Source organism: Gymnodraco acuticeps, unplaced genomic scaffold (assembly GCF_902827175.1).
Source record: "Gymnodraco acuticeps unplaced genomic scaffold, fGymAcu1.1, whole genome shotgun sequence".
Taxonomy (NCBI): Eukaryota; Metazoa; Chordata; class Actinopteri; order Perciformes; family Bathydraconidae; genus Gymnodraco; species Gymnodraco acuticeps.
Window position 1 is genome coordinate 1 of NW_022991725.1, and position 61,854 is coordinate 61,854.

A 61,854-nucleotide genomic window follows, 5' to 3' on the forward strand; every position below is an offset into this window, starting at 1 on the left:
TTGGAGAATACAAGATCTTGGATGACTGAGCTCACGTTGAGGACGTAATGCATGTGCAGGTTACGTGACTTGAATAAAGATGGACACTCTGAATGAGAGAAGTAGTCCGCGTCGTCTGTTTGTGTAGACAATGATATGTCCATAGAACAGAACATTACAGATAGTTATAGATAGAGAGATTTGTACCTAAACAAAACACAAGTCTAACACCAAGCGTTTAAATCAGCACTCTTAGCGATATTTTATACTTCATGCTATCTGCACAAACGATATCATATGAAAAGCTGAGAGTCCACAGATTCTATTGGTATAAGTTTCATCCCTGTGCGATCAACACTCACTGCTCTGTATGATCAATCAAAGAACATTGTCCCTTGAAAATCAATAACCGGTACATTTGACCCGTTGGTGGTTTTAGGTATTCAGCGACCTCTGGCGGTTCTAGTGTTAATGGCCAGTTCAGATTTAAATCTCTAAAAACCTTCGACTGGGAATCCTTCCGGGCCAGGAGCTTTTTTATGTTGCATGTTATTCACAGCGAGGGAGATCTCGTCTAAGGTTAATGGAGAATCAAGTTATTTTGAGACATCTGGAATAAATATGAAAGTGAGCCCCTCTCTCTTCTCAGCGGTGTTCTACGGGCTGCTGTGTCTCGCCATGGCCTTCCTCACTCACCTGATGGGAGACTCAGTGCTGCAGGTAAACACAATAGATAACTGAATGTTTACTTTGTTTATTTGTTTGTTTACACGTCTTCCTGTCCGGCCGGCAGGTGGCTCTGAAGATCTTCGGGATGGTTGGAGGTCCGGTTCTGGGTCTGTTTTGTCTCGGGATGTTCTTCCCCTGGGCCAACTCCACCGTGAGTCACACTGACACTTATTCATCTAATCATCTATTTAAATTACATTAATCATCTGTTTACATTGAATTGTATTTATTTATTTTAAATCAATTCAATTATTTATTTATTTTAATTATCTTTTATTTATGAATGTATTCATTTCTTCATCTTTTAAATTATTTATTTATCATACATTTTTTACTTATCTTGATTATTTAATTATTTCTCTTTTTTCTATTTATTTGTTAATTAATTGATTAATTAATTTGAATATGTAATTATTATTGAAGCGCCTTTCCTGCTAAGATGCAATACCATTTACCGTGTGTGTGTGTGTGTGTGGTGTGTGTGTGTGTGTGTGTGTGTGTGTGTGTGTGTGTGTGTGTGTGTGTGTGTGTGTGTGTGTGTGTGTGTGTGTGTGTGTGTGTGTGTGTGTGTGTGTGTGTGTGTGTGTGTGTGTGTGTGTGTGTGTGTGTGTGTGTGTGTGTGGTGTGTGTGTGTGTGTGTGTGTGTGTGTGTGTGTGTGTGTGTGTGTGTGTGTGTGTGTGTGTGTGTGTGTGTGTGTGTGTGTGTGTTGTGTGTGTGTGTGTGTGTGTGTGTGTGTGTGTGTGTGTGTGTGTGTGTGTGTGTGTGTGTGTGTGTGTGTGTGTGTGTGTGTGAAAAACAGAGGTCTGTGATGTATTTTGTGAAACAAAAGAACAGCTAAATAAATGCAACGGCCTCCCAAGAAGAGCTCGCCTCTCTCCAGTCATTAAGCTAAAGTGGGGTATTGAACCTGAAGCTTGTTGAGTGTGTGTGTGTGTGGCCTCTTTAAGTCTGGCTCTCCTGTGCTCCAGGGGGCGCTGGCTGGTCTGGGGTCAGCTCTGGCTCTGGTCTGCTGGGTCGGCGTCGGCAGCATCGTGACCCGAGTCTCTGGAGCAAAGCCTCTGCCTCCGAGCTGCAGAGCTGCAAACACAACGTTTAACCTGCAGGGGGCGCTGTGGAACATCACTGTGAGGTAACAGCGCTTCTGTTACGGCCCGTCCACACTACAGCTTCAAAAAAAGCTTGGAGCTGGGCGTGTCTGAAGCTCGACCAACAACCAATCACATGAATCTCCCGCCCCTGACACACAAGCAGCGGTTTGATTGGCTAGAGCTTGCACTGGCATATGATTTGATTGGCTGACGCTTCCACCGAAAGCTTCAGAAGCTTCGAAAGTTGAACATTGCTCAACTTTTGCAGCCAAACGCCAGGAAAGCTCCGCTCTGCTTCCCACAATGCAGTTCGGCGAAAAGTGGCGTCACCCCATTCAAAGTGAATGGGCAGACGTGTTGGAAGCTTCAACGCACGCCGCTGTGTGGACGGGCCGTTAGTGTGGTGGTGCAGCAACGATGCATCATGGGAGTTGTAGTCTTCAGCAGCTTCAGTGTTGTTGTACATATGACTTTTTATCCATGTTATCATCATGTATTTGTTAAATTATAATCAACTATGAAAGTTATTTCCATTTAAATCAAGAGAAACTAAAACATCTCGGTCACGGATTCTGTCATTTATGGGTTTTCTTCTTAGTTTTTTAATCTTTTAGGATAAAATAAGATGAGGAACTTTATTTATCCCCTTGAGGAAATTCAGGCGTTTACAAATTAAAATAATAAAACAGAAAAAATAAAGTGACTATTGAAACAAATCACAGCAAAAAGTTGAGTTTAAGGATTATAATCTAACAAATACACATATTTTAAAAAGATGAAAATAACTAAAAAAGCACCAGGATGTAAAACATTAGGAAACACTTTATATTAAGGTACACAAATTCACCATCAGCTCGTTGTTCATTAACGTGCTTATTAGCAGTATATTGGCTCTTTATTAGTCGTTATAAAACACTTATTAATGCCTTATTCTACATGTACTAAACCATTAGTTGAGAGTTTCTCCTCAATAACCCTCGAATGAGTGCTGATTTATTGCAAGTGAGGAAGTTGTTGAGTTTTGGTCTTAATAAATAGAACCTGGAGGACCACCGAGCTGCTCAAACTAGACAGGGATCAAACTGAGCTCATGGCTGTGGCCCCCAAGGCACGGCTCGGGAAGGTTGGAGATCTGCTCCTCAGCATCGACGGTTCCATCATCTCCCCGTCCCCTCAGGTCCGCCAGATTCAACCCTTTCATTTCAGAACCACATCAAGTCACTTTCAAAATCAGCCTTCTTCCACCTCAGAAATATATCCAGACTCCGGCCATCACTGTCCGACTCTGTTGCTGAGAAGCTGATACGTTGTTTCATTAGCTCCCGCCTGGACTACTGCAACGGACTCCTGCCCGGGGTTCCCAGCAGAACCCTGGACCGGCTCCAGTACATCAGGGTCCTCACACGCACCGAGCGCTGGCAGCATATAACCCCCACTCCCTCCAACCTCCACTGGCTCCCGGTCAAGTCCCGCATCGCCTACAAACTCCTCCTCGTCACCTCCAAGTCTCCTCCGTGCCCTCTCCCCTCGGTCCCTCACAGATCTCCTCCACCCTTACACCCCCACGTCCCGCACCCTTCGATCTAGGGCTGCACGATATTGGAAAAAACTGACATTGCGATTTTATTCCCCCTGCGATATGAAAACATACAGGATTTGAAGAAAAGACCGTTTTGTTTCTTGAACTGTATAATGCTATACCATTGGTGTTTTTTAAACTATATTTAACCGGATGAAGGATTTCAGTCACGGACGTCTGGATCTGAAGTTATCAGAGCAACGAGCTGAGCTAGCTCGGTTAGCAGCGCCGAACTGCCTTTGATCTCCGGGTCCGTTTGCTTTTGAGATTTGATTGGTGGTTTGCTGTCACTCACTCAAGAACCCGTGACATGAGAGCCGCGCAAGTTTTCCTTTTGTAGCAAGCAGCAAAATAATTGTAACATGGCGTGTTTGAGTTAATTTGCCTACTTAATATCGCACGTCCTAAAAAAAAAAAGGTTTTTAAATGAATTAAAAGAATCGTACGTCCTGCATATCGCGATTATCGTCACGACACGATATACCGTGCAGCCCTACTTCGATCCTCAGACTCCGGCCTGCTCTCCATTCTCCATTCACGCCTCCGCACCTTCGGGGGCCGTGCCTTCAGTGTCGCTGCCCCCCCCCCCCCCCCTCTGGAACTCCCTCCCTGCTGCCGTAACGCCCCTTCTCTGAACCCCCCCTGCTATGTAACACTTCTGCCCCCTGTGTTACGTCTTGTCCTTAAATGTTTCTTGTTAAGCGACCTTGGGTTCATGAAAGGCGCTTTATCAATTAAAGTTATTATAATTATTTTGAACATGTGTCCTCTTTATCAAACTGTATTTAAACTCTCTGTTTGCAGCCGTCCCTCTGGACTGCAGAGGTTTTACTCGTTGTCCTACATGTGGTACAGCGCCTTCAGCTGCCTCACCGTCGTCTTCGTCGGACTCTTCATCAGCTTCCTCTCAGGTCAGGATATATCAGACACACACTTTATCTGCCCAAGAACATCTGATCTGATTTTACCACGTGTGCAATGTGGATGATATCTGACCCGCTCTATGGAAACCAGGCGGAAGTCTCGACGGCTCATTTCTAAATAAACGTGGATTTGGGTAAAAAACTAGTTTTTCGGGGTTCGGGTGTTTTGTTTGATTTTTAATAAACAAAGTCTTGGCTTTCAGAATATGAAACTTTTATTTCCAAAATCACACGATAAATAAATGTTTGAAGCTTTTAAAGGGACGAAGACAGCTCTCCCTCCACTCTGCTGTTCCACAGCGCCGCCCCCCCTCCCTCCACTCTGCTGTTCCGCCCCCCCTCCCTCCACTCTGCTGTTCCGCCCCCCCTCCCTCCACTCTGCTGTTCCGCCCCCCCTCCCTCCACTCTGCTGTTCCGCCCCCCCTCCTTCCACTCTGCTGTTCCGCCCCCCCTCCCTCCACTCTGCTGTTCCGCCCCCCTCCCTCCGCTGACATGATGAATGTAAGAGTATAGTAATCATAGAAAACACGGCAGGGTCCGTTACAGTTTGTTTTTATCTGGTTTCAAATAAACAAAGTCTTGGCTTTCAGAATATTAAACTTGTTTCGGCAAATTCAGAAGATAAATACAGCTTTGAAGCTTCGGCATAATTACAAGCGGAGAACGGAGTAACTTAACGTCACAGCAGGCAGAACAACAGCCGGGGTTTCTCATGAGGGGTTTCCCCGGGAAACAAACACAATACACACACACACACACACACACACACACACACACACACACACACACACACACACACACACACACACACACACACACACACACACACACACACACACACACACGAGCTTCCCCCAGACCAGTAATCAAAACGGAAATATCTTCCCTCCGTTGTATTTTGATCATTTGCTAACAACCAATCAGATCGATGGATTCCAGAGAGAGGAAACTTTGAAGGCCTTTTTCTCAAAGTGAGGACTCGTGACAGTCGTTATATAATGTGACATATTTTCTTAATATTTGGAGAACAACAACAACAATCCTGATATCATCAGAAAGCTAGGAGTCTCCTCTTTCAGTGCATACAACTCAAACTGTGTCTCCGGGTCAATGCGACTGTGCAACAACATGTTTTATGTGCAGCTTCATTTGTGCATTATGAATATTATGTGCAATCATTTGAATGTGTTCATTCTGTCCACGCTGTCTTGATAATGTGTACTTTATTATGTATTTGTACCTCTCTCTGCTTGTTGCTTCTGTAACTTTGCACACGTCCCTGCTCTGGGACCAATGCAGTATTATCTAATATGTTAAATGATAAATGTGTGCTCTGCGTGCAGGCCCTCTGAAGGAGGAGGACGTGACTCCAGGAACCGTTTATCCGTGTTTAGGGAAGCTGTTGTGTTTCCTTCCTGAACGTCTGAAGAAGAAACTCTGCTGCGTCACGCCGCTCGGACACTCGGTAAATAAAGATTCATTCAAAATGTAATAAAGGGTGAGCAGGGTGCTTTAACAGAGAGGCCAAGCCCCTCCCTTTCCGGGCAGCTCCATGGACCTTCTTTCAGAACAAGTCTGTATTGAAGTCAATGGAGAGAGAAAGATTATCTTTCCATCCCGTTTGAATTGAGCCACGAATTACACATATGATGTTTGTCATTTTAAAAGATGATTTTGAAAGTCAAAAAAATACAATTGTGTCGTAAAACTGTGAAGTAACACTGAAACCGCTCAATAACTACATCTCCCGTCTCGCTCCACACACCCAGACGGCCGTCACGTTGAAACATTTCACTCCTTTCTCTCAGAACGAGGCGGAAAGTATTAAACGAGGTGAAAATCACTCCAAGTCTGTGCACGTTGAGAGCTGTGCACACACCCAAGGGGAGTTAGTCGGTTCCTAAGAGCCAGCATGCGGGACCGGGACTCTGGGACTTGTAGTCTTTCTAGTTGCGTATTTTTCATAGTCTTTTATTTCAACAGTTTTACGACAAACTGTGACTTTTTTTACACGGAAATTATTTGTTAAGTTTGACAAACATCATGTGTGTAATTCGTGGCACAATTCAAACGGGATCGAGAGATAATCGTTCTCTCTTCATTGACTTCAATACATAAGGTCCCATGGGTCGGAAGTAGAAGGGCGGGACTTCGCCTCTATCGAGGTCGGGGGAAATCACAGATCAACTCACAGTTTGAGCTTTAAAGTGTATTTTCTCCAAAAGCAGCTGGAAGTCAAGAAATTGTGTGATTTGTTGAAAATAATCCGACAAAATGCCAGTTTGACATTTGTGTACAACTAATTTAAAGGGGACCTATCATGCAAAATGCACTTTTGTACGTCTTTTAAACATGAATATGTCCCCGGTGTTCCAGGGAACTCACCAAGTGTCAGAAAACACAACCCTCTCTATTTCCCTTCAAACCCACATCTCTTAGAAAGGGGCTGCAGCGGATCTGATACAGACTGATCCAGATTTGAAATATCTCTGACGTCACAGAAGTGGTGCTACGGCTATTGGGCCAACTCCACCAATCAGGAGGAGACAGCCACGGAAATGAGGAATGGCTAAAATGCATGATCTGTTTGGTATTTTGAAAAATAAAAAGTATAAATATGCCTTATAGGTTTGGCCCTACACTATATTATTCAAATATAGCATGATAGGTCCACTTTAAAATCAATGTCTTGTTAGAAATGAAATGTATACGTTAGTTCTGCAACCGGTTTTATTTCTGTATTTCTTATATTTGTTTATATTTATGATCAATGATTTGATATTTGTTATGAAGGACGATCTCACTCACGGTTGAGACCACAAAGGTTGTTCTTAAATAATGTTTAAACAAAACAATTCTTAAACTCGAACGTGAATTTTCAGAAAGGTTTTTAATAGGCTGTCAAACGATTACAGTTTTTAATCAGATTAATCACAGCTTAAAAATTAATTAATCATGATTAACCACCATTCGAACTATGTCCAAAATATGCCATTTATTTATGTATATTGTTGGGAATGGAAAGATAAATGAAAGAAGGTGGATATATCCATTTAACATACAGTATCTATGTTTATTATAACATTTTTCTGCGTGTCAAAATGAAAGACAGCCCACACACCTATCAATCATCAAACCGTGGGGTCTTAATTCATTACGTGTTGATTTCTATCAACGGGGGAGTACTTCAGGAAAGTCGACGGGGGGGGGGCGGCTAGTGGAGTATTCGTGACCACAGAGTGAACGTTGTGATCAGCTGTTTTAGCGCAGTTCTCCAGTGAAGGGGGGGAGTCTCCCTCCGCAGCCGGTTGGCGTAGTTTTGGCACAATTCCGTTGTACAGACCGACGTTAACAGCAGCCCTGTCTGTGCACACGGAGACCGACTCTGTCGTCCGGTGATCTAACCGCCTTCTGGAAAAGCTTCACAAGTACGTCGGTACGCAAATGCGCTTTGTGACACAAGTGACGGTACGCATTTCAGATTACGCACATAACCTGCGTACCAGTTATGTGCACCCCTGTACTACAGCAAAAGTATTCTCCGTCGGGACTTCCTGCAACAACACCACGCCGTTATCAAAGATGTTCTATTGAGAAGCAGTAGCGTGGGGTGGGGAAAAATGTAGGGGAAGCCAATGTTTTTGGGTCGGGGGGGGGGGGGGGGGGTGGTCAATAACGTAACCAGATGAGTGATTACAGCGCCCGGGTAACATTTTACACACATTTGTATCATACAGATGCAGGACTTGTACACGCCTGTTATCTAAGCGACAGGTCCGCATGCACTCTCCAGCTGAAACTCTCTCGTCTTATTAATTTAAGCATTTTCTTATTAATTTAAGCATTTTCTTATTAATTTAAGCATTTTCTTATTAATTTATGCCAACCTCCCCCCACCAATGCAATACCAGCCGCTCAATGCGCAGTGCAGATTCGGTAATTAATAAATAAGAAGCATTCATTCACAAACTAAATCAGGAGACCTTTAAAGTTTTACGTTCACATCAAAGTATCAGTATGCGTTGTGTTGATAATGGACGAGACCCGCCGAGTCAGCGTAAAGTTGAGACGATCTCTGTTTAATGTCTGAATCTGATAACAGATAAAATGATCAGTTTTACATACATTTCCCTCAGTGACTCCTCTCATTGCTTGGAACGTTTACAAAAAGGGAAGAGGAAACGTGAGGGACACAATATATACAAAAAGTAAAATCACAAAGAAAGGAAATTAAAGTCCTCACAACAATAAACTCCTGAGCACAGCTCTCCGACCTTGCCAGGTATTTAACATTCAATAAAATGAAGAACACAGAATACAATAATATAAAACACAGAATGTGTGTGATTATACAAAATTAAATTAAATAAACCCCACTGCATATTTACATCTGTTACACTAACACACACTGCAAGTGCAGCAACAGTCCTCGTCTCTGTAATTAGTTCAGACCGTAGTCCAAAAGTAACACAAAAATATAAACAATCTCATCTATTCAGGTGATCGGGCCCTATATGGCATGCTATCTGCGGTGCTGATTTTCGGATAGCAGCACCCTGTGCTAATTAAACAACTGCAATAAAACAACTACTTCAGACTGAACACCTGCAGCTAAATCCAGGCAATGCACAATAACCAACAGAACCACATCAGAAATTGCACACATAGCTACACGGGCAGTTCAGGCAACAGGTATGCACAGAGAGAAAGGGGTGTGCATTTCACTCACCCTATTTGAAGAGGAAGGCCATTCTCCTGTCTTTCATGGTAGCGAAGTGGTCAATAACAATGTCATAGAACTTCCCAGCGGCCTTTAGGTCCTCCACAACAACAGAGTCAATGGATATTGTGGCTAGGTTGACAAGTCTGTCCTGTCCACACGTGTTCCTCAGATACGTTTTGATCCTTTTTAGACAGGAAAAGGAGCGCTCTGCTGATGTGCTGGTGGCTGGTATCGTGAGCATGAGCTGGAGCAGCTTGTAGACCTCGGAGAGTGTGCCCTGTAGGTCATCCTCAATAAGAAGCTGTATCAGCTCTCCTGGTGGCTTGTGAAACAACCTGTTGTTGTACAGCGTGTGCAGCTCATTCCTTAACTTCTGCTCATCAAAGAATGGATACGTGTTGATCAGCTGAGCCAGCTCACTGCTGGGAAATGCATCAGGGTTGCAGAACGATGTGAATGATGTGTGTTCCAGTATCCGAAAAAAGTGCAGGTGCTCCATATCTGCAAATCTTTGGGTCATGTGCAACACTATGCCGTCAACAATCTGGAAGTAAAGACGCCGGAAAGACACAACCGTTTCCTCGTCTCCTTCTTGGTGCTGGTTAAACCCTTGCTCCAGGTCGTCCCAGCCGCGGCGACGTCGTTTACGTCGGGGCACAGGATCGCCGACTGCTTTGACCGTGTCATCGTAAATGCGACTGAATGTCTCATCTGTTCTTGTGGCTTTGAGAGCGCTGAGAGTGCTCATGATCCGATCCTGGCATTTTTTTATGTCCGCCGTCTTGCTTTGCAGAACCTGGAAGAGTGGTTCTGTGAGGCCGAAAATGGACTGAAAGACCCCGAGCAGGAAGGTGAAGTCAAAATCCTCAAGTTTTTGCTTCAAGGAAGCACTCTGTGCAATGGTCTCTTTGTCCCATCCCGGCTCTGTCATTATCCTGTCAAAAGCGATACAGAGCGACCCGCGTCCTTCATGGATGGCGTGTACTGCGCGGCTTTTAAAATTCCACCTCACAGCAGAACCCCCTGGTACACGCACAGCTCGATCAACTTCAGACAGTAGTGCTGATCTCTTACATGAACGTGAGAAAAAATTGTGGAAGGCATCGAGATTGGCAAAAAACAGTTTGGCTGCTTGGATGTTGTTTGTGCCTTATGCTAAAACCAAATTTAATTTGTGAGCATAGCAGTGGATGAATAGCGCATTGGGGCAGTGTGCTTTCACTAAAGCCTGAACGCCACCGTGCTGTCCACTCATGCAGCTTGCTCCGTCATAAGTCTGACAAATCAGTTTGTTTGTTGGGCTGTAGTTCCCGATGGCTCTCATGACAACTGATGTTACAGCTTTTGCATCTCTTTCTAAGCTGACATCAAAAAAGCCGAGGAAACGTTCACACACACTGCCTTTTTCATTCACATATCTGATTATGATAGTGAGTTGGCACTTATTGGAGATGTCTGATGTGTCATCCACTTGTACAGCAATGAAAGGAGAAATGTGTATTTCTTTATCAGTCTCATCCTGGATACAACGAGCTATGCTCTCAATTATGTCATTTTGTATGGTGTTTGACATACCACTGAAGACTGTTGACGATCCCAAGTGCTCCGCGAGTGCAGTGTCAAACTCTGCAAATGCACGTACCAGCTCTACAAAATTGCCCCTGTTAGAGCTGCCAGCGGCCTCATTGTGTCCCCTGAATGCTTGCTCTTGACGTGCAAGGTACAGGGCAGCAATGATGAGTTTCCTCAGAATATCCCGGTTCTTTTTTACTTGTTCGTTGTGCTTCTTTGTGCTAATGGTTCTTGCTACATCTAGAGCCTCGTCAATCCTGACGCGTCCAAAAAGCTTTAATTTCACAGCACAATCTATATGATTTTTAGATTTACCGTGCCTCTCAATTGCCCGTGACAGGTTGGCAAGGTCGATGAATCCTGAAGTTGCCCAAGGATTGTTCAGGGAGCACGAACCCTTGTCAAAAAGAAGACATGGCCAGCAAAATAGACGCTGAAGTTTAGCGCTTCCAGTTAGCCACTCCGTGCGGACATAATTGTCCTCATTGAACGTCCGATTAGATCCCTTATTCCTCTGTGTACACAGCTCGAGTGTGGGCGTTGTCCTGCCATCTGCTTTAATTTTTAGTTGCTGCTGTAGCGGAAGTTTAGTGAAGTTATGCTTAATTAAGTACGCCAAATCTCCTCCCTCCATAATGCTTCATTTGCTTGATCATTTCTAACGGCGGTGATGACAGTTACAGTATTCAAATTGATGTTGATGTGATTGGATGGCAGTGTCCAATCAAATCGCCAGCCGCCAGCCGCCCCTGAAGGGAAGCTAGAGGCGGCTGGCTTCCCCTGGCATGGCCCTGACCAATCACAGGTTGGCAGGGGCATCACGTGGGCCTCATCTGATTGGTTAATCCCTCAATTTTTTTTTCACCAAGGGAAGCTAGATTCTGCTGGCCTCCTCTCGCAACAGTGAATGCAATCTACTGTTTCACCATGACATCTAGAGGGGCGCTGTTTCACTCTTTGTAAAATACTCAATGAGAATGGGGGAGAGACGGAGAGACGGTCCGGCAGGAACACACAGGAAAGTAGAATTACAGAAACAAAACAAAGTGTTTTTATTTATTTATTTAAGTTATAACTACAATCCGAAAAAACAGGGGAAGCCTGGCTTCCCTTGGCCTCCGGGAGAAAACGCCACTGTTGAGAAGACGATCACTACGTGACAAAAGTTTTCAAAACCGTGGCTACTGAAATCAATCTTACTATCTGCTGTCTGTGCAATTTACTCCGCGCGAGTTGGCAGACTTTATTTTGCTTCCTTTAACATCATTTTTCATGGTGAGGCTGCTAAGCCATTTCTTGGTATGAGTGTAGCCTACCCCAGCCATACCCTGGCGCTGCCACTGGTGGCACGTATGGGGCGGGCCATTCTGCACATGCGTTAAATGCGTTAAATATTTTAACGCAATTAATTCAAATAATTAATTACCGCCGTTAACGCGATAATTTTGACAGCACTAGTTTTTAATTATTGTTTTGATTTAAGGTTTAATTTCCTCAGTGTTCTTGTAGTTCATTAAACACACGTACATATTTCCTTTTGTTCTGACGATCTATTCAGAGTCTTATTGGTTCCTTCCGGTGGGACTTCAGAGGTCGTTCTTTAAATAATCTTTGAATAACATGTTTTTGTTTAATAGTGAAACGTGTGCATTTTAAATTCAGTTTATTGACGTAACGTTTATTTACCTCAGTGTTACATCTTTTTCCAATTGATTCTGATCTTCCTTCCGCCTTTCTTCTTCAAGAGCCTTGGAGTGATTCATTTTCCAATTGTATGAAATGTTTCCTTTCATCCTTGCAGCTCTCGGCGCCTCAGAAGGAGTCGGAGGACAGAGAATCTCCGGAGGCTCAGACTCTGCTGGTGGAGGACGAGACGAACGTGTGAAATAACCGTTAACTATCCAGAGACACAAAGCACTGAAGAGACTTGAATACAGATCATCTCTCAATCCTCTGGACAAGTCGGCACCTTTTCGACTGCACAGTGACGACTGCTACTGGAGGCCGTCTCGTGATTTAGAGACTGCATCGTGTGTTCCTGCTGACTCTTCCCTGCTTTGAGCCCTCTGACGGTTATCCCGAAGCAAGGAGCTCCCTGCAGTCCAACAGGCGGTAAACCAACTGTTCCTCATGACCATATCCAAACCATCCGGTCCACTGAGTGTCCTTATATCACCTCGTGAACCTTCTCTCTTCCTGTGGGTCTTGTGTTTGAGGCAGAATGTGACGTCGTTTCCAATCGTCTTCATTGTAGAGTTTTAGGGACTTTAGGGGCGATCACAGAAATGTTTGTTCTAACGCTTTTCAAAGAGACCGAGGTTCTGCCTGTCGCAAAACTTGCACCGCATTTGTTAAAATAATTGTGCAAATTAAAACTTATTTGGAAGAAAACATAAATGATAGCGTTCAAACATCCGGCCAATATCCTGAGCCCTAAATTAATTACATTTGATAATGTATTGCTATTTTTTGAGTGTGTGCACTCCCTATTTTCTCTCAAGGCATGCACTAAAACCAGAGCAACGAACGCTCAATCAAAAATAATCCAGAAGGACCTTCGAGCAAATATTCTTTAACGGTTGATTCTCTGTCTTTTTTAAAGTGTCTGAGATCTTGTTTGTATTTGATTACAGTTCATGTGGAGAAAACACGTCACTGTTTTTACTCGATTTCTTGCGATTTCCTGTGAACTTTAAATGTTGTATTCCGTGACTCAGACGACAGTGCCTCTTTTTCAATCATTTTCTAATCGTTTCTTAGAATGAACGAGTGAATCTTTCTGTTTTGCAGCTTAAAAAACACTGGAAAAACCTCTATTTTGAGTTTGTAGATATTTGTTGACGCCTTGTTGATTAGAATTGTTTCCAATCCCATTATCCGGTTAATTTCACTTCTTTTGTGATTCGTAGAGATTGATTATTGTCTGTTGAAGATGCTTTGTTTACAGTAAATGAAACCAACCAACAGTAAACTGCGTTGTGTAATAAATAAATAATGAAACACTGAGACGCATTTTTCATCCATGTCGTGCTGTCGTCCACTTCTGTGCGACTCGGGCAGGGGTCTGCAACCTGCGGCTCTCAAGCCCTCTGCTCTGGCTCCTTGAGCTCAGACAAAAATAAGAAGGAAATCAAATACAAATATTTATATTTTGTTGCGCGGTTGAAAATGTTTCGTATCTTGTATTTTGAGGAGATACTGTGACAATAAAATAAACGGTTTTAATTAGGTCAACTGAAATGCGTCACATCCTGCTACGGTCCCGCGCCAGGCGAATGACCTGACCCCCGGCTCGATGAGGGAACTATGGATACATCAAAGAAAAGTATGGGAGGAACACAGAGGGTTTCATTCCGCGTGGTTGGAGTTATCTGCTTCCACAGCAAAGGATGCTGGCTCACCGGATGTTGGATCTGTGCAGAGGAGTTGTCTAAGGTGCTGCAGCTTCATCATAACTCAATCCGTTAACTCTTTTTAGGGTTGTTGGAGCAATGAGTGGTCTGAAACCCACCTCGGCTCCGCGTGTCCTTTGGTGAGCTGGTCAGATTTATAAAAGAAGGAATTCAAAGCACCGGGAGAAAGGTTAAACAATAATCTGTTTAATGGTAAAAGAACAACAATACAAGTTTAAAGGGGCGCCCCTGCTCTGGTCCCAGTGCGGGGAGATCTTACTGTCTTGACGGCAGGAGGAAAAGAGACCGGACAAAGCTCACAACAGGATACACGTAAGAACAACGGGGAGGAGTTGTGTCGGATGCTCCTCCCATAGGGCCCATCCATTGGGAGATATACAAACGATAGCCTGTCGCAGCGAATCAGCGCGAGCCAGCCGAGATGAACCTGAAATAAGAGTCTCTTGAGTTTGAGGTATTTCTGCATAGACTTCCTTCTCTCCGGCCCCCTCCCCCATCAGTTCAATACACACACAGTTTCACATACTTTAGGTATCTTAAAGATATGTTTACGACATAGCTGTTTATAGTTGGCCAATACAAGTAATACATATGAGTTACTTTAATATCACACACATATTTTAGACATGTATCGTTCCAGATTCTTGACATGCTGTGTTTAAATAAGGATGTCTCCTCTCCCACCTCTCTAGTCTCCTGTCATGCTAAACTGCTCCTCCTTCACACAGAGTCATTAAACACATTTAAGCCAACTACTTCACAATGTTGTGGCAATTTAGTACTCACAACATGAAAGAATAAGACGGAGAGAAATCAATAAAACACAAACACAGGTATAGTTGAGCAGTAATTATACAGCATATATAGCCGCTGCAATGAACACACACACATCTTACCATGCAGCATTCCAGAGGCTTGAGCTGTGTCCAAATAAGGACATCTCATCTCTCACATCTCCACTACTCCTAATAGAAATGTTTCACTTCTCATATTTCCAGCTTCTTGTTATACAGACTGCTACTATTTAATACAAAGTAATTAAGTACACACATGAATATATAAAAACACAGGTGACATAATAAAATGAATATACCAGAAATACGCTGTATTAAACGTTCTGCTATAACACGTTACTTCAGGGTGCAGCTATATGTTTTATTTATTTCAAAGTGGGTCCATTTGAATTATATTCATTTTCTTCAAATGTGCAGAGGACTCCCCAAGTGCTGATTCATTTTGAAGTAGGCCTGTGTCTTTTTATTAATTCTCCTTATACGAGTTCTTTGTTTCTAATTAGAGGTAACCAGTTTTCTAGAGTGTCCATCCATCCATCTTCTCCGCTTATCCGTGGTCGGGTCGCGGGGGTAGCAGTTCCAGCAGAGAGCCCCAAACTTTATTTTCCCTGGCGACATCAACCAGCTCTGACTGGGGGATCCCAAGGCGCTCCCAGGCCAGCGAAGAGATATAATCCCTCCACCTGGTCCTAGGTCTACCCCTTGGTCTCCTCCCAGCTGGACGTGCCTGGAACACCTCCATAGGGAGGCGCCCAGGTGGCATCCTAACTAGGTGCCCGAACCACCTCAACTGGCTCCTTTCGACGCGAAGGAGGAGCGGCTCAACTCCGAGTCCCTCCCTGATGACCGAACTTCTCACCTTATCCCTAAGGGAGACGCCAGCCACCCTGCAGGAGAGGAGGAAAGGAGGGGAGGAGGAGGAGGGGAGGAGCAGGAGAGAAGTAGGAGAGAAGTAGGAGGAGGGGAGTAGGAGGAGGAGGAGAGGAGGAGGAGGAGGGGAGGAGGAGAGGAGGAGAGGAGGAGGAGAGGAGAGGAGAGGAGGAGGGGAGTAGGGGGAGGAGAGGAGGAGGAGGAGAGGAGGAGGAGGAGGAGGAGGAGGAGGAGGAGAGGAGAGGAGGAGGGGGGAGGAGAGGAGAGGAGGAGGGGGAGGAGAGGAGGAGAGGAGGAGGAGAGGAGAGGAGGAGGGGAGGAGGAGGGAGGAGAGGAGGAGGAGGAGGAGGAGGAGGAGGAGGAGGAGAGGAGAGGGGGAGGAGAGGAGGAGGAGAGGAGGAGGAGGAGGAGCAGGAGAGGAGGAGGAACAGGTTGACTTCATGGACGCTGCTTTTTGTAAATCTTTATTGAACTTGATGACGATCACAGTCTTTAACACGTTGCTTCAAGAAAACTTTATTACAGACACAATCAGTGAGACACACGGTAACCAATGAGAATTCTCCATTTAAAACACCAACATGTAACCCCAGGACAGGAAGTGGTCTCCTCCAGGACAGGAAGTGGTCTCCTCCAGGACAGGAAGTGGTCTCCTCCTACAGAGGACACAGAGACGCTGAGGAGTCTAAGAACCAGAGCGCAAACCCAGCACAGAGAGGTTCAGTGAATGTGGCTCTGAAGGTGTGGAGGTGGATCAGTGAGTTATAGGAGACTCTGTAGAAGGAGAGAGAGCCAGCAGGATGATCCAGATACACTGCTACTCTACCATAGGAGGAGGAGGAGGAGAAGGAGGAGGAGGAGGAGGAGGAGGAGGAGGAAGAGGAGTAGAAGTAGGAGGAGGAGATGTTTGTTTCTCTCTGATTGTGACATACAGAGTAACCTCCATCACGAGAGCAGTCCAGACTCCAGGACTGATCATTCTCTCCGAACAAACAGTCCTCACTGTTTCCTCTCCTGCTGATTCCTCTGTAAGTCACTGCTATATGAACCCCTCTTCTCCACTCGACCTCCCAGTAGCAGCGACCAGTCAGAGCTTCTCTGCACATCAGCTGAGGCCAGGACTCAAACCTCTCTGGATGATCAGGATATGGCTCCTCCTCCTCCACACGTGTCACCGTCCTGTTGTCCTCAGACAGTCTGAGGTGTCTCTCTGCTGTGTTTGAGTCCATGGGTGAGTCCACAGGAATCTGAGGAGAGACACAGACAGCAGTTTATCCTCAGACCCACCTGAAGGCTTTCCTCTCTGTTAGTGGTCTTTCTCTAAAGCTTCAAGGTCAGTCATGTTCTAATGAATACCACCTCCATCATCTGTGTCTGGAGAGAAGCTGATCCACACTTACACTTCCTCACACCTGCTCTGATCCTCTGCTCTCCACCATGCTCCAGCCTGGAGGAGGACACATGTGAGAAACAGAACAGCATATTGTTAGAATAAAGTATTTATCAATGTTCATCATAATAATGAATCCTATGTGTCCGAAGGGAGCAGGAGGAAGCATGCTTATTGATCCCCTACTTACTGCTGATCAGTGATTATCCTTTCAATCATGTCTGCAAGTTATTCCTACTCACATATTTACATTTATACATTTACAATCACTTGTCCTCTTCAATCTCCTTCATCCTCACACTTCTCCAAAGAAGTGTTTCTGTGCATCCTTCAAAGTGAATGCTATGTGTGCTTAGTCTGAACTCCTGCTCCAAAGCGCTCCATGAACCCCCCACAGAGTATCACTCAGAGTACTTCATGATGTGAGAGTATCAATCAGAGTACTTCATGATGTGAGAGTATCACTCAGAGTACTTCATGATGTGAGAGTATCACTCAGAGTACATCATGATGTGAGAGTATCACTCAGAGTACATCATGATGTGAGAGTACCACTCAGAGTACATCATGATGTGAGAGTATCACTCAGAGTACATCATGATGTGAGAGTATCACTCAGAGTACATCATGATGTGAGAGTATCACACAGAGTATATCATGATGTGAGAGTACCACTCAGAGTATATCATGATGTGAGAGTATCACTCAGAGTATATCATGATGTGAGAGTACCACTCAGAGTATATCATGATGTGAGAGTACCACTCAGAGTATATCATGATGTGAGAGTACCACTCAGAGTATATCATGATGTGAGAGTACCACTCAGAGTATATCATGATGTGAGAGTATCACACAGAGTATATCATGATGTGAGAGTACCACTCAGAGTATATCATGATGTGAGAGTATCACTCAGAGTACTTCATGACGTGAGAGTATCACTCAGAGTACATCATGATGTGAGAGTATCACACAGAGTATATCATGATGTGAGAGTACCACTCAGAGTACTTCATGATGTGAGAGTACCACTCAGAGTACATCATGATGTGAGAGTATCACTCAGAGTAGTTCATGATGTGAGAGTATCACTCAGAGTACATCATGATGTGAGAGTATCACTCAGAGTACATCATGATGTGAGAGTATCACTCAGAGTACATCATGATGTGAGAGTATCACACAGAGTATATCATGATGTGAGAGTACCACTCAGAGTATATCATGATGTGAGAGTATCACTCAGAGTATATCATGATGTGAGAGTACCACTCAGAGTATATCATGATGTGAGAGTATCACACAGAGTATATCATGATGTGAGAGTACCACTCAGAGTATATCATGATGTGAGAGTATCACTCAGAGTACTTCATGACGTGAGAGTATCACTCAGAGTACTTCATGATGTGAGAGTATCACTCAGAGTACATCATGATGTGAGAGTATCACACAGAGTATATCATGATGTGAGAGTACCACTCAGAGTACTTCATGATGTGAGAGTATCACTCAGAGTACATCATGATGTGAGAGTATCACTCAGAGTACATCATGATGTGAGAGTATCACTCAGAGTACTTCATGACGTGAGAGTATCACTCAGAGTACTTCATGATGTGAGAGTATCACTCAGAGTACATCATGATGTGAGAGTATCACACAGAGTATATCATGATGTGAGAGTACCACTCAGAGTACTTCATGATGTGAGAGTATCACTCAGAGTACATCATGATGTGAGAGTATCACTCAGAGTACATCATGATGTGAGAGTATCACTCAGAGTACATCATGATGTGAGAGTATCACTCAGAGTACATCATGATGTGAGAGTATCACTCAGAGTACATCATGATGTGAGAGTATCACACAGAGTATATCATGATGTGAGAGTACCACTCAGAGTATATCATGATGTGAGAGTATCACTCAGAGTATAAAACGGACAAGTCCAATGAAGCAATCTGATTGGTTCTTAGCCGTGATATACTGAGCGTATACCACGGGTAGAATTGTAAGTTACTTTTCACAACAAGTCAGTATCCCTCCGCGTCTGAGAAAAACAGTATACCGTTGGGCTGAAAATCAAACTGCCTGCAGTTTGCTCCAACATCCAATCACAGAGCTTCAAGATTAATCACAGGGTTTGTCAACGGGACTGTAGTCCCAAACGATAGCTGGGGATTATGGGTAGTGTAGTGTCTTCGGCCATCCTAAACCATCTGGCGTCACAGAGCTCTTCTGTTACTGTCCTCTCTTCTTAGAGGAAGTTCAGAAACACGTAACTGGGTTTGTTTTAATGTTTGAGGAGCAATAAACGACACAGCAGATTTTTGGCTGTTAAAAACTATTATTTTCTGCCTCGCTCATGAGAGGAACAGCTGGAGAAAATACAGCCTCGCCTACTGATTTCAAATGTGTGCTCCAAAATGATATTTATAAATGACTATTATCATTATTATAAGCAAGACAATAAATGGCAAAGATATGTAGAAAATAAACGTATTTGAGAAACGTTCATAACGAACGAAACGTAGGAGAAAATACGTTTCTGGCTAAACGTAATTGAGAATGCAGTTTAGTTCTGTGGGAACGTAATTTTGACAGGGTTGGCCATTTGATATGCTGTGATCTGATTATCGAGCCTTCATTGTAAGAGTCGCGGGTACACTGTGGATGTGCGTGTTCCACTGTAGCGCCCGGTACATTCATGGGAAACCCTAGTTTGTACATGTTCAATACATTTATAACACTGTGCACATGAACGTTTCTTTTTTCGGTTCACCAAAAAAAAAATCTCACTCCGACCTGAACTCAAATGTTGGCAGCCCTGATTTTTCATAGTCTTATATTTCAACAGTTTTACAACAAACTGACTTTTTTGACATGGAAATGAATTTTTAAGGTTGACAAACATCATATGTGTAATTCGTGGCACAATTCAAACGGGATCGGAAGATACGTTTTCTCTCCCCGTTGACTTCAATACATCATTTTTCCGAAATAAGGTCCCATGGGGCGGAAGTAGATGGGCGGAACTTCGCCTCTCTATTTGGTAACGTCTGTGTGTATGTGGAACTTCCCCTCGATTCCATTGGCTCTAACGGTTAAAAAGAGATGTCAATCATCAAATCCACCCAAATGACCCCAGAAGTGTTGTTTTGCATCAATCTTGATACAGGGTACTTATGATATGTTGTAGTTTGGATTCCTAAAGCTTTTAGTCTCAGATCCCATCATTCAAGGGTTTCACTATAACTCATGTTTTTTTTTTGGACGGACACAATAATTAATTTTGTTTTACTGTGTTCAATCTGAATTGACTTTAGAATAAAAAACATCTATATTGATTCTGACTCTTCTACATCCAACTCACAGGTTTATCATTGCTTTGAGAAAAAAGATTATTAATTTACCCCTTTTAGAAGATATGGTCATTTGTTCTGGGAATGTCCTTTTGGAGCCTGAGACCTGGAAAACAGGCTCGGGGCTGAACAGGTTAAAGACATGAAAAGTCTAAAAAGGATAGAAAATCCACTCTGCTTCTTCCGACTCATGCACTTGAGAGCAGAAGAGGAAGAAGAACAATTCAATCACATGTCACGGTGGTACAGGTGGAAAAGTCTGGATCGTCCCTCTGAGAATCTAAAATGTCAAACAGAATCTCATCTCAACACGTTTAGCAGTTGGTGAGATATCTCAGTCAGAACCAAATCCATAAACTGACCATCATTATCCTCCCTAGAGCCAGGAAGCCAGTGGTTCTGATGTTTGGACGGAATGGCTGTTTCCATGAAATAAGACTTCAAGGTGAACTCACTGCAGTGAACATAATCAAGGGAAATGAGACGTCCTTCATGATGGAAGACCAGAGATGAAAGAGATTACATTAGAACAATATGAGGAACCTGCAATCTTTGTGTCCATACCTGAGTGTCTCCAGTTTCCAGAGAGGATCCTCCAGTCCAGCAGACAGCAGCTTCTCTCCTGAGTCTCCTGGATGATTGTAGCTCAGGTCCAGCTCTCTCAGATGGGAGGGGTTGGATCTCAGAGCTGAAGCCAGAGAAACACAGCCTTCCTCTGAGACCAGACAGCCTGACAGACTGGAACCAGGGAATACAGTAAAGTCAGTGCTTTAAAAAGTCACGTCAGCAGGAAAATCATACAGAGGTGGACCATCTTCGTCAACATGAACACAAAGCTGGATGAAAAGGATTGAACTGCTTGAAAATAAAAAGCTGAACTCTGACCTGAGAGTCTCCAGTTCACAGTGTGGACTCTCCAGTCCAACAGACAGCTTCTTCACTCCTGAATCCTTCAGGTCGTTGTTACTCAGGTCCAGCTCTCTCAGACTGGAGGACTGGGAGCTGAGGACTGAGGACAGAGCTGCACAGCTTCTCTCTGACAGGTTACAGCCAGTTAACCTTGAAAGAAATGAATACATAACAAGGGTAAAACTCAGTTTTTGACATAAATATGGTGATGGATAATCAGTAATCATTTCAAAGTGACACAGATACATTGGATTAACCTATGGATTAACCTTCAGCCGCGTTTTTCTCGTTTTAATGCCATTTAACACGACTTTTGATCAGAACAACAGCTAAGGTAAGACAATGTCCGTGTTTGCTCCGTAAAGCTACTTGGTGTGATGTCTGGGTTTGCTTCCCCTGTCACGAGTTCTGATCGCTCAGTGATGATACTTATATTTCTGGAATCTGTGGAATTTGAGCTTGCTAATCGATATCTTGTTTTTGCAGATCCGATATGTAATAAGGGTATTTTACCGTGAGCTCTGTGCTAAGTGTGTTAGAATCTTTTCGCTCAGGGTTCATTTAGACGCTTCTTGTGAGAATTATGTTTTGTTTCAGTAAAAATTGTTTGTATCGTCAGTTAGCTGAGTTTCTTCCCGTTAAGTGGGTATGACACATTAATAGGTTTTTAAATGTTAAGAAGCCCTGAGACACAGTTTTGTGGGAAAAAACCCTGCAGCCCCGCGGGCGGGGGCCTTCGCGCTAAACAGGTTAATAATAAATGTGATTGACAGCAAGGTTTCAACATACAATATTTTCTAGTTCTTTTGTCAAATGATACCATCTGTTTGTCTGTGCATGTTTGGGTTGGTCAATCAGTCAGATACATTGAGATGTAGATAAGTGACGCCATCTGTCTTCAAATATAATAAGATTGTTATCATGGTTTTATGGTTTATTGTTTTGAAGAACAAAAATAAACAACAAGCCAAAGGAAAATCTAAATGTATTATTAACCAATATTCGATAAAACTGGAAATGAGTCGATAGAAATGACGGTTAACATGTCGGCTGAACTCTGACCTGAGAGTCTTCAGTTCACAGTGTGGACTTTCCAGTCCAGCAGACAGCAGCTTCACTCCTGAATCCTTCAGGTCGTTGTTACTCAGGTCCAGCTCTCTCAGACTGGAGGACTGGGAGCTGAGGACTGAGGACAGAGCTTCATAGCTTTTCTCTGACAGTTTACAGCCACTCAGCCTGGGGAAAGATCAGCAGTGAACACAAACAGTTTTATTCTCATGTTTCAAACTGTTCCTAGTTAATATAGTTTTATCTCCACTTACAGAGCCTTCCTGAAGGCTTTGACCACTGGCAGCAGCCTCAGAAGAGCCTCCTCTGAAGCAGAGTATTTCTTCAGGTCAAACACGTCCAGATCTTCTTCTGATGACAGTAAGATGAAGACCAGAGCTGACCACTGACCAGGAGACAGATCCGCTGTGGAGAGACTTCCTGAACTCAGGGACTGTTGGATCTCCTCCTCTAGAGAACGATCATTCAGTTCATTCAGACAGTGGAACAGGTTGATGCTTTTCTCCGGAGACGGGTTCTTTCCTATCTTTCTCTTGATGTATTTCACTGTTTCCTGGTTGATCTGTGAGCCACTTCCTGTCTGTGTCAGCAGGTCGTGTAATAATGTCTGATTGGTCTCCATTGAAAGACCCAGGAGGAAGCGGAGGAACAAGTCCAGGTGTCCGTTTGGACTCTGTAAGGCCTGGTCCACAGCACTCTGGTGGAGATGTGTTAGTTCAGGTTTGTCTCTGAACACTTTAAGCAGCCTGGAGGTTGTTGATTCTTCTGCCAGCAGGTTGACTCCAAAGTTGATGAAGGTCAGATGGACATGGAGAGCAGCCAGAAACTCCTGAACGCTCAGATGGACAAAGCAGAACACCTTGTCCTTGTAAGTTCCTCTCACCTCTTTAAATACCTGTGTGAACACTCCTGAGTACACTGAGGCTGCTTTGATATCGATGTCACAGTCTGTCAGGTTAGACTTATAGAAGATCAGGTTTTCTTTCTGCAGCTGCTCAAAAGCCAGTTTCCCCAGAGACTTCATCATCTTCCTGCTCTCTGGATCTTTCTCAGCTCCTCCATCATACTTGACGTTCACTTTGGACTGAACCACCAGGAAGTGGATGTACATCTCAGTCAGGGTCTTGGGCAGCTCTCCTCCCTCAGTTTTCAACATGTCCTCCAGAACTGAAGCAGAGATCCAGCAGAAGACTGGGATGTGGCACATGATGTGGAGGCTTCGTGAGGTCTTGATGTGGGCGATGATGGTGCCGGCCTTCTCCTGATCTGTGAATCTCTTCCTGAAGTACTCCTCCTTCTGTGGGTCAGTGAACCCTCGGACCTCTGTCATCATGTCCACACAATCAGGAGGGATCTGATTGGCTGCTGCAGGTCGTGTGGTTATCCAGAGGCGAGCAGAGGGAAGCAGCTTCCCTCTGATGAGGTTTGTCAGCAGTACATCCACTGAGGTGGACTTTGTGATATCAGTCAGGATCTTAGTGTTGAGGAAGTCCAGAGGAAGTCGACACTCATCCAGACCGTCAAAGATGAACACGACCGGGAACTGATCAAACCTGCAGATTCCTGCGTCTCTGGTTTCAGAGAAGAAGTGATGAACGAGTTCCACCAAGCTGTACTTGTTCTCTCTCTCCACATTCAGCTCTCTGAAGGTGAATGGAAATATGAACTGGATGTCCTGGTTGGCTTTGCCTTCAGCCCAGTCCAGAGTGAACTTCTGTGTTAAGACTGTTTTCCCAATGCCAGCCACTCCCTTTGTCATCACTGCTCTGATTGGTTTACCTCTTTCAGTTGAGCCTTTAAAGAGGTCTTCTTGGCTGATGGGTGTTTCTGATCTGTCTGGTTTACTGGATGCTTGTTCGATCTGTCTGATCTCATGTTCCTTGTTGACCTCTGTGGTGTCTCCCCTGGTGATGTAGATCTCCGTGTAGATTTTATGTAGGGATTCAGATTCGTCCATAAATGTGATATTTTCAAATGTTTCCTTCAGGTTTGATTTGAGTTCACCTTGGCACTTCGTGAGAATATCTGAATGAATAAGAAAGACATTTACACGAAAGACACATCAAAAGATTTCCTTCTAATTGGACCCATTTCTGACAAATAGCAGGTTATTTTCCTCATATCAAGTCACTGGATCTTGTTGCATATTTATCCGTACATTGTCCAGTATAAGTTGCACCCCACAGAGAACCATCAGTTTTCCCACAGAGAACCATGGCCCTAAACCTGACTGACTCTTATTCCTGCTGCAACCAGCAGATCCCAACACCCACTGAGGGTGTGGACACAGCTCTCTCTCTCTAGCTATACAGGAAGTGGATGGCTCTTACTGTGTTGCAGACCCTGGGGGGTCCCAGTAATAACCCCTCCCTTCCTCACCAAGTCATGTAGGACGGCAAATAATACCCCCTTCCACCTGTAGGCGGCTGGGCCATTAGTAATGACTAGGACAGTCCCATTCGTCATCCTGAGACTGAGTCAGCAGCTAACCTACACTGTGGAAAACAGCCGGGGTTTATCCATGACTCCTCCTCCTGAGAGATCTGACAGTTCGGCAGGACGAACCTCATTCCAAACAGAAATGGCCGTTTCCTGGGAAAACGTAGCACTCAAAGACTCACTGCCATTTCAGAGCACACTGATGACTTTCTGGTCATTCCTCTGACCCATCCCCTCCCCAACACTGGCTTTCAGCATGACCCACTTGTATTACATATCTCCAATGTCCCACCAGGATAAACTCATTAATATGAAGTTTAGCGCAAGTTCAATCAGGAAGACCAAGCTCTTCATTCAGATTACACGTCACTTCATTACCCTCTCCTCCCTCATTAAGTGATCGGGGGCGTCACTCCCCAGCTAACCAATCTCTCTTCTCTCCATTCTCACAAGCCTATCGTTGCACCCGCTAATCCCTTTATATCTGCTCTTCCCTCTTGTCAGCTGTCATTTCAGGTGACAAAACTCAACCCTCCTCCACCCCTTTCGTCACCTTCTCTTTTACGATTCAGAGTACTCAGACCACGAACAGGGATCTTAATCCGGGCCGACTTTTTCAAACTGCGCTCGGTATCCCCCAGCAGCCCACTTGCTCCTCCTTCCCCAACTGCAGCAGCAGAGCTTCGTTCCAGCTCCAGGCATATCTTCATCAGCTCCACAGTCTTGCGGATAAAGCTACAGGCGGCGTTCCCCAGCGCGGTTAGCGGTTCCAGCCGGCCACCCCGCAAACCCGGACGCGGGAGGAAAGGACAAGGAAATCCGGCTCCACGGAAGTTCCTCCGGATGAATGGAAATGGCGTACTTCATGCAAACAATTGACGCATGCCTTCAGTCTCTTGAGAGGGCATCACTGGCATCAGAGCCGCTCAAATGCGGCGCTTCCGGCTTCACGCGGAACGGGCCCTCATCGCATGCGAAGCTTTACACATTTCTGGCTTCAACCACAGCCCCTCCCATTGGCAGGGCTTAAGCTACATCCCATAGAAGCTACTTCTCCTCCCGGCTCAGTAGTCAGTACTGGACACTAAGTGCGTCATAGGTTCATTGCACAGGTTCATTGCACAGCCCAGGCTCTCGCCTCTTCTCTCCTGCGCCTCACCTCTAAAACAAGGCGTCAGGTGTAGCGCTGGCAAGAGGCAGTTTGCAAATTCACGAGATGTTCTTTTTTCCTCTAAGAAATATTCAGTTTCTCGGCGCACCAACGGCTGGATCTACGACAACAACACTTTTCGGCAGCACTGTCCAAATCTGTTTACAGTTCTGATCCACTTTTAAATCCGTAAACATTACAGAGGTGAATTAGGTTCAAGGGGAAATATTGCGTCATTGTTTGCGTCATGACGTTTACGTCGCCGTTTTCTTCCCATACCGCTGTCAAACAAACATCAATAGAGGATTGCGTGGAGTAGTTTTAATCATACGAAGCAGATTCAATTAAGAACTAGGCTACTTCTTCAACCTTATACTTTTCTAGGATGCCGTTATGCATCGGTTATCATGTGGTTCAGCGGCATTAACGCCGCTGCAGTGCGTTGTGCACCGCAGCTTATTCCACTGTTAACTCACACGGCAGCGGTCGCCGTTAAGCACTCACTGTCCGACTGTCACACAAGCAGCTGATCATTATTCCCCATCTCATAGCGATGTGTTTCAGAATTAATTTACGCCGTTCGGCATCACAACGCCGTCATTAAGGTTCTCTGGCATTCTACAGGTGATGTTGCTTAGCAACCGAGCTACTCAGTTATCTTGACTACTTGTCACTATCTCGTGGCATTAAACCGTTTCCTACACAATCAACAGAATCTCAGTACTGGTTAGCGCTGCCTGACTTGTATAGATGTTCCAAGGTGCGGTCGCGTTCAGTCACTTTGTTCAGCGCTACTGCTCGTTACAACTCTATTCACTTTAGCGTAGGCTACTAGCATGACTGGTATTGCCCAGGGTAATCTCGATGACAAGGTCAATGTTCCCCCTTTCTACGCACGGAGATAATGTCATCTTAATAGCGTGCAGGCCAAGGCTGGCTCTTCAAAGCAGATATTAACGACGCGCTTTAAAGTTCCCATCATCCGTTCAGCGGAGCTCTTTCAGCCTCAAGTATTAGGAGAAACTACTCGTGCACCGGCTACTCGGGCAAATAATGTTAATAGTTGTCTCTCCCCAGTTCAATCACCCACTGCCCAGGGAGATCCCCTAATGTGTTGCTCTTTTACGCCATCTAGTGTTCAAATACAACATTACTAACCTAACACCGCTCAACTGGGAAAAGAGAAGAAGAGAGAGAAGAGAGAAGAAGAACGAAGAAGAGACTCCTCCAGGAGCACAGCGTTCCTAATCATGAGGAACTATAGGCCCAGTCACACACCTGGAGTTCCTAGGCATCACATCAAGCTCATGGTAATTAACGTTCCTCTAACCAAACTGCGTGCATCAACATAACGTCAAGGTATACAGCAAACATCTCCAACGACAGTCGCTCTTCCTCACCGGGCAACCGTACTTCGCATACGGATAATCTTCGGCACGCCATCATCTCCCGCTTCCTGGAGGTGGCATCCGCCGGCCTCACGACGACCGCGTTCTTCCCCGACTCTTAAGGACGTGCACTGCACTTCGTTTTGGGGGGAATCTCGCAGGGTAAGCGAGTCGCAGTCTCGAGCCCACTCTCTTCAGTAGCGACTCTTCCCTGCACGAGATCATCCGCATAGCGGCACGCTCAGATTTCCACCATTGTTTAAACATTTATTATCACACTCGTTGGATCTAACACTAACGTCCCTCCATCATTCTCACTTCAGATGATAGAAGACAGTCTTAATCACTCAATCAGCTCATCAGCATCTATGACTCATCCTGGTGTCTGCTAATCAAGCTAGACCTATATCATGGGTCATGTTTCAGTATTTAACTAAGCGTATGTCATTTTATGCGTGCCTCCTGCACTTCATTCATATTCTCGGCTTCATGCTCACATGGCTTGCTGTTAAGCCAGGTTATGACATTCATGCATCACTGTACTCCAGCTAACAGCTCACGTGCATTACATTGTCTACATCTCCCTCTTCGCCCGGACATCGGCTCGTGCTGGCAATCCAAGATCTCTCCAGCTTACCTATGGTAAATATGGATATAACTGGTGGTGGTGTCTTAATAGCATATCAGGGCTTTCGTCAAGATAGGTGCAGCGACCTCTGCTGCCAATCAAGGCATTTCTTCAACCCTTAACTCTGGGATTTATGCATAAAGCTGGTGGTGGTTTCATAGCACGTCAGCATGTAGGCTATACGTGTCTCATCATGATTCTGGATTTTAATTGCATGTCTATTTAAGTTTATGGGCTCGTATCCCCGGGAAATAATGTTCGTGTCACATGTTCGTATTTCAAGTCACGGGTCTATGTCCCCCTGCTCTGCAGGCACTGATTTCTGGTCTGGGTAATGTTTACGTCGACGTCAGGCTGTTGACCATCGTGTCTGTGTAGACTTCGTGTCTGTGTAGACCTCCGTCTCTACGTAATAAAGATCCCTGCATCATCAGGCCGTCCGACCATCGTGTCGGCGTAGTCAAGCACTGCGTAGCCAGGCAGGCGACCTTCGGGTCGTTTTCATATAAGCCTGCCACTGATTTCGGCAGTCAGCATCTTAGGATGGACTGTAAGCCCGGCAGTTGATTCTGGCAAATTGCTTGATCCACGTGTTAATCTCTCATTTCCTCCATAGATCACTGCAGTCAGCCCACAAGCTAAGAAACTCATTACATCTCAGTATATCATACTTCACTTCTTTTGGGGGGTTTCATCGGAGCGGTTCTTCCCCCTCCTGAATGATTATCCTGCAAGCTGGGGCCTAATCGCCAAACACCGTTCCATTCTCCTGTTATAATTCTGGCAATCATTATTACATTCACATTATGAGTCCCGGTAATAAATATGTATTTCATACATCAACGTCTCTCCTGATTGAAATGAAGCTTAGCGCAAGTTCAATCAGGAAGACCAAGCTCTTCATTCAGATTACACGTCACTTCATTACCCTCTCCTCCCTCATTAAGTGATCGGGGGCGTCACTCCCCAGCTAACCAATCTCTCCTCTCTCCATTCTCACAAGCCTATCATAGCACCCGCTAATTCCTTTATATCTGCTCTTCCCTCTTGTCAGCTGTCATTTCAGGTGACAAAACTCAACCCTCCTCCACCCCTTTCGCCTCCCGTCTCCTACAGGACCAAGCTAAACCTTCTCACTTCAGAGCGTTCCCACCTACTTATCACCACCACCAGTGTCTAGACCCCGGGGGGTTTCATCAGAGCGGTTCTTCCCCTCCTGAATGATTATCCTGCAAACCGGGGCCTAATCGCCAAACACCGTTCCATTCTCCTGTTATAATTCTGGCAATCATTATTACATTCACATTATGAGTCCCGGTAGTAAATATGTATTTCATACATCAACGTCTCTCCTGATTGAAATAGCATTGGTGGTTCAGTGGTAGAATTCTCACCTGGATGCCCGGGTTAGATTCCCAGCCAATGCAGCAGAGTGTTTAAGTGGCGCAGTCTGCAGGAATTTGTGTTGGGAACCGAAGGGTCGCCGGTTGGAGTCCCGATCGGACCAAAATAATACGGAGTGTAGACAGGTTCCTGGAGAGGTGCCAGTTCACCTCCTGCCATTGAGCAAGGCACAGAACCCGCAACTGCTCCCTGGCGCTGGACAGACTGGCCGTCTGTTTTGCTCAGGCCTCTCTCACCTGTCCTGTGCATGTGTGTGTATTGTACTGTCTGTTACCACAACCGAGTGAACAACTGAGCTGAATTTCCCCTTTGGGAGGAAATAAAGCGTCTTCTCCTTCTTAATAACATCGGCTGCTAATCATAATGACGTTGGATAGTGTCAGTGCGGTCGGACTCTCAAAGCACAGCAGTTTCTTTTCCTAAGTCCTGATGAATCTTCCTATCATTAACCCCAAGATGTTTCACAGAGGTTAAGGAATTGTGGTTAGGAAGAGACGAAAGAAGATATGTTTTGGACAATTTTACCGAAACCCAAACTTCCTAACCCAGGAAAGGTAATTGGATTCCTAAAATGCTGATCTATAAAGGTTTTACTACCCCTCACCTGGAACCAACAGGGTGACCCTGCCAGAAACTAGTGACCCTGACCTCTCTGCTTTCAGGGGTACCTCAGCCCCAACACCATGTAGAGGTGATGGTTCTCTGAGGGGTATATCAGGAGTGAACAATAAAAAAAGTTATATATATATTTGCTAAACTCTTTTTTAAAGACCTACCTTCAGGGTCTGATGGGAATTTTGATAATTCCTCGACAAGATCATTCCTCGGGATCTCTTTCAAAACGTCTATGGTCACTTTAATGGTGTGTATGCCGTAGTAGGGAAGCATCAGATCCACTGTGTCCATCCGGTCTGCTGCTTTCTCGAGTCGACTCTTTGGGATTCCTGGGAATGTTAGGACCTTCTTCTCCAGGAACCACTTGAATTTTTTTTAAGTCCTTTTCCTCCAAATGTTCTAAAGTTGTTAATAGGACTTCTCTAGGTGTCTCCATATTTTCTCCCTGAAGAGCAAAGATACCAAGAAAGAAAATCTTTATCTTACAGAACAATATGTTGTTGTATTGTATTTTTGTACTTTTGAAAACCATAACAGGCCTTCAGGATCCAAAGAACAGCTGCCATGTGACTTTGGATGGCTTCAATTCAGATGTGGAGTTAGTACATGCCCTAATCGGTTCTAAACTTGTTTTAATACCTTAGACTTCACGAAAGACATTCAGGAAGTTAATCCTAAACTTGAAGACAGTCAGCAGAGTCAATTCTGTCTTTTTCTTTAATGTCTTGGTAATCTGACTTTAAAGAGCAGAAACTGTCTCAGTCAGATCATAAAGTGGTCTAGCACAGTGTTTTTCAAAGTGGGGGCCCGACCCCCGGGGGGCCGCCAGGGGGCGCCAGGGGGGTCACGCAAAGTTTGAGGAAAAGGGGAACTTTCTTATTTTTTTTAAAGTTACATTTTTTTTTTTTTGTAGATGTTATTCATTACTGCATATCTATCAATCTATGTGTCCTTTGATGCCAATCTTTTAATATTTTCTATTTATAAAACGTTTTTTAAATCACACGACCGCCCTTCAAGCCAATCAGGATCGAGCTGCCGCTACTGAGAGTGAAACTGAGTATCTCAGCTTTTGGAGCAAGTGAGAGCGAGTGAATGTTTCGCTCTGCAGCCGGATGAGAGCACGGATGCAGCAAATATTGATGTATATATAGGCCTATGAATATAAATATGTTTATTGTTAATATTACTGTTGAATGTTATATATAATATTATTAAGGCATAAGTAGCTTTCAAAAATGATAAAAATAAATGTTAATTGTTCATATTACTGTTCAAGATTATATAATATTATAAAGACAGAAATCACTTTAAAAATGCTTTAAAATATGTTTACTGTTGATATTACTGTTTAATATTGTGTTAAGAATGTTTATAACAGAAGACACAATCAATGTAATGAATGACAAACAAAAGATAAATAGACTTTTTTTTAGAAGAATAACTGATTATTAATTATCAATACAAATATATATTAAGAAAATGTATTGTCATAATGTCCTATTTTCCATCATAATGTACTCATCATTTTTTTTTAAATTGCAACAGGGGGGTCCCCGCCAGAGAATAATGCTATATGGGGGTCATTGCAACGTTTGGGAACCCCTGGTCTAGCAGACTGATTGGTGAGTCACAGCTAAACCTGGAGCCCCTGCTCATCAGACAGTTACAGAGGCTGTCTAACTCCATGTTTAATGAAGACTCCCACCCCTGCAACCTGAATTTCAGCTTCTTCCTTCGGGCCGGAGGTTAATCTTCCTAAAGGTCTAGAACCAAGAGGTTTAAAAACAGCTTTGTCTGTGCTAGTGCTTATACACACATGCATTTCCAAACATTTGGACTACCTATGTTGCAAATGTATTATCTTTTCAATTTACACACGGCATCTATTGCACGTCTGTCCGTCCTGGGAGAGGGATCCCTCCTCTGTTGCTCTCCACTATCAATCAATCAATCAACATTGATTGATTGATTGATTGATTGATAGTGGTTTTCAATGTGTCTGTGTTGCTTGAAGCATGTGTCACCATGGATACCTTTTATTTGTTCTGCAAACCAAGTCTACCCACTGGTACAAAGAAATAACCTGGACCTGAACTGGACAGATTGGATATTGTGACAGTGGGATACAGTTAGGGCTGATGGTAGAGAGAGACTCACACACCTGGTTCTGGTCTCCGGCAGTAAGCTGGTTACTGGACACAGGTTCAGGACCAGGTTCAGGACCAGGTTCCGGTTCAGGACCAGGTTCAGGAGCAGGTTCAGGAGCAGGTTCCGGTTCAGATCCAGGTCCAAGTCCTTCTTCAGATCCCTGTCCAGGTCCAGGTCCAGCAGAATGTGTTGTTTGCTCTTGGCTGGAACACAACACACATGGCTTTGAGTGAATAATGAGTGCTGAGCTTGACATAGACCATAGTCAGCTAACGTCTGCCCTCTCTTCTTCCCTATCCAGGCCCCATGCTGCACTCTCACTTGAAGAGCATGTGCACCGGTATAATAACACCCTGCATGAGTGCCTAGACAGGCTGGCACTTGAAATAAGCCGAGTGGTACATGGCGCTCTGCCCCATGGTACACTGACCAGCTCAGAGCGCACAAATCAGAGGGTCGGAAGATTGAGCGCAGATATAGGAAAACTGGCCTAACTGTCCACCTGCTCTCTTTCAGAGATCACCAGAAGGCCTATTCCTCGGCATTGAGAGCAACCAGGTCAGCCTACTACTCCAATCTGACTGAGACAAATCGTAACAAACCCAAGCACCTATTCTCCACAATGCATCGGTTGCTCAAGCCTAGTGATCCCTCATCAACCACTCCTACAACTGATGACTGCAACCGCTTTATGGAACTTTAAAAAACAAACCTCAGGCTTAACATCGCCAAAGCCTCCTCAAACCAACCTGTCTCTCCCCAACATCCTGTTCTTGCTCCACCAAATGCACCAACCCTAAACTGCTTCACGGAGGTCTCGCAAGCTGAGCTTTCAAAAATCATCTCAGCTATGACCTCATCTAGCTGCGCCCTTGATCCTATCCCCACCTCCCTACTGAAAGCCTGCTCTCCATCCATTATTCCAACTGCCACCATCAACTGCCACATTACATCACATGTCACTTATTAGACGCTTTTATCCAAAGCGACATACAGACTCAATACTGTGGGCAATCCCCACAGGAGCACTTTGGGGTGAAGTGTCTCAGGGACACAACGACATGCTGACTGCAGTGGGGTTTGAACCTGTGACCCCCCAACACCAAGGCTCTATCCACTGCGCCACACGCCTCCCTCAAGCTGGCACCATCATAATTAACAAATCCTTGTTGAGTGGGTAAGTTGAGCCATTCTTTAGTAATGCTGTCCTCTAAGCAAGGAGAAATGACACATAGTAAAAATGAAAGCACACACCTCTAATTCAGGATGTCTCCTATCAATGGCAATGATAAGAATTAATATTTGATCAAGGGCAGTGAAAATATTACTTCTAAAAACTGGGGCTCAACTTGCCCCAGTGTAGGGGTGAGTTGATCCAGGTCAGGGGGTAAAATGAACCACTGTTCAAACCTGGGCATACCTACAACACATCTTAAAGGTAACTATAAACAATCAATAACAAACCAAATACTAGCTTAGTTTCTCAAATATTTTTAATATAAATTTCGATTGAATTTATTGATTTTTTTTAAAATGTTAAAAGGAAAAGTAATCATACAAATGGTGATACAATTTCATACATCTTACCGATCAAACACAGGGTAAATTCAACTTTAAATGTAGCCTACAATGAGCTCTTATTATCAACTTGGCCTGCTTTCATTCATTTCTCCATTGAAAAAGTGGCTCAACTTACCCCACGGCCCGTGGTTCACTTCACCCCACAGCCACCATTTTAGAACAAATAGCCTAGCATTAAAATGCAGAGTCATCTTTAGCGTAATGATTCACATGGTGTAACACGCTGCCAACACATCAACATATACAATATACACTGAACAAAAATATAAACGCAACACTTTTGTTTTTGCTCCCATTTTTCATGAGATGAACATTTTTTATATACACCCCCCCAGACCCCCCCAATAAAGCAAAAGTGCACGTTTCAGAGTGGCCTTTTATTATGGCCAGCCTAAGGCACACCTGTGCAATAATCATGCTGTCTAATCAGCATCTTGATATGCCACACCTGTGAGGTGGGATGGATTATCTCGGCAAAGGAGAAGTGCTCACTATCACAGATTCTTTCAGATTTGTGAACAATATTTGAGAGAAATGGTTATTTTGTGTATATAGAAAAATGTTTTAGATCTTTGAGTTCATCTCATGAAAAATGGGAGTAAAAACCAAAGTGTTGCGTTTATATTTTTGTTCAATATATGTGTTTAAACCTGGATACTTTTTTTTTGACATAACAGCCGATATAGCTGACATCTAGAACATTTACTTTGACAAGCAATAAACCAATGAGTATCTCTCTTTCACAGGCAAGGAGAAATGGGAGGAGCTTGCATCATTTCTGGTCACTTGATTACAACTATAAGGCGTTGCCTGGTTACAGGGGAGGTTCAACTAACCCCCTTCTCCCCTACGTGCGTAAACGCAAACGTTCCCGTGTAAAGGCACCCAAAGACGGTTTGCCAAGCCTCATACTACCACCTGAGGAACATCTCCAAAATACAACACTCCCTCACCAAACCGGATGCAGAAAAACTGCTCCATGCGTCACCTCCCGCATTGACTACTGCAATTCTCTGCTTGCAGGCATTCCAGCAAAAAACACTCAGAGACTACAATATGTACAAAACGGTGCCGCCCGGATACTCACAAAAACACGCAAATCAGAGCACATCACCCCCATCCTTCACTCACTCCACTGGCTCCCTGTAACACACCGGATCAACTACAAAGTCCTCATAATGGTCTTCAACGCCATCAACCACACCGGCCCCCCCCTACCTACAGGAACTGCTAACCAGAAAACATTCCCATACCTCACGCACACTCAGGTCAGACAGCTCCAATCTCCTGGCTGTTCCGTGGACAAAACTGGTCACCATGGTCACCGTGCTTTCTCCTCCCTGGGTCCACGTCTGTGGAATCAGCTTCCAGAGAACAGACGGACCTCGGCATCACTCTCAGTCTTTAGGAAATGCCTCAAGACCCCCCTGTTCCACACCGCATGCTACTGACCGTCCTTTATTTTTATTTTATTTATTTAATTTTTGTAACCTTTTATGCTCTTAACCTTTGATTTTGATTTGTGACATTACCATATTTTATTCAATATGCTCCTTTAGATATATTTTTATTTTATTATTTTCTCCTTATAGCTTTGTGAAGCACCTTGAGATGACGTTCTCTTTAAAGTGTGCTGTATAAATCAAATGTATTGAGCTGTGACATGGAGAAGAGTGATGGACAGCTGGAGATCTCACCTCTGAGCTTTGGTCTGGCTGTCATGTTCCCCAGAGCTTTTAGAGGGGGGGGCTTCCTCCTCTCTGTCCTCACACTGATCCATAGCAGAGCCCCCACCTTCACACAAACACAACAACATGCTCATTCATTACCACAAGCTTCACATCACAGGTAGTGCTCCTCCTCTCAGAGATTCAGGAACCCTGTCTCCTAAAAATTACGTTCCCACAGAACTAAACTGCATTCTGAATTACGTTTAGCTAGAAACGTATTTACTCCAACGTTACGTTCGTTATGAACGTTTCTTAAATACGTTTATTTTCTACATATCTTTGCCATTTATTGTCTTGCTTAATAAGCAAGACAATTATAATAATGATAATAGTCATTTATAAATATCATTTTAGAGCACACCGTTGAAATCCACAATCGGGCTCGATATATGGTTAAATTAAAATCAGTAGGTGAGGCTGTAATTTCTCCAGCTGTTACTCTCATGAGCGAGGCAGAAAATAATAGTTTTAACATGCCAACAAGCTGCTGTGTCGTTTATTGCACCTCAAACATTAAAACAAATCCAGAGTAACGTGTTTCTGTACTTCCTCTAAGAAGAAAGGACAGTAAAAGAAGAGTTCTGTGGCTTCAGGCTTGATCGCTGTTCAAATGACAGCGTTAGTTTCCCCAAAAGTGGGCGGGGCTGTAAAGTGAAGTAGATTTGACTCTCATCTATTATTCAAAACCATTCTATTTATTCTAACGTAAATTACATGCCAGTGTTTTATCTTTTTATTTATTTGTTTTTATTTTAAATCGTATAATGTCGGACTTTTTTTGTCGTCTTTGAGGAAAATAAATGGGGTTTAGAGCCTCAAAATACTGAAATCTGTATTTTTTTTAATCTTTTCCTTCTAATTTGTTATTCTTTTCTAAATAACACACTGTTATTTACTCAACAATAACACACAATTATCCTTATTTTTATTTATTCGTTTAATTCTATAATCTTGGGCTTTTTAGCCGTAAATAAAGTCACCAGAAACAGGACGGGACATTTCGAGATTTAGGATGGCCGAAGACACTACACTACCCATAATCCCCAGCTATCGTTTGGGACTACAGTCCCGTTGACAAACCCCGTGATGTTGGAGTGGCAGTGCGTCAAGGTTACGCCGAGCGTCAAGCTCTTTGAAATGGAACGAAACCACGGCAGACTATTCAAAACTGGACTGGAACGCCCCCGAGAACTACACATGCATTGTGTTTCGCAACATGTTCTCTATGGCACGTCTCTACTGGGAATTGTAGTTTTAAAAGACGTTTTTCCCAAATTTAGAAGTTGACAGTATTAAACTGTGTACAGCCCTGGAGGTTTAGGCGATAGGAAACACATTGGTGACACATTTCAAACATGTAATTACTAAATGGGTGAAAATCGCTTGTATCCATAATGGGCAGCATTAATATATACCCACATGACAGCTCATTGTTACTTTGTAATTCTACTCCACTACAATTCAGAGGTGAACCTGGTATTTTTACTTCACTACATTTAGTTTAGTTACTTTGCAGATTCTGATTAATGATGTGGAATATAAACAACCCTTAAAGCAGACTTTAGTTACACCTGAGTAAAATTCAGGGAAGGTGATTGTCAAGTGCCAACAATCAGGAGAGATATTTGATAGTTGGTGCTTGAGAAGACTAAACATTTATCTGCAGATCTTTATAAAGTATTCATTACTCGTTATTCTCTACTAATAGTTAATTAAAAACGGTATAATGGCTATTTTGCAGATCCCTTTCAAGATTTCAAGATTTTCTAAGGTGTATTGATCTTATACACAACTTGGGTCGCAGGTTCCTCAACAGTGCATTACAAGACATCTATCAATATGTGTGTACCTCCACCATTAAACTGTCATATTCTGCACATTTCTTATACTATCTACATACATAAGAGTATAATTAATGTGTATAATATCAGTTAAAATAAGTGCTTCAACATAGTTAACATTGCAGGAAAGCAATATTTTAGACGTTAAGTACTTTGTCAGGCTTAATATTCATCGGTAGATAGATACCCCCAAAGCTTTTTTCTTGTTTAAAAGAAGACCTTAACCTAAAGTATTCTTTAATGTGTTAATAAAGGCTAATTAGTTTTTCTGTTTTGCACATCCTCCTATTAATATCTTTGTACATCCGGCACTAAACTGTTTTATTGTAGAGATCACTTAGTATCTTCTTGACTTTTTATATTCTATATTTCTATCATTGACCTTCTACTTTCCCCCTATGAAAGTATGTACTCTTAATATTGTTTTAATCAAAAAACATTATTCAACAAAAATTTTTTAATAACATGCTTTAACCACTAGGCGGTGCACACAAGCTACACACAGCATACTAATAATAACTTTGTATTATTAGTGTAAGACACTTATGTATGTATAACATCTGAAGATGTGTAGTTTTATTCATGTTTTTACATAATTTTACAGGATATTGCTATACTATTTATCTTGTTTTACTTCTACACATTAATATCTGATTTGTAAAACATCACAGACAGAAAGGCATATCCGTCATTTAATGGTAAGCTATTGAAATTGTGATTCCATAGATGTGTCTCCCATCACCCAAAACCCCTGACTATTCTCTCAACTCAGTATTTACATTCTTATATTCAAAGAAAATCAGTAATATCTTTAAAGATCAAATGCAAAGCTTCCAAATATGCAAACATTTTATAGAAATGTTGTTTTTAAGACTGCCTGTATTTTTTATTTTATTTAAATCGAGATAATACACCCAAAAAAAAGCTTTTTATTGATACAAAACTCGACCCAAAGCCGTCTGAATTTCTGACATGTAATTCCCAGCAGCCTCCGCGCGCGTGACGTAATAGTGGCCAAACAGTCTCTGGACCAAATATCCCGACTCGGCAGTCTCGGTCACATGTTTTTCGAAAAGAAAACTGAATTAACATGGGTTATTGTTGAGCTTTTTGTTGTACGAACGGTGCGGGATCTGGGAGAGTTTTACATGCATTTCCCAAAGACCAAATCATCCGCAAAAAATAGATTTTTTTAGTGAATCGTGTTGGATGGCAACCGACTAAATGGAGCAGGTTGTGTTCTGACCACTTCGCGTGTGATGCATACGACGTTGATCCTGCTATCATGAAGTCTGTTGGTGGAGAAGCATTAATAGCACGTTGGAGGCTGAAACCCGGAGCCGTCCCCTCCACATTTCAGCACAAGAAACCACTGAAAGAACGAAAGAGCCGGGCGATGCAGAAACGCCAAAGAATTGAGGTAAACAACTTTTGATTAGATTTCAAAGCGCACGGAGCACAGCAGATAACGCAGATAACGGAATTGCAGTTGTATTGCTTATAGAGGTGGGCACCGTTAGATTCTGTGTCTTTACGATCATAAACAATGTGTTGGATGTGGAGCTAGGATAAGTAATAAGGGCGCTAGGAGTGATAGGTTAGCATTTTTCGCTCGGGGCTAATTCACTGTTAGCATTGTAGTTTATCTGCAGCTCATTCATCGCTCCTCCACTCATAACGGAAAATGTCGAATGTCCTACAGTCGGTGATGCGGACTTCTTCTCCCATCTCTTCCTTCACTTTCCCATAGTTGTGGCAGCACTTGTTTTCTCGGCTTGTAGGCATGGTCTGGCAGTTTCCACATCTACACCAATTCTCAGCACCCTCGGCCTCTTCCTCAGATGGCGAACTTGAATCATCGCCATCAGCACTTTCATCGGTGATATCAGGTGACGTTTCCTTGTATTTCCTCTTCGACATCAGAGGCTCGTATAGATATGGTTGGATGTCGACAACATACTCCAGATATTGGATGGCCTCCGACTCAGAATCAGACATGATAGACGAAACTAAGTTGTACTATCGGCGGAAGCCGCTGCGAGCATTTTTCGCTTGGGGCTAATTCAGAGGCTCACTCAGAGCGCCTGGACTTTATTTTTCTAAACCTCTCTAAAAAGGTCAAATTCCCCTTGTTTTGCATCAATCTTGATACAGGGTACTTATTATATGTTATAGTTTGGATTCCTAAAGCTTTTAGTCTATAGTCTACTCAGAATCAGACATGATAACGAAACTAAGTTGTACTATCGGCGGAAGCAGCTGTGAGCGATAAGCCAAGGTTTGCCACTGTGACGTCACGCGACGCCATCTTGCGGCGGAGAAAATAAATCGTCGGACTTGGTGTTGGGGGTTGAACAAAATAAATATTGCGCATTGCCAGACGCATATTATCTCCGATTTTAATACTGCAATATCTTAGATAGTGTTGTAGCTATATGATTTCGATTTTACTGGCAATTATAAAAAAACCTTTGCATTTGATCTTTAAAAACTACTGGTCCTTTTCTATCAGCTCTGCACCGTTATGGTGTAAATATAACCTCAATTGGATCAAATATAAAAGTCAGCCGAATTACTATTGATACTGCAAGGAGACGTATTTTGTGAAAAGAAATTGAAGATGTTGTTTAATTGTTGATATATTTATGATCCACGTCAAGTATTCAGTTTTGGCAGCAGTTCTCCTGTTTGTCTAGAAGTCTTCTCATCAGGGCTCTATAAATAAAGAACTACGGCAGATGTGTAATATTTAATGCAGCCGAACCGTGTATTACAATGCCGTTATGTGATGACTTCCAAAGAGAAAAGCAAGAACACTCTGAATTAGGTAATATTTTATTTTTCGTTGTCGGATATCATATCTTATTAACACCATATCCCAGCGTGCATTGCGGCTAAAACATCCAATCAACGAGTTCAAGCTGAGGATCTTGGGTAATCAGTTCGGTGGGTTTGTGGTGTATATCGCTCGAAATGTCCCGTCTGTTTCCAGTGACTTTATTTACGGCTAAAAAGCCCAAGATTATAGAATTAAATGAATAAATAAAAACAAGGATAATTGTGTGTTATTGTTGAGTAAATAACAGTGTGTTATTTAGAAAAGAATAACAAATTAGAAGGAAAATATTTTTCAAAATACAGATTTCAGTATTTTGAGGCTCTAAGCCCCATTTATTTTCCTCACAGACGGAAAAAAAGTCCGACATTATACGATTTAAAATAAAAACAAATAAATAAAAAGATAAAACACTGGCATGTAATTTACGTTAGAATAAATAGAATGGTTTTGAATAATAGATGAGAGTAAAATCTACGTCACTTTACAGCCCCGCCCACTTTTGGGGAAACCAACGCTGTCATTTGAACGGCGATCAAGCCTGAAGCCACAGAGCTCTTCTTTTACTGTCCTTTGTTCTTAGAGGAAGTTCAGAAACACTGAACTCTGGATTTGTTTTAATGTTTGAGGTGCAATAAACGACACAGCAGCTTTTTGTCATGTTAAAACTATTATTTTCTGCCTCGCTCATGAGGGTAACAGCTGGAGAAATTACAGCCTCGCCTACTGATTTTAATTTAACCATACATCGAGCCCGATTCTCGATTTCAAATGTGTGCTCTAAAATGATATTTATAAATAACTATTTTCATTATTATAAGCAAGACAATAAATGGCAAAGATATGTAGAAAATAAACGTATTTGAGATACGTTCATAACGAACGTAACGTGGGAGAAAATACGTTTCTAGCTAAACGTAATTGAGAATGCAGTTTAGTTCTGTGGGAACGTAATTTTTAGGAGACAGGGTTGGATTCAGGAACCTTGTGGGAGCCTCAACAGGACCGGATCAGCCCAGGATGTTCCCCACAGCCCCAGAACCACACAGAAACTCAGGGTGTTGACCCCTAAAATATGTGTTAGTGTGTCACAGTGTATCACAGCACACACAAACAGTCACTTCAGTGAACATCCACAGGTCATTTACAGCCCAGCCCCCACAAGATATCCCACACACCTGAACTGCGCTCACTAGCCATTCAACAAAACGTCTTTAGGTTTAGAACAAATATAATTGTTTGGCTTAAAATATGTACGTTAATTACATAAAAGCAGTTACGGACTTTAATTAAAACGAGGTCTTTTGTGAACTGATAAGAAATGTGTTTTTGATATATCATTGAAAGTATGAAACATAAGTTCCCTCATAACTAAGTTACAATGCAGTTCAAATCTATGGGAAGAATCTTTTTATTTTTTTGAAATCTCCCGTTTACTTTTCATGCAAATGTTTTGTATAGCCCAACATATATATCAAAACATCTACTGTTATATATTTTTTCAAATTTGGGCGATCTAGTCCCAGATGTATAATCTAAAATTAAAAAAAATGATTTGACATTTTCAAGGCTCTTCAGTGAAACCAGGTCAGTGTTGGAAGACGGGCCCTTCACACTCCTTCCCTGATTCAGAGTATTAAGAGTTAGACAGAAAAACAGTCCCGAGTTGTTAGAGCGGGTTCTGACACGCCCTGCACTTTGCTCTGATGACGAGAACTCAGAGAACAATCAGACTGAAACTCATTTACCTGAAACACTGACAACAGTACATGGAGATCTTTCTAAACTCATTCTGCTTTCACTCAGAGAGAAACCCTACACCATATTTCAGACAGATGTTCAACAGACCCTGGATATGTTTGAGTTTTCTTAACTAACCCTAACAAACGAGATCTCGCTAAGAGGTCCTACGACGCTGGTTATCAACTCAGTAAATCAACCAGGGTTTCACAAACATGGACAAGCGTACTGGCAGCGCAGCGTCATACTTCATGACTGAATAGTAAACTATCATGTTAGACAAATATGAAGACGTTCAACTTTTAACATCCATGACTTAACACTTTATCCAGGATAAAAGCCACATAGTTGCACGGGCAAGGTCAATACAGAACAGCTGGTAAAAGAAAAACTACCAAGTGTTTGAATGCGTTCATTAACAGTTTTATGATATCACTGCCTGTCTACTCACAGACTCTCTTCAGGTCCACTCACAGACTCTCTTCAGGTCTACTCACAGACTCTCTTCAGGTCCACTCACAGACTCTCTTCAGATCTACTCACAGACTCTCTTCAGGTCCACTCACAGACTCTCTTCAGGTCCACTCACAGACTCTCTTCAGGTCTACTCACAGACTCTCTTCAGATCTACTCACAGACTCTCTTCAGGTCTACTCACAGACTCTCTTCAGGTCTACTCACAGACTCTCTTCAGGTCTACTCACAGACTCTCTTCAGGTCTACTCACAGACTCTCTTCAGGTCTACTCACAGACTCTCTTCAGGTCTACTCACAGACTCTCTTCAGGTCTACTCACAGACTCTCTTCAGGTCTACTCACAGACTCTCTTCAGGTCTACTCACAGACTCTTTTCAGGTCCACTCACAGACTCTCTTCAGGTCTACTCACAGACTCTCTTCAGGTCTACTCACAGACTCTTTTCAGGTCCACTCACAGACTCTCTTCAGGTCCACTCACAGACTCTCTTCAGGTCTACTCACAGACTCTCTTCAGGTCCACTCACAGACTCTCTTCAGGTCTACTCACAGACTCTCTTCAGGTCCACTCACAGACTCTCTTCAGGTCTACTCACAGACTGCGCGAAAAAAAAAAAAAGTTTTAACAACATTATTTATTGACTTTTCATTCCGGTATAATCATTTTGCGCAAAGATGGCACTGTTTGTCAGAGCACTTCATCCTTCTGGGATTTCATGAAGAACAGCTCCAACGCCTGTGTGTATGGGAATGCCTCTGGTGCTGGTCCATTAACTGCCAGTGTTTCCCACAGATCTGAAATATACTTTGGGGGGGTGGTGGTAGCGGGGGGGGTTGAGGTGACGTGCAACAACATTAACCTTTCTGTTGGTCGCTTGTTAGCAGACCCTTCACGCGATGGCAGAGCGAACAGGTACAGGTACAGGCAGGGTCCATAGTGACAGCCCTATAGTTTAAATCTACTACCCACACATGAACATATGGAAATGGGTTACTATTTAAAAAAATAAATGTATTTATAAATGTATTTAGGAACCTATCCATGTGATTTTTAGTGGGGGTCGACCTCAAATCCTCTAGGGGGGTCCAGGGGCATGCCCCCCCGGTAAGATTTTATTTTTTATTTTGGAGTTAAATGCATCAATCTGGTGCATTTTGAGGGGGAAATAAAGAGACTAGATCTATGGAAACACCTATATTTAACAGAACTGTATACATTTCAATAATCATAAAATCAAGGCCATAACCAACAACATCCCATTTCCAATATGAAAAAACACTGAAACTTGTTAATTAATTTAGTTTTGGTTCATTTATAGTTGTGAGTGTGTCTGTGCTCCTGAATCAGCCTCTCCTGTCTCCCTCCTCTCCTCCCTCCTCTCCTTCCTCTCCTCCCTCTCCCTCCTCTCCCCCCTCCTCTCCTTCCTCTCCTCCCTCTCCCTCCTCTCCCCCTCCTCTCCTTCCTCTCCCTCCTCTCCCCCCTGCTCCTCTTTGAGGCAGCAGCAAAGACTAGTTTTCTCTCAACAAGTTTTAAAAGTGTATCTTACCTTTTTTCACCTAGTTAACTTTTTATTTATTTATTCATGCATATTTTACTAATCACATTACATTTCATTTAGCTGACGCTTTTATCCAAAGCGACTTATAATGACCGATTACAGGGACATTCTCCCTGGAGTAACTAAGGGCTAAGTGCCTTACTCAAGGGCACACTAGTGGTGGTGTTCCTGGCGGGATTTGAACTCACAGCCTTCCGATCTTCAGCCCACCTCACTATCCATTAGACCAATCACTACCCTCTCAAATGGAAATATGTGTTTACATAAATGGTGACCACACCGTTTGAGACCCCCTGAGAACTTAGACTAAGTTAACTATCTAAACACTCAGAGAGTCCTTTACCTCACCTGAGCTGAGGTTATCCCGAGCTTGAATGACACACAGAGACCAATCAAGGGCTTTGATTTATGATCTGTATGACAGTGGCCATGTCGGCAGGCCACATCATGTGGACAGCCAGTCACCCTGTGTGAGGCAGGCCACTTAACAGGCCAGAAGGAGGCGAGATCAGAGCAAGGGAGCAAGGGATCATTGTCTACAAGTTAATCGATCGCAGATGGCGTCGTGGTCACGGACGAATAACATTTAAAAAAAACAAAACTAAATTTAATAAAAAAACTAAAAAAAAACTAAATGGGTCGCGAAATATACTTGGGCGGCCGTTAATATACCTGGGCGGCCCGCCCAAGTATAGTCTATGTGTGGGAAACCCTGCCAAAGGACCAGGGTTCCAGAACCAGTTCAGCCCCCAGCAGCCATGGTTACAGCCCCAGTACAGGCCCCAGCAGCCATGTTTCCGGCCATGGTTCCAGACCTAGTACAGACCCCAGCAGCCATGGTTTCAGCCCCAGTTCTGGCCCCAGCAGCCATGGTCCCGGCCCCAGTCTCGGCCCCAACAGCCATGGTTCCAGACCCAGTCCCGGCCCCAGCTGCCATAGTCACTTCTCTAGTCCCTTCCCTAGTTCCTCCTCAGGTCACTTTCCTAGTCCCTTCTCAGGTCACTTTCCTAGTCCCTTCTCTAGTCCCTACTCAATTCCTTTCTCAAGTCGTTTCTCAAGTACCTCCTCTAGTCACTTCCCTAGTCCCTTCTCCAGTTTCCCCTTTAGTCACCTCTCTAGTCCCCTCTCTAGTCCCCTCTCCAGTTTCCTCTCGAGTCCCTCCTCTAGTCCCCTCTCTGGTCCCTCCTCTAGTCCCTTCTCTAGTCCCTACTCAAGTCCCTCCTCTAGTCAATTCCCTTGTCCCATCTCTAATCCCATCTCTAGTCCCATCTCTTGTCCCATCTCCAGTCCCCTCCTTTAGTCCCTCCTTTAGTCCCTCCTCTAGTCCCTCCTCGAGTCCCCTCTCTAGTTCCCCTCTCGATTCCCCTCTCGAGTTCCCTTCTCTAGTCCTTTCCCTAGTCCCTCCTCAGGTCACTTCTCTAGTCCCATCTCGAGTTCCCTCTCGAGTTCCCTCCTCTAGTCTCTCCTTTAGTCCCTCCTTTAGTCCCTCCTTTAGTCCCTCCTTTAGTCCCTCCTTTAGTCCCTCCTCTAGTCCCTCCTCGAGTCCCCTCTCTAGTTCCCCTCTCGAGTTCCCTCCTCTAGTTCCTGCTCTAGTTCCTCCTCTAGTCCCCTCAGGAGTCCCCTCTCTAGTTCACCTCTCGAGTCTCCTCTCGAGTCCCCTCTCGAGTTCCCCCTTGAGTCACGTCTCAAGTCCCGACCCAATGTCCTGGTCCGTTGGAGGTTCGGCTGGGGGTCCTACCAATCCATGTACTGTCCCATTGGAGGTCCCGCCGACTACTCTCCTGCCGGGGGTCCTGCCAACCCTTTGTCCTGTCCTGTTGGAGGCCCCGCCGATTACTCTCCTGCCGGGGGTCCTGCCAACCCTTTGTCCTGTCCCGCCGACTACTCTCCTGCCGGGGGTCCTGCCAACCCTTTGTCCTGTGCCGTTGGAGGCCTCGCCGACTACTCTTCTGCCGGGGGTCCTGCCAACCCTTTGTCCTGTCCCGTTGGAGGCCCCGCCGACTACTCTCCTGCCGGGGGTCCTGCCAACCCTTTGTCCTGTCCCGTTGGAGGTTCCGCCGTCTCCTCTCCTGCCGGGGATCCTGCCAACCCTTTGTCCTGTCCCGTTGGAGGTCCCGCCGTCTACTCTCCTGCCGGGGGTCCTGCCAACCCTTTGTCCTGTCTCGTTGGAGGCCCCGTTGATTACTCACCTGCCGGGGGTCCTACCAACCCCATGTCCTGTTCCGTTTGAGGTCCCGCAGACTGCTCTTCTGCCGGGGGTCCTAACAACTCCATGCCTTGTCCCATTGGAGGTCCCGCAGACTGCTCTTCTGCCGGGGGTCCTGCCAACCATATGTCCTGTCCCGTTGGGGGTCCCGCCGACTGCCCTCCTGCCGGGGCTTCTGCCAACCCTATGTCCTGTCCCGTTGGAGGTCCCGCCGACTGCGCTCCTGCCGGGGGTCCTGCCAATCCTGTGTCCTGTCCCGTTGGGGGTCCCGCCGACTGCCCTCCTGCCGGGGGTCCTGCCAACTCCTGGTCCTCTTCCGTGGGGGATCCTGCCGAGGCCTGTCCCAACAGCGCCGGTTCCTGTCCGGGCCGACACCGGGTTCTGCCCGGCCTCCTGAGAGCCGCGGTCTTCGCCCTCGAGCCCGGCCCCCTGAGAGTCGCGGTCTTCGCCCTCGAGCCCGGCCCCCTGAGAGCCGCGGTCTTCGCCCTCGAGCCCGGCCCCCTGAGTGCCGCAGTCCTCGCCCTCGGGCCCGGTCCACTGACTCTTCCTGCCGTTGCCTTCGCCCTCGGGCCCGGCCCCCTGACTCTTCCTGCCGCTGCCTTCGCCCCTCCATGGTCCTCACCTTGGACTCTGTCTTGCCCCCGGGCCGTCCGCCCGAGTCCCCCTTTTTGGACTCTGCCTTGCCCCCGGGCCGTCCGCCCGAGACCCATTCCTGGTCCTCTGCCTTACCCCCCGGGCCGTCCGCCCGAGACCCCTTCCTGGTCCTCTGCCGTGCCCCTGGGCGGTCAGTTCAGTCCCGTCCTCCTGACCCCCTCCACCCACCCTGGTGGCTTAGTGATGCGTCCCTCCTCCGGACCCCCTCCACCCACCCTGCTTGGGGTTTTGGATTTTTTTGTTGTTGTTTTGGGACATCTGGGATCCGTCCCTTGAGGGGGGGGGTACTGTTAGGATCTGTCTGTGTTGGTCTTTTTCTTGTCTTTTTCTATCTTTGGGTTTCCTGTTTTATTTTGTAAAGTGTTCACCCCCGTTTCCTGCCTGTTTGCTTTCTGTCTGTTTCCCTCCCCGATTACCCGATTGTGTTCACCTGGTACCTCTGTGTTTTCTCCTCCCTCCTCACCTGTCTCGTGTTTATGTGATTAGTCCTGGGTGTATTTAAGTTCTGTGTTTTCTGTCTCTCTTTGTCGGGTTGTCTTGTGTAAATGACCAGTTCATCGGTGAGTGTTCCGTTCTGTCTCTGTTTGTGTTAGAATTATAGCCTTGAAATAAAGGTATTATTTTTGTTATATCTGCATTTGGGTCCTGCTTCCTGCACACCGTAACATCCACCGTAACAGAAACACTGACAACAGTACATGGAGATCTTTCTAAACTCATTCTGCTTTCACTCAGAGAGAAACCCTACACAATATTAGACTGATGTTTAGAGTCAGCATCAAGAAACATGTGTCCTGTTAAATGTAATACAGTATATTGTAGTGATCACTAATTTACTCATGTTACATAATTCACTCATGGAACTACGGGTTGGGGGTATTGTTTCCGCACGGACACGTATGTTGACTGTACCTACTGTATACCTACTGTGTGCCCTCCTTTCTCTTCTTCCCTTCTCTTCCCGGTCTTCAAGCCAGCAACATGTGCTTTTCTGCAGCTCAATAAATTAAACTTTGCACCTTCGATGCACCGCCTCCGACTCTCATCTCTCGGCACTACAATATATAACTTATTACTGTCTCTTTTAAGTAATAAGTTACATTAGAATATTACTGTCTCTGAAATGTAATGAGTTACACTACTTTTATATGACTTTTATACGCCAGTGACTTATCCGACCGGCCCACATCGTGCGATCGGCCCACTTCAGTACCGGCCCATCGGGATTCGTCCTGATGGCCAGTCCGCCCCTGGTATAGACAGACAGGAAGAAAACACTAACAGGAACACGGTATGGACTACAGACAGGAAGTAAACACTAACAGGAACACGAGAACACGGTATGGACTAGAGACAGGAAGTAAACACTAACAGGAACACGGTATGGACTACAGACAGGAAGTACACACTAACAGGAACACGAGAACACGGTATGGACTACAGACAGGAAGTAAACACTAACAGGAACACGGTATGGACTACAGACAGGAAGTACACACTAACAGGAACACGAGAACACGGTATGGACTACAGACAGGAAGTAAACACTAACAGGAACACGGTATGGACTACAGACAGGAAGTAAACACTAACAGGAACACGGTATGGACTACAGACCGGAAGTAAACACTAACAGGAACACGGTATGGACTACAGACAGGAAGTAAACACTAACAGGAACAAGGTATGGACTACAGACAGGAAGTAAACACTAACAGGAACAAGGTATGGACTACAGACAGGAAGTAAACACTAACAGGAACACGGTATGGACTACAGACAGGAAGTAAACACTAACAGGAACACGGTATGGACTACAGACCGGAAGTAAAGACTAACAGGAACACGGTATGGACTACAGACAGGGAGTACACACTAACAGGAACACGGAATGGGCTCTGCAGTGTTAAAGGACTTGTTAGTGCAGGGGTGGGGAACCTCCGGCCCCCGGGCCGCATACGACCCGCGAGACCATTTGATACGGCCCTTGAGGTAATTTATAAACACATGTGAAACATTTAAGAAATCTAGATCGCAAAATAATTAAACAAGCGAGTGCCTGTTTTTCCTGGCCAAGGTCAAGGTCCTTGAACACAACCCGAGCCTAACGTGTCATCACGTGGTGTATGTCTCGTCTGATGACAGGTGCTGACGGAGAGCACCAGAACGCGGCTCAGCCACTTCAGAAACTGCAGTACAGATAAGGAGCCGTACACATGCCGCAGTTCCTGCGTGGCTGTGTCTTTAGCTGAAAGCCCAGTGATCTGTTCATCTGTCATACTGATCATACAGTCTTTGTTGTTATTAGCATCTGGTTAGCTAGCTATGCTAACGAATATAAGAGCTTTTTCTCCAACCAGTGAGGTAAAGGCACATCTTTATATGATCATTATAGTTATAAAAAAACAAGAGAATAAAGTAAATAGGTATAAAATACTATATGACAGTAAAACAAAGTTATTAATAAACAAGAATACAGTTTGAAAGGGGAGTGATGCTTTTAACTTCAACAAGCAGCATGCCCCCCGGACCCCCCTAGAGGAGGTTAGGTCCCCCCCCCCACTTAAATCATGTCCACATGGATATGAAACTAAATACATTTGCACACATCTTGTGTCCATATCCTTCTGTTTTGGTGGTCATGCCACACCGTGCACGTGCATGCATGCCACAACCGTGCACGTGCATGCATGCGCGAGTCATGGTTAGATATCTGGATTCAGAGGTTGCGTTTTCTTTGCACAGCATGAAAGAAAGGCAAAATGAATGGGCTGTGATTTTAGTATTTTTAAGCAGAGGTCAATAATTTGTACGGCCCTCGGAGGATGTTGCAAGAATTGAAATGGCCCTTGAGAGGAAAACGGTTCCCCACCCCTGTGTTAGTGGATCAGAAACTGTGAACAGAGTTTGACAGTGCTGCCCTAAAGTTGTTGTTGTCACAGTTCCAGCCGTTGGTGCGCCATGAGGTCTGCCTGCATCTGATCTGAGGACGCCTTCACACCCTCAGGAATCCAGAGCGTGAAAACACGTCAGTCACGTGGAAACCGGCCTTACAGGATGTAGCTGTCAGCCTGCCAGACGCTCCCTCACCTGCCTGACTCAGAGCATTAAGAGTTAGACATCCTACAGGATCAATTAAGATATGTTTATCATGCTTGGGCTAAAGTCATGAACCAGTCGTCAGAATCCAGTGTAATCTGCAGGAGAATTCAGATCAGAGGATGTACTCTTACCTTCTGTACAGTAGATGGTGATAGCAAACCATGGAAGAAAGATAAATGAAAATAATGTATCAGAAGTAAAAGCAGTTATTGCTTGTTCTGAAGGTTATGTAACTCCATTCATTCAACATACTCCAGCACATACCAGTAAACCAGTCTACACTGATCTATGAATCAAAGGGGGAGGGGCTGTCCGGTAACCAGGGATAATCTATTGAGGGCAATCCCCACAGGAGCACTTTGGGGTGAAGAGTCTCAGGGACACAACGACATGCTGACTGCAGTGGGGTTTGAACCTGTGCTCCCCTTATCGCAACACCAGCCCACAAACCACTGCGCCACACGCCTCCCACTTTCTTAACAAGAGAACATGATCGAGGGGTGATCAATAACATTTCCGTATTTATTTATTTCTCCAAGTTATGTTTTTGTCTGCACGGAGGAGTCTCAAACAGACGTTTGTTAAATCATTTAAAGATTGGCTTCAATCATGTTTTGTTAATTAATTCTAATATATGATAAATGAGAGGTAACATTTTATGTGAGACTGCAGGTCTCCCTTGAAAAAGAGATCTCAAGGGACAATCTGGATAAATAAAGGTTTGAAATTCATGGTATTATTTCCACATATTTCTCTCCATTCTTCCTTCTGCCAACGGTGTCGCAGTTTCTCGTCCCTCCTGTTGTTGTGTGTGGAGGACGGCACATTTTCCATTTTGTTTTTTATAAATCGCAAAGATTGCTTAGAAATTGGCGTACGCCATCTTTTGAGCGTACGCCACGTTTATAAATGAGGCCTCAGGTCAGCCCAGAATGTTCCCCACAGAACCAGAACCACACTCAGGCTGTTGACCCATCAATATGTGTTAGTGTGTCACAGTGTATCACAGCACACACAAACAGTCACTTCAATGAACATCCACAGGTCATTTACAGCCCAGCCCCCACAAGATATCCCACACACCTGAACTGCGCTCACTAGCCATTCAACAAAACGTCTTTAGGTTTAGAACAAATATAATTGTTTGGCTTAAAATGTTAATTACATGAAAGCAGTTACGGACTTTAATTAAAATGAGGTATTTTGTGAACTGATAAGAAATGTGTTTTTGATATATCATTGAAAATATGAAACATAAGTTCCCTCATAACTAAGTTACAATGCAGTTCAAATCTATGGGAAGAATCTTTTTATTTTTTTGAAATCTCCCGTTTACTTTTCATGCAAATGTTTTGTATAGCCCAACATATATATCAAAACATCTACTGTTATATATGTTTTCAAATTTGGGCGATCTAGTCCCAGATGTATAATCTAAAATGTAAAAAAAGATTTGTCATTTTCAAGGCTCTTCAGTGAAACCAGGTCAGTGTTGGAAGACGGGCCCTTCACACTCCTTCCCTGATTCAGAGTATTAAGAGTTAGACAGAAAAACAGTCCCGAGTTGTTAGAGCGGGTTCTGACACGCCCTGCACTTTGCTCTGATGACGAGAACTCAGAGAACAATCAGACTGAAACTTATTTACCTGAAACACTGACAACAGTACATGGAGATCTTTCTAAACTCATTCTGCTTTCACTCAGAGAGAAACCCTACACCATATTTCAGACAGATGTTCAAACAGACCCTGGATATGTTTGAGTTTTCTTAACTAACCCTAACAAACGAGATCTCGCTAAGAGGTCCTACGACGCTGGTTATCAACTCAGTAAATCAACCAGGGTTTCACAAACATGGACAAGCGTACTGGCAGCGCAGCGTCATACTTCATGACTGAATAGTAAACTATCATGTTAGACAAATATGAAGACGTTCAACTTTTAACATCCATGACTTAACACTTTATCCAGGATAAAAGCCACATAGTTGCACGGGCAAGGTCAATACAGAACAGCTGGTAAAAGAAAAACTACCAAGTGTTTGAATGCGTTCATTAACACTTTTATGATATCACTGCCTGTCTACTCACAGACTCTCTTCAGGTCCACTCACAGACTCTCTTCAGGTCTACTCACAGACTCTCTTCAGGTCTACTCACAGACTCTCTTCAGGTCTACTCACAGACTCTCTTCAGGTCCACTCACAGACTCTCTTCAGGTCTACTCACAGACCCTCTTCAGGTCTACTCACAGACTCTCTTCAGGTGAGGAGGAAACTCTGCTCATCTCTTCCTCTTCAGTCCTGAGTCCGCCTGCATCTGATCTGAGGACGCCTTCACACCCTCAGAAATCCAGAGAGTGAAAACACGTCAGGGTCACGTGGAAACCGGCCTTACAGGATCTAGCTGTCCGCCTGCCAGACTCTCCCTCACCTGCCTGATTCAGAGTATTAAGAGTTAGACAGAAAAACAGTCACGACTTGTTAGAGCAGGTTCTGACACACCCTGCATTTTTCTCTGATGACGAGAACTCAGATAACAATCAGACTGCAATTCATTCTACCTGAAACACTGACAACAGTACATGGAGATCTTTCTAAACTCATTCTGCTTTCACTCAGAGAGAAACCCTACACCATATTAGACTGATGTTTAGAGTCAGCATCAAGAAACATGTGTCCTGTTAAATGTACTACAGTATATTATAGTGATCACTAGTTTACTCATGTTACATAATTCACTCATGGAACTACGGGTTGGGGGTATTGTTTCCGCACGGACACATATGTTGACTGTACCTACTGTATACCTACTGTGTGCCCTCCTTTCTCTTCTTCCCTTCTCTTCCCGGTCTTCAAGCCAGCAACATGTGCTTTTCTGCCGCTCAATAAAGTAAACTTTGCACCTTCGATGCACCGCCTCCGACTCTCATCTCTCGGCACTACACTGATGACCCTGACGTAAGTCTCGCAGAAGTTTCCGAGACAGGACCAAACATGGCTGGAAACGTTGTTTTTCACAAACTGCCGGAGATTTTTGGAGGCGTCCGTGGCTGCCACGCGCACACGGATTGAGGCTCGGTGCCCCCTCCGCGGAATGGCCGGGGACGTCGCTCGCCATTCCCTCATCGTTTCAGCACTTGAAGACAGCAAGCCTTCCGACTACATGGAGACGATACACGGCCTGCTAGGTACGGAAGAGCCTGATATTTTTTTCATGGAGCTGTTTCTCCAGCTAAGACGGCTAGCGTGGAGCCTCGCGCTTTTGCCGAAAAAGCTGACCGGTTCTTCCTGGCCGCCCAAAGATTTACCCCTGAGGTGCTGCCAGGGTTGCCAACTCTCACGCATCTGGCGTGTGACACACGCTTTCACTCTCACGCTCTCACGCTGCCCAAACTATTCTCATGCCAAACACAAGATGAACCGGCGATCGTTTTTGGTTGGTTATTTACAATGTTGAGTTGACAGCTGCTCAAGCTGTCGACCCGCTCCCTCCCCGCCCCCACCACTCTTAACAACGTTAACAGACAGCAGAGCAGTGGGAGCCGTTTGGTCAATCAGGTGTGTTGCGCATGCGCAGATCTAAGATCCAGTAGAAATGATAACAAAGTAAAAGTCTGCTGCTTATTGTTCTACTAGGCCAAAATAGAGTCAAAGAGTATAAGAGAGTGAGAGTGTGTTAATTAATATATTTGGCAGTTTGGAGTAAGTCTTTAGATTTGTTTGTGTCTGTGTGTTTCATGTTTAGGCCTCTCACGATAATTAATTTTGTTGGATACATTTTCCCGGAAATTATTGCGATAACCGATAATATTGTCGGCACCGTTGTATGACCATTTTAGACCACTGACATAATGACAATATATAATAATAATTCAAGTAGGCCTACATCCTTTCAAACTGCTAGTCACATCCTCATGTAAATGGAAAGGAATCGAGTTCATTTTTATATATCGTACGATAAGTCAATTAATTGCTTATCGCTACAGGCACACAATAAAACAGTGGAAACAAACGTGTTTGACTTTCATTAGTGAATGAAACTGTGTGCCCTTTATAGTCTGTGTCCAATATTGTGTATTTGTATATATTGTATATATATCCTATATATATGCTAAGGTCCCGCTGCTGACATGATAGCAGTCATTTAGTGCGCATATGTGTAATTAAACCCATGATATCAAAATCTCACTCCAGCCAGGTACCCACAGTTGGCAACCCTGCTGGCCACTACACGCAGCGGCACCTTCCCTGGTAGAGGCACACGGGGGAGGCAGAGGCTCCGGGGCCGACGACATCGACTGACGGCTACCGACTTACAGCTAACAGCTAACCACGACAGCTAACGGCTAGCAGCTACAGATGGCTAACAGCTAACAACGACAGCTAACAACGACAGCTAACAGCTACCAGCTAACGAAGACAGCTAACGGCTAGCAGCTACTAACAGCTATCGACGACAGCTAAAGGCTAGCAGCTAACGACTGACTGCTTCCATATGTTAACATCTGACTGTTAACTATTTTTGGTGGTGCCGGAGAGGAGGTTCGACCAAGCCTGGTTGACCTCGTGTGGATCCTCTCACAATTTTGCCCACCTGTTTTTGATCTTGGACAGGACGACCCTTTTGAGAATTTTACGGTGCCTCGTGTGGACACTCTCGTTTCGGACGTCGCCCACGTTTTCATCGGCGCCTGCGTGGCGCACTTCTGGACCCCGTCTCGCCTCGACAGTTTCGGACATCGCCCATGCTTTCATCGGCCCATGGATGGCACGCTTCGGGACCCTGTCTGGCCTCTTCCTTCGCCTCTGCAGCAGTTTCGGACGTCGCCCACGCCTTCATCGGCCCGTGGGTGGCTCACTCCCGGACCCTGCCTGGCCTCTCCTCTAACCACGGCTCATGGTTCACCTCGACGGCGGCTTCGGACGTCGCCCACGCTGTCATCTGCGTCTGGGTGGCGCACTTCTGGACCCCGTCTCGCCTCTCCCCTGTCCACGGCTCTTTCCTCCCGGGGATGCCGCTCCTTCCTTCCGAGGATTTTGTGCCCGCCGCCGGTGCGCACTCGCCTGCGGCCGGGCTGCGCTCCTCCCTGCTGGGGACCACCGGGATATTCACGCCCGTCGCGGCACAGCGACCCAGCTTTCTACAACTGGCGGATGTTGTCTTCCGCCACAACGGCCCCCTTACAACGGCCCTTTCCATGGCCTGTCCCCCAACCCCCCGGTGGGGATGCCCTCACCCTCGTTGGGGCCCCCCTGCCCGCTCCTGCGGCCTCCTTCCGACGGCTCGTTCCATGGCCCGGCCCTCGCCTACGGCCCCGCCCTCCTGTGCCCTTGTGGTGCTTCCTCCGGATGCGAGGATTCTGTCCATGGTTGAATTCTGGGGGGGCTTGTGTAGTGATCACTCATGTTACATAATTCACTCATGGAACTACGGGTTGGGTGTATTGTTTCCGCACGGACACGTATGTTGACTGTACCTACTGCATACCTACTGTGTGCCCTCCTTTCTCTTCTTCCCTTCTCTTCCCGGTCTTCAAGCCAGCAACATGTGCTTTTCTGCCGCTCAATAAAGTAAACTTTGCACCTTCGATGCACCGCCTCCGACTCTCATCTCTTGGCACTCCAATATATAACTTATTACTGTCTCTTTTAAGTAATAAGTTACATTAGAATATTACTGTCTCTGAAATGTAATGAGTTACACTACTTTTATATGACTTTTATACGCCAGTGACTTATCCGACCGGCCCACATCGTGCGATCGGCCCACTTCAGTACCGGCCCATCGGGATTCGTCCCGAACGTCCTGATGGCCAGTCCGCCCCTGGTATAGACAGAGAGGAAGTAAACACTAACAGGAACACGGTATGGACTACAGACAGGAAGTAAACACTAACAGGAACACGGTATGGACTACAGACAGGAAGTAAACACTAACAGGAACACGGGAACACGGTATGGACTACAGACAGGAAGTAAACACTAACAGGAACACGGTATGGACTACAGACAGGAAGTAAACACTAACAGGAACACGGGAACACGGTATGGACTACAGACAGGAAGTAAACACTAACAGGAACACGGTATGGACTACAGACAGGAAGTAAACACTAACAGGAACAAGGTATGGACTACAGACAGGAAGTAAACACTAACAGGAACACGGTATGGACTACAGACAGGAAGTAAACACTAACAGGAACACGGTATGGACTACAGACAGGAAGTAAACACTAACAGGAACACGGTATGGACTACAGACAGGAAGTAAACACTAACAGGAACAAGGTATGGACTACAGACAGGAAGTACACACTAACAGGACCACGGAATGGGCTCTGCAGTGTAAAAGGACTTGTTAGTGTAGGGGTGGGGAACCTCCGGCCCCCGGGCCGTATACGACCCGCGAGACCATTTGATACGGCCCTTGAGGTAATTTATAAACACACGCGAAACATTTAAGAAATCTAGATCGAAAAATAATTAAACAAGCGAGTGCCTGTTTTTCCTGGCCAAGGTCAAGGTCCTTGAACACAACCCGAGCCTAACGTGTCATCACGTGGTGTATGTCTCGTCTGATGACAGGTGCTGACGGAGAGCACCAGAACGCGGCTCAGCCACTTCAGAAACTGCAGTACCGATAAGGAGCCGTACACATGCCGCAGTTCCTGCGTGGCTGTGTCTTTAGCTGAAAGCCCAGTGATCTGTTCATCTGTCATACTGATCATACAGTCAATAACTTTGTTGTTATTAGCATCTGGTTAGCTAGCTATGCTAACGAATATAAGAAGCTTTTTATCCAACCAGTGAGGTAAAGGCACATCTTTATATGATCATTATAGTTATAAAAAAACAAGAGAATAAAGTAAATAGGTATAAAATACTATATGACAGTAAAAAAAAGTTATTAATAAACATGAATACAGTTTGAAAGGGGAGTGATGCTTTTAACTTCAACAAGCAGCATGCCCCCCGGACCCCCCTAGAGGAGGTTAGGTCCCCCCCCCCACTTAAATCATGTCCACATGGATATGAAACTAAATACATTTGCACACATCTTGTGTCCATATCCTTCTGTTTTGGTGGTCATGCCACACCGTGCACGTGCATGCATGCCACAACCGTGCACGTGCATGCATGCGCAAGTCATGGTTAGATATCTGGATTCAGAGGTTGCGTTTTCTTTGCACAGCATGAAAGAAAGGCAAAATGAATGGGCTGTGATTTTAGTATTTTTAAGAAGAGGTCAATAATTTGTACGACTCTCGGAGGATGTTGTAAAAATTGAAATGGCCCTTGAGAGGAAAACGGTTCCCCACCCCTGTGTTAGTGGATCAGAAACTGTGAACAGAGTTCGACAGTGCTGCCCTAAAGTTGTTGTTGTCACAGTTCCAGCCGTTGGTGCGCCATGAGGTCTGCCTGCATCTGATCTGAGGACGCCTTCACACCCTCAGGAATCCAGAGCGTGAAAACACGTCAGTCACGTGGAAACCGGCCTTACAGGATGTAGCTGTCAGCCTGCCAGACGCTCCCTCACCTGCCTGACTCAGAGCATTAAGAGTTAGACATCCTACAGGATCAATTAAGATATGTTTATCATGCTTGGGCTAAAGTCATGAACCAGTCGTCAGAATCCAGTGCAATCTGCAGGAGAATTCAGATCAGAGGATGTACTCTTACCTTCTGTACAGTAGATGGTGATAGCAAACCATGGAAGAAAGATAAATGAAAATAATGTATCAGAAGTAAAAGCAGTTATTGCTTGTTCTGAAGGTTATGTAACTCCATTCATTCAACATACTCCAGCACATACCAGGAATGTCAGTAAACCAGTCTACACTGATCTATGAATCAAAGGGGGAGGGGCTGTCCGGTAACCAGGGATAATCTATTGAGGGCAATCCCCACAGGAGCACTTTGGGGTGAAGAGTCTCAGGGACACAACGACATGCTGACTGCAGTGGGGTTTGAACCTGTGCTCCCCTTATCGCAACACCAACGCACAACCCACTGCGCCACACGCCTCCCTCTTTCTTAACAAGAGAATATAATCGAGGGGTGATCAATAACATTTCCGTATTTATTTATTTCTCCAAGTTATGTTTTTGTGTGCACGGAGGAGTCTCAAACAGACGTTTGTTAAATCATTTAAAGATTGGCTTCAATCATGTTTTGTTAATTAATTCTAATATATGATAAATGAGAGGTAACATTTTATGTGAGACTGCAGGTCTCCCTTGAAAAAGAGATCTCAAGGGACAATCTGGATAAATAAAGGATTGCAATTCATGGTATTATTTCCACATATTTCTCTCCATTCTTCCTTCTGCCAACGCGGTGTCGCAGTTTCTCGTCCCTCCTGTTGTTGTGTGTGGAGGACGGCACATTTTCCATTTTGTTTTTTATAAATCGCAAAGATTGCTTAGAAATTGGCGTACGCCATCTTTTGAGCGTACGCCACGTTTATAAATGAGGCCTCAGGTCAGCCCAGAATGTTCCCCACAGAACCAGAACCACACTCAGGGCTGTTGACCCATCAATATGTGTAAATGTGTCGCAGTTGATCACAGCACACACAAACAGTCACTTCAATGAACACCCACAGGTCATTTACAGCCCTGCCCTCACAGGATATCCCACACACCTGAACGGCGCTCAGTAACCGTTCAATAACATTTCTTTGTTAGGTTTAAAAAATATATAATTGTTTGGCATATAAACAAAACTTTAACAAAACGTCTTTAAAACATAATTGTTTGGCTAAAAATATGTAGGTTAATAAATGTTCCGGACTTTAATTAAGACAAGGTCTTCTGTGAACTGATCAGAAATGTATATTTGATATATCATTGCAACATGAACATTACTTTTCATGCTAATGTATTGTATAGCCCAGTTTTTTGTTACATTTTCAAGGCTCTTCAGCAGTGGCGGTTCTAGACCAATTTGACTGGGGGGGCCACTGGGGGGCCAGTTATTTTCTGAGGGGGGCTCAATAAATGCAGGACCAAAAAGAGAACTCGACAGTATGAAGTAATTGCGCATAAGAAAACAATGCAATACAGTTATTGGTATTTGTTTCAGTACACTTATTTATTTCAGATAGATCTTATAGTTATTACTGTTAGCTTCAGCTTAAGTTATAGTGCACTGTTTGCACTAACACCATATTTATATTAAAATATAGGCAATGAACAGTTACATCTCTACTTTACATAAGGGTGTCTGCACAATCTCACATTACAGCAACAAAATCCTGCGGTTTTTGGCAAACCGAGTACCAGAAGATTACATTTAAAAAAAATTAAAAAAACGTTTCATTGTTAGGGGGGCCACAGAGGTCAGTGTTAGGGGGGACTGGCCCCCCCTGGCCCCCCTAGAACCGCCCCTGCTCTTCAGTGAAACCAGGTCAGTGTTGGAAGACGGGCCCTTCACACTCCTTCCCTGATTCAGACTATTAAGAGTTAGACAGAAAAACAGTCACGAGTTGTTAGAGTGGGTTCTGACACACAGGGGCGGCACCAGGGGGGAGCTAGGGCCACCCAGGATTGCCAAAGCACCCCCAAGAAATATGTGTTTGTTTTTTTTTCGTTTTTCTTTGAATATTATTATTTGTATTCAATTAGAAAAAATATTGATTACATAAATGAAAATGTGAAACAAACTAATTTTTGACCAAAACCATAAAGCCAACACAGGTGATATGATTAAGCCAATGGCCAGCACCTAGGGGTGTAACGGTATCCTTATTCGTCCCGTACCGTCGACGTCACGGTTCGGTGCATGCAGTCACACGACGAATACGCCTTTATTTTACGAGTGGGAAAAAAGTCTGTCATTCAGGGCAGTATCCACTACACTATTTATAATCCAGGGGGCGGTATTGCGCCTAAAAGCTGTTTGCCAGCCGCCCTTAAACAACAAATGAAGAACAAGAAGAAAACACAACAAAACGAACACAATACAAGAAGAAGAACAGTTAGTATGGCGAGTTCAAGGCAAGTTTATTTATACAGCACCTTTCAACACAAGGCAATTCAAAGTGCTTTACAAAAAACGAAAGACATTCAGACAATGGCATTTAAAATGAGTCATTAAAAAGAAAAGATAATAAAAGAAACATTAAAAGAAAAAATACATGGATAAAAGTTACAGTCAGTCTAAGATATGAATAGTTCACACAGAAGTTCCACTTTCCTGATGAACACAACGGCTCAGTTTCAATTAAAAGCAGCGGCAAAAAGAAAAGTCTTCTTGCTGGATTTGAAAGTAGTCAGAGTTGCAGCGGACCTGCAGGTTTCTGGGAGTTTGTTCCAGATACTTGGAGCATAATAACTGAACGCTGCTTCTCCATGTTTAGTTCTGACTCTGGGGACAGAAAGCTGACCAGTCCCTGAAGACCTGAGAGATCTGGATGGTTCATCATTTAGCAGGAGGTCAGAAATGTATTTTGGGCCTAAACCATCCAGTGCTTTATAAACCAGCAGCAGTATTTAGAAATCTATTCTTTGACACACAGGAAGCCAGTGTAAAGACTTCAGAACAGGAGTGATCCACTTTCTTAGTGTCAGTGAGGACTCGAGCAGCGGCGTTCTGAATCAGCTGCAGCTTCCTAATAGATGTTTTAGTGAGACCTGTGAAGACACCATTACAGTTCAGATAACACACAGGAGCTAGAACCACCTGCTTCTTTTAAATCAGCTGTGGGAACATTTCGGGTTCCCTGTGGACTAAATAACGATAAAGTGCGAGTGGTGGATCGGGAGGACGGTGTGTCGGCGTGTTCGACAGCGGTGCGGTATGCTAATGGAAACACATGCTAAATCATATCAGAAGGCATCACCCAGATTTGCCAATCACCGGAGCCGGCAAAAGACAACAGCAGTTCAGCAGCTGATCCCCGCTGCTTTTACGAAGCCAAGAGACACGAGAGTCAGAATGTTCATTTCTTTTGAGAATGCTTTTCTCATCATTTTTGACATTTTTCTCAGAATATTAGTTTTCCCTAATTCTGACTTTTTTTCATCACACGTTAAAAAAGAGAAAAGGAATTTGACTTTTTTCAAAATTCCTGACTTTCCTGAAATTCTGTCTTTTCTTAAATTCTCAAAAACTAATTTAGATGTTTTTTTTCTTAGAATTTAAATTTGTTTCAGAATTCTGACTTTTTCTTCAGGATTTTTGTTATTTATAGAATGTTGACTTTTCTCATCTTTGACTTGTTTCTCAGATGTTTTATTTGTTTCAGGATTCTGACTTTATTTATAGTATTTTGACTGTTTTCAGATTTCTTTTTCTTCCATCTGACTTTTGATCTTTTTCAGAATTAAAATGTGTTCATGATTGTTGCGTGGTTTGCGTCTCAACTTAGAGGTTCTGACCAGTGTCTTGTTTTACTGTCGTCGCTTTCTTTGATGAGAAAGTTGTTTTTGTTTCTCGTGAGTTTGCATTTCAAATTGTCTGGTGAGCCTCTTTACTTCCTTTGACTGATTAAGCCTTGTGGCTTCAGCAATCACTTCCCTCTCATTTCTCTCTCCCGGTTACTTGACATGTTGTTACTTCCCTTTGTACCCGCTGGTCCAGGAGGGAGGGAACAAGGATTCAGACCTTTTACAATATTTTTCCTTTTTCAGTCTTTTTTACGATATTCTCTCTGAGATTAAAATAAAGAGGACTCTCACGTCGTCAGGTCTGCAGCTTCATCAGAGCCCCGTGTTTAGTCCTGACAGAAAGAAGCAGTTATAATAATAATACATTTAATTTAGAGACGCCTTTCAAAACACCCACTTCAGAAGAAGTACTCAGGTCTTGGACTTGAGTAAAAGTAGAAGTACTCAGGTCTTGTACTTTAGTCAAAGTAGAAGTACTCAGATCTTGGACTTGTGTAAAAGTAGAAGTACTCAGATCTTGTACATGTGTAAAAGTAGAAGTACTCAGGTCT

At 44.3% G+C, this 61,854-nt stretch overlaps 1 protein-coding gene and 1 pseudogene across 4 annotated transcripts; one reads left to right on the plus strand and one right to left on the minus strand.

Annotated features, from left to right (window-relative positions):
* Positions 1 to 628: 628 nt before the first annotated feature.
* LOC117534807 (sodium-dependent multivitamin transporter-like) lies at positions 629 to 13,600 on the plus strand (the record flags this gene model as incomplete). Of its 4 annotated transcripts, none has more annotated exon segments than XM_034199034.1 (6): positions 629 to 699; positions 773 to 859; positions 1,678 to 1,838; positions 4,181 to 4,287; positions 5,643 to 5,764; positions 12,396 to 13,600. In XM_034199034.1, coding segments are annotated over 6 exon segments (632 nt in total), but the record flags the coding sequence as incomplete, so codon positions are not given.
* A 2,521-nt stretch (positions 13,601 to 16,121) lies between these two features.
* On the minus strand, positions 16,122 to 42,968 carry LOC117534806 (annotated as a pseudogene).
* Between the last annotated feature and the right edge of the window lie 18,886 nt (positions 42,969 to 61,854).